The following is a 70,861-nucleotide window of genomic DNA, read 5'->3' as shown; positions in this document are numbered from 1 at the left end:
GCCACCAGATTCTCAGATCATTTCTTGTCTTGAAGGACTAGATCAAATTCTTGCAGCAATAAAATCCACCTGATTAGCATGGGCTTAGAATCGGCCTTGGTCAACAAATATTTGATAGTTGCATGGTCGTTGTACACAATAACCTTGGATCCCACCAGGTATGATCTAAATTTTTTGAGAGCATAGACAATTGCAAGCATCTCCTTTTCTGTGGTGGCATAATTTAATTGAGCATCATTTAAGACCTTACTCGCATAGTAGATGGCATGAAAAACTCTGCCCTTCCTCTGGTCCAACACAGCACCAACGGCATAGTCACTTGCATCACACATGAGCTCAAACTCTTGGCCCCAATCCAATGTTGTAATGACAGAAGCGGACACTAAGCTGGTCTTTAAGGCGTTGAATGCCTTCAAACACTCTTCATCAAATAAGAACACAACGTCCTTATTGAGCAAATTTCTTAGCGGTTTGGCAATCTTCAAAAAATCTTTGATAAATCGCCTATAGAACCCAGCATGCCCCAGAAAGCTCCTTACTGCCCTAACATTCATTGGTGGAGGTAGCTTCTCAATAACATCAATTTTTTCCTTATCTACCTCGATTCCCCTTACAGAAATTTTGTGGCCCAAAACAATCCCTTCTCGAACCATGAAGTGGCATTTTTCCCAATTAAGCACCAGATTGGTCTCTTTACAGCGTTGCAACACAAGCTCCAAATTAGCGAGACAACAATCGAATGATGAGTCGAACACCGAGAAGTCATCCATAAACACCTCAATACACTTCTCTACCATGTCAGCAAATATTGCCATCATGCATCTTTGAAAAGTAGTAGGAGCATTGCAAAGCCCGAAGGGGATTCTTCTGTAAGCAAACACACCGAAGGGGCAAGTGAATGTTGTCTTCTCTTGGTCATTTGGGTCCACAACAATTTGATTATATCCAGAGTAGCCATCCAGAAAACAATAGAATGATTGACTAGCTAATGTCTCAAGCATCTGGTCCATGAAAGGAAGAGGAAAGTGATCCTTCCTTGTGGCATCATTCAACTTCCTGTAGTCGATGCACATCCTCTACCCCGTGGCTGTTCTTGTGGGGATCAAATCATTCTTTTCATTTCTGATCACTGTCATGCCACCCTTTTTTGGGACTACTTGAACAAGGATCACCCAAGCACTATCTGAGATGGGATAAATGAGGTCTGCTTCCAGCAATTTGAGCACTTCCTTGCACACTTCTTCCTTCATAGAAGGATTCAGTCATCTTTGCGGCTATCTCAGAGGTTTGTACTCGGCTTCCATGTTGATTTTGTGCATGCAATAGAAAGGGCTAATTCCCTTAAGGTTTGATATGTGTCATCCAATCACTGCCCTATGCTTTTTCAAAACTTTCACCAGCCAAGATTCCTCCTCATCAGTTTGAGAGTTGCTAATCACTATTGGTTTTGCCTTATTATCTTCTAAGAACACATACTTCAAATGCTCCGGCAAGATCTTCAAGTCCACCTTAGCTTTCTCTATGGGAAGGTCCTTCTTCAATTCTTCAAACACTACTTTTTCTGAAGGCCTTCCTTTCAACCCATCCAACTCTTCTAGACATTTCTTCAATTCTTTTTCTTCTTCCTTTGTAAGGCACTCCACAGCATTGGTTAGAGCTTTTTCTAATAGAGATTATAATACCATAGCTCGAGCTACCATGGCCACCTCATGTTCAACTGCCTTCATCTTAAAACAGGCCTTGTGGTCACTTGGGTGCTTAATTGTGTCGAATAAATTGAAGGTAACCTTTTGATCATCGACACTCATTTCTAGGTTACCATTTCCCATGTCCACCACACACTTAACCGTCAACATGAAGGGACAGCCTAAGATCAATGGAATTTCAGCATCTTCTTCTATATCCATGATCACAAAATCCATAGGGAACATGAATTGACGCACCTTGACCAACACATCCTCCACTACACCGTAGGGTCTTGTAATTGAATGATCAGCTAGATGCAATGTCATTCTAGTTGGTGCAATCTCCAAGTTCCCGATCCTTCTACACATAGATAGGGGCATCAGATTGATGCTAGCCCCTAAATCAATAAGTGCTTTTCCTACCGATACAACACCTATTGAGCATGGGATAGTCACACTCCCTGGATCTTTGTACTTTGGTGGGGGGATTCTCTGAATAACTGCGCTGCAATTGCCTTCCACCATAATGTTTCCATTATGTATGTATTTACCCTTCTTGATCAGCAAATCCTTGAGAAACTTAGTGTAGAGTGGCATCTGTTGTAAGGCTTCTCAGAATCAAAGTATCGCTCTGAAACCCCCTAAGGAATTCTCTGCTATTTTCTTGGCCAGCTGCCCTACTTGGATTTCTAGGTTCTTAATTGCTGACTCAGTACTCTTGTGATTAGACATTGAGACCTACATAAACTGAGTCAAGGTATCCTCCAGCTTGGCGGTTCGATCATTTAGGTTTGGGCCTTGATTAGAAGGTCGATTAGAAGACCCTCCTTAGTCCTTATTGAACTGATTGGCCTGGATGTGATCTCCACCCCTGTCCTTGATTCTAATTGAAGTTTCCTCCCTATTGGTACCTTGAGAAACCACCTGTGTGAAATCCTTGTATGTTTTGGTTTGCCATGTAATTAACCTCTTTAGCTACGTCATCTTGGGCTATACAACAACCCGATTCATGAGCCCCTCCACAGATGCTACAGCCCCCAACTTGCATAACTACTGAGTGAGACGGTTGAGTTGCTTGCAGCTGTGTTGGCAGTTTGCTTAATGTTTCTGTGAGTTACTCAAATTTTTTAGCTAACAGCTTGTTCTAAGCCAACAGTGCATCTTGTGAGGAAAGCTCCAATAGACTTCTTTTTGTGGGAATGTGTGTTCTGTCACTCAAAATAACATGATCACTGGCTTCCATATTCTCAATTAGCTCCATTGCTTCCTCTGGAGTCTTCAACTTGATCTTCCCTCCGGCTGAAGCATCCAATAATTTCTTAGACTGCGGCCTCAAACCATCAATGAATATATTCAGTTGAATGGGATCAGTGAATCCATGAGTTGGTGTTTTCCGAAGCAAGCCACGGAAACGCTCCAAAGCTTGACTCAAGGACTCATCAGGAGATTGATGGAATGAAGAAATTGCTGCTTTTCCTTCAGCTGTTTTGGATTCAGGAAAATATTTCTTTAAAAATTTCTCCACCACTTCTTCCCATGTCATCAGACTATTTCCTTTGAAAGATTGCAGCCATCTTTTAGCTTCACCCGCTAAAGAGAATGAGAATAAGTTCAGTCAAATAACATCTTCAGGAACCCCTGCTATCTTGACAGTGTTACAAATCTCTATATATGTTGCTAGGTGAGCATATGGATCTTCATTGGGTAGGCCATGGAAAATATTTCCTTGAATCAACTGAATCAAAGAGTGTGGATATGAAATATTTGTGACTTGGACATCCGGCCGTGCAATATTGGTGAAAAATTGTGGCACGGTGGAGCTGGAATAATCTTTAAGAGTTACCCTTAGCGGTTGATCGTTTGCCATGGTGTTAGCTTCGGATGTACCAACTTCGGTTCCTCTCAAATATGCTGGAAATGATGATGAGAATTCAGACAACAAAAATCTCTCACCACTTGGGTTAGCTGTCCTCTCTTGTAGTTCTCTTCTCCTTTTTTCTATGTTGTTTCTCCTGCAAGTAGCTTCAATCTCCAAATCCAATGGAGCTAAATCCCCTGGTGGAGTTTTACCTTGCATACAAGAAGCAAGCTACTACAGAGCAGTTAACCAAGTCAAGAGATTAAATTGAATTGAAAATATTCACAATAAACAATCAAAGAATAAAGAATAAATGTTTCAAAACTGTTTTATACAATCTAAGTGGAAAGAAATTCCCCGTCAACGGCGACAAAAACTTGTTAACCTATTGGCAAGTGTACCAATTTGCACAAGTAGTATTTAAACAGTAAGACCGAGTATCGTATCCACAGGGAATTTGTTTCACTTAGATGTTGTATATTTAGTATGTAAACACTTTTAACTTTGGAAATGAAATAAAAGGTTCATCAATGATTTGATTTTCTGTAATTAATTACTCTACTTATCAACTTATGAAATAAACACAAAGCTGTAAAATGCGAGACTTATCAAGGTAAAAGCATCGAGGAGTCTTCTACTGAACTTTCTCTTGCCGTAGTAAAAGGTTTTTCTCTATCTAACGTTATTTTAGCACTCTTGCACCACCTATTTACTCAGACCATGATTCCTCACAAGAATGAGCCTAGCTCTCTTAGTTTTTGTTCTTGATTCCTCAACAAACTCGTTCTAAGGGAGTTGCAGTATGCATTCAGTGTAGAAGCAAGCTTTATGATGATGAATCAAGTATGAGTCAAGTAGTTTTGATGATGACACAAAGCTTAAAAGAACCCAAAAGAATGATTTCAAGAATGAGTCAACAAGTTCAAGAACAAGATTAATTTCAAGATTCATGAGAAGAAATCAAGAAGATTCAAGAATTCAAGAGAAGTTGATTTCAAGATTCAAGAGAAGATGAATTCAAGATTCAAGAGAAGAAATCAAGAAGACTTCACAAGGGAAGTATTGAAAAGGATTTTTCAAAAACCAAACATAGCACAGTTTTGTTTTTCAAAAGAGTTTTCTCAAAATTTTCTAAGTTACCAGAGTATTTACTCTCTGGTAATCGATTACCAGTTTCCTGTATTTAACTGAATTTGCAACGTTCCAAATGATTTTTAAATGGTGTAATCAATTACAATATATTGGTAATCGATTACCAGTGTATCTGAACGTTGAAATTCAAATTCAAGTGTGAAGAGTCACACCTTTTCATTAAAAGCATTGTGTAATTGATTACATGGTTATGGAAATCAAACTTTATCACTGGTAATCGATTACAGGAAACTGCTAATCGATTACTAGCGAGTAAATACTCTGGTAACTTAGAAAATTTTGAGAAAACTCATTTGAAAAACAAAACTATGCTATGTTTGGTTTTTGAATAATCCTTTTCAATACTTCCCTTGTGAAGTCTTCTTGATTTCTTCTCTTGAATCTTGAATTCATCTTCTCTTGAATTCTTGAATCTTCTTGATTTCTTCTCATGAATCTTGAAATTAATCTTGATCTTGAACTTGTTAACTCAATCATGAAATCATTCTTTTGGGCTTTTTGTCATCATCAAAACTACTTGACTCATACTTGATTCATCATCATGAAGCTTGCTTCTACACCCTTACTTCTATGTATCCTCAGGTGAGATGAGGAATTCAGACCTATGTAGTTCTTTAACTCTGAATGTTTGTGTATTAAATTGATTTTATGTTTTTGAAAGATTCATTTTAATTGCGAACAAAAAAGTCATTTCAGGTGTTGGACCTTGAAACGGTGTCTTAAATTTTGAAAAGTGGAGAGAATCGTTAAGGTGTTGGACCTTGAAATGATCTTTTAAATTTGAAAAGCGGAGAGAATCGTTAAGGCGTTGCACCTTGAAACAATCTCAAGTGATATTTGATAAAAAAAAAGAAGTTAGTTATGAGTTGGTTTTATCTTGGTTTTGTTTATTAACTTTCAATCTCTTTAAAGACAATTTTACAACACTAGTGATCGGTTAAGATAGAACTTTCCAAAGAAAACAAGATCACCGATGATAGATGGAGGATATGAATATGCACAAAACAACAAAGGGGACCCCTAAGGGTGCATAGATCATATTCAAATCTTAAAAACAAAACTAACTGACGGTCGCACAAAGAACACCGAATAAGGAACAACGTAGAGATTGATCACAGTCACGATTTTGCAGTGCCTCGATTTCGTTTCCTCTTCTTTCCTCTTTTTCTTTCTTTCTTCTCTCAATTCCTTCCCCTTCTGAACCCTGAAACCCTTTAAAACACCCCTAGGATGCTTGTTTATAGGCAAAGGGTCACTTTAGGGCAGTTGCAACTCGCCCAGGCGAGCTCAAACTTAACCCTGCAGCAGTGAGCTCACCTAAGCGAGCTAAAGCTCGCCCAAGTGAGCTGGTTTCTTCACCATGAAGCTATTTGGTGGCCCAGGTGAGCCAGAGGCTAGCCTGGGCGAGCTAGGGTCCAGGAAAAACAAGGAGAAGACCCTTTTGCCCCCTTTTTTTTGGTATTTTTCACATTCTTTTTCAAAACACTAAACGACCATCTATTTCGCACTATAATTGATGTTCAACATTGTAAGTCAACTAGCAAGGATCAAAAGATCTACGAACGATAGTCCCTAGGTGAAATTAAGGTATGACAATTGCCCCTCTTTACTTATCTTTTATTGGAAATAAAAGGGAGGTAAAGATAAGGACACTAATTTCGTTCGAGCGACCTTGCTATTCGATCGGCCAACTGGCAAAAACCAAGGAAGTGAAACCAAAAAAACAAGAGGACATTGAAGTCTTACAAAATGTAAAATGGAGGACATTGAAGTCCTATAGAGCAGAAGACATTTGAAGTTTCTTTTTTCAAAGCATAGAAATAGAGTACATTGAGTCCTAAGAAGCACAAAGACAGGGACATTGAGTCCTATAAAAGACAGAAGACGTTGAAGTCTTATAAAGTGTAAAAGAAAAAAGACATTGAAGTCTTGTAAAATGTAAAAAATAGAAGATATTGAAGTCTTGTAAATGTAAATGAAGACATTGTAGTCTCTGAAAGCTTAAATGACTGAACACATTGAAGTCTTTGAAATGTAAATGAAGACATTGTAGTCTTTTGAAAGGGTAAATGACTAAAGACATTGAAGTCTTTGAAATGTAAATGAAGACATTGTAGTCTTTTGAAAGCGTAAATGACTGAAGACATTGAAGTCTTTGAAATGTAAATGAAGATATTGTAGTCTTTTGAAAGCGTAAATGACTGAAGACATTGAATTCTTTGAAATGTAAATGATAAAGGACTTTGAGTCTTATGAAAGCATAAAGACAGTGATGTAAGCTCCATTGGAGCTTGTAGGCCTAGGATCTTCTTCATCAATGGATTCCTTTGCTTCTTGGAAGATGAATGGCAGCAGAATGAAGAAAGGAAGAGAGAGAGGAGACGCCACTTCAAGGAGAAGATGAGTCTAGAAGAAGCTCACCACCATAGGAGGCCATGGATAAGAGCTTGGAGGAAGAAGGAGATGAATGAAGGGAGAGGAAGAGAAGAGCACGAAATTTTGTGCTCTGAATGAGCTTTGAAATCTGAAGTTTAATATTCAAATGATCAAAGTTTTTAAAAAATGCACACACAAGGCCTCTATTTATAGCCTAAGTGTCACATAAAATTGGAGGGAAATTTGAATTTCTATTCAAATTTCACTTGAATTTGAAATTGAATTTGTGGAGCCAAACTTTGAAGACAAAATTTCACTAATTATGATTAGTGAATTTTAGCTATGGTTCAGCCCACTAAATTCAAGATCAAGTCCAAGATTCTCCACTAAGTATGCTTAGGTGGCATGAGGCATGTAAAGCATGGAGCACATGCACAAAGTGTGACTATATGATGTGGCAATAGGGTGTAGCAAGCAAATGCTCACCTCCCCCTCTAAAATTTAATTGGATTGGGCTTCTCCCAATTTAATTAAATTTATTTTCCAACACACACATCAAATATTCACTTAATCAATGTGAAATTACAAAACTACCCCTAATACAAAAACTAGTCTAGGTGCCCTAAAATACAAGGGTTGAAAAATCTTACATTTCTAGGGTACCTTACCTACATTATGGAGCCCTAAATACTAGGCCCAAAAACAATTAAACCTTAAGCTAATATGTACTAAGATAAGTGGGCTCATACTTAGCCCATGAGCCCGAAATCTACCCTAAGGCTCATGAGAACCCTAGGGCCTTCTCTTGCATCTCTGGCTCAATCTTCTTGGAGTCTTCTATCCAATGCCCTTGCGGGGTAGGATTGTATCAGACAGAGGACTTTATGTCCTATGAAAGATAGAGGCGAGGACTTTGAGTCCTATGAAAGATAAAAGCGAGGACTTTGAGTCCTATGAAAGATAAAGGCGAGGACTTTGAGTCCTGTGAAAGATAAAGGCGAGGTCTTTGAGTCCTGTGAAAGATAAAAGCGAGGACTTTGAGTCCCATGAAATCATAAAGCAAAGGACGTTGATTCCTGTGAAACAAGCCAATAGGTACTAGTACCAAAGGGCTCAATCTTATGAAAAAACAAGAGGTTGACTATTTGAGAGGGCCTCTCATCCTAAACTCGAAAGATAGGGCATTAGATTTGGGAAATTGATATATATAGAGAAATCTATGCACTTATAGCCTAATATGAACATGATTTTTGGGATGCAGATTCATGCAACCTTCATCTTGAAATATAGTAAATGTAGAGTTTGTATCTAGTAATACTAAAGGTTTTGAATCATGAAAATTTTGTAATGCACATGACATTCTTTCCTATTTTCGTGATTTTGATTTTTTTTCTTGCTTCTTTTTTTCTTTTTTTGTGGAAAACACAAATTGACTCTTTTTCTGAAAGACATGATAACTCATGAGACCTCATCCTATCTTTTTTAAATCTCTTTGGGGACTCCCTTAGAGTGTATTTTTTATTTAACCACTTGACAATTTTTGGGTGACGACAATGGAGCCATTTGACATTTAATCAATCAACCGAAATATTGATCTTAGGGTTTTCCCCTTTCTTTTTAAAAACTTCAATTATTCTGCACAACAAGAAAACATAACGCTTTGGGATCAATCGTGCGCCTCATTGAAGGATGGAATTGGATTGTCACACTTTGGTACATGACCAAGTGAAATTTTCCCGATTTAAGATCCTAGAGTGATGCCAAAGGTCAGTCGATCCCGCTGAAACTTGATGGCATGGGCTGATCCCGAAAGAATTTTTACAACAAAGGCCACCCTTGGATTCAAAAGGAATCCTAAGGAGTCTGCATGAGTGACTAACATCAAATGTACCCTACTATCACAATTGTCTTTGGGCATTTTCCATGAGCTCCTGGTCGAATGAGTTTTCTTCTCAAATGTGCAAGTGCGAAACCTCGAGGATTCTCTTTTATATATATATATTCAACAATCACAAGCGTGTATGGGTCAAAATTAGTCATTCCTTGATCCACATAGGCTTTATTGGGCTTGTAACGTGGTCAAGGGTAAGAGGGCTATGAAAGAAAGGATTAGAGAGACTCAAAGAGTGTTTGAGGGTTATATGGAGTAAGAACCTTGAGAGTCTTGCTTGTACTTTTGTTCCTTTCAACTCTTGAGTCGGGCTCTACTCCTTTTGTCTTATATATTAATCCTTATCGCACTTTTGTGCCTTCCTTGTAAAATCTGGAGATCTTTTGTCTCTCTTTTTCTTCACTCACACCTTTGGCAGATTTTTATTTTTCTTTTTCCTTTCATTGTTGCCCAACTTTATGCATGTGTTATTACTCTTCTTACCGGTTTAGCGGTGGTTCCTACTCAGGGTTCCTATTTTGTTTTTGTTTTTTTTTTGTGTGTTGTTTTTAGAAAACAAATATGTTTTAGCTCGGAGGGGGTAGCAAGGGATAAATTAGTGTTTGGGATGTTGAAACATAGCTATGTGTCATTTCAAATTTTGACTAGATACTTTTGTAGATTGGATTTAAGGACCAAACCCCTGATCAACATACTCTTGATTGTTTTTCCCCCATTTTATTTTTATTAACCCTAATTTTTGCTTAGGCCGCCTTTTCGGGTTTTCAACCTACCGGGTGAAAACTTCTGATCTGCCCCTAGGTTTGCTTGAGGCTCATGCATGGTGTCTCTCATTGCCCCAGTGTAGGGCTTTGAGATATCTATTGATGTCTTTTGTCATGACCTTGTAGCAAGGAAAAATGAAAGAAACTGTGTAGGTTCTCGAAAACGAATTTTCAAGGACGAGAAATATTTAAAGGATTTTCAATTGATAGATTAAGTCGAATGACTCTTGTTCTTGACAACTCACTTTTTCTCAAAAAGACAACTTTTAAGAACGATAAAATGAGGTCACATGAATGTCTGTACTTCTTATTTGTAACACAGTCAATCAAAGTTTTTTTTCTTTTTGTGTTGAACATTACTCATCATTTATGGGACCCCCACCAAACGTGTAGAATAAGCAATTTCTAATTGAACAAACTTGGAGATCAACTCAGGAGCACAAGTAACTTGAGCAAACAAACCAATGGCGTACATTCACATTCTAGTGAATGTTAAATAAATACGCAAAGATGTAATTGTGAGAGAATGAGAGGCAAGGACATCAAGTTTATCCATTTTATTAGCATTGTGACTGTTGTTTACAATAATGGCATAAACTTGAAAATCCTAATGACTCATTGGAGACATATAACAACAACTTTTAAATTGCCCCACGCATACTGTCACTTGACAAATGTCAGAATTCACAAGCATCAAAAAATTTTCATCTTTTGTGTATGCCCCCATTTTCCTACAGTACATCTTCAAGTGATTCTTGGGGCAAGTAGTCCCCTTGTACTTATCGAAGTCCGGTACCTTGCACTTTAGAGGAATGACCATGTCGGGCACTAAGCACAACTTTGCCATGTCGGCAAAGACATAATTTCCCCCTCCTTCAATGACCCTCAACCTTTCTTCTATATGATCAAATTTTTCCCTTTCTACCATGGTAGGAGGCAGTCTTTCTACCGTAAAATGTAAGGGTTATGGTTATGGGCGATACTAAAGGCCCCCAAAGTGTTTGGCAAGGGTATGCCACCAAACGATTGCCCCTCAATGGCATATCCAAGGGAAGGCTCAGAGTCGGCTAGAGGGTGGTCTCGGGGTACTTCATGTGTCTCCCCCATGGGTTGAGGGACCTGTGCCTAACCAAATTAGGGTTGTTGGCTCTCAATGAGTATGGGAGTGGAGTTATCGATGTTCTCATCAGGAGCGTGTGCAACATTGGGTGGTGTATAGTTGAGAGGCTAGCTATATGGTGGGAAAGATTGCTTGCTCTAAACCTACACAAAATGGGGGCCGCCCACACTTCCCAATGCTTCACCTCCCTGACCTACCATGTCTGAGAGTGGGTGATTTACTTGGTTGAGGCCAGATGGAAGAGTCGGGTCCACCTTAGTGGTGGTACTTGCGGTAATGACTGTAGCCATGTTAACCTCCATCATTTTTCTCATACTCATCATGCCTTCCATCATTGTGGTCATTTGCTCTTTCATGGCCTCTATGTCGGCCTTCATCTGCTCTTGCACCTCCTCTATTTCACTCATCACTCTAGCTTTGGCATGCGTTCGGTAAGGGTGTCGTAAAGCGCATTCTTTCCTTATGATTACAATGATTACGGTTTTGATTTAAAGGAAAGAATGCAATGAGCAATGCAACCAAATGTGAAAAGAAAAAAAAGCATGGATGTATGTGAATGATATATTGTTGAAGTATTACAAGTTTTACACAGGACATTCAGTAGAACATAGGGTCGAATCAATTTAGATTTTCATTAAAGCAACATGGTTCATCACATCTTGTCAGAGTCAAAGTGAAACTGGAAATAAAACATGGACATCAACAGTCCTTAATTTTGTAAATTATTTAGCTCAAACATGTGTTGACAGTAGCCGAATAAGCTATGTAAACTCAATCCATCTTCTGCCCCAACTTTGTAAGCTAGTTACTTCCATACTTGACCTTGACTTGATGAAAACCTTTTCTTAAAGGCATGTGCTTGGTTCGACCCTATGTTCACAAGAATAGAAATTGTGATTGCCAATACTTTGACAACCTATCATAGAGATGAATGATTAGGGCATACTCATGCTATGCATGACACATGTAATTATGAGATCGACATAAGATGTTCGAAGAACCACCCTTTCCTAATTAAAAATGCACTAGGTACCATGTTCACATGATTTTCAATCATTTTTCAAGAGAAATGAGTGTACAATCCAAATATGGTTTGTTTATAGCTATCATCATGGTATCCAACACATGTAACTAAGAATGCGGTGTAAACTTTCATGCTTCATTGTGACTTTCTTTCTGTTCCTTTTTTTGTGTTTGTTTTTTTTTTGGAAAATGCAAGACATGAGCAACTGTGTGTCAGGATCATGCATGAGTGAACATAACATGCAGACGATGAAAATAGAATCAATGTAATTGGTAGAACAAAAGCATGCCAAATGAAGATGTATGATAACGCAATGACTTATGCAAATGCAATGCATGAATATGATAAATGATAAATGCAGGAATGATATATCCATTATGATGCCATGAAGATATGCATGATGCAATCAAGGAATAAGCCAGAGTGAGTTTGCTATATGCCTCCTAATTCAGGAATCTAATGAAAAGGATCCAAAAGTCCACTTCTAGTGATAACTCCTAAGGTTACTTTCATGTAGCCTTACCGGTCTCTAGAGATATCATCCTCTTAGATAATACATTGTGGCGATAGGGACTGTCAGCAACAATGCATCACCCAAAAAGGAAAACTCTAGATGAGTATTCACTGTTATCAAGCAAGTCGGAGATCCAGCATGACCACAGATCAACCTCTACTCCCTATGGCTCACACAGACCTGGGTATAGTGCCTAATATCTCAACGTGTGTACAAAGGTGTAGGTGCCATATGTGCATGGGACAAAAAATATTTCTAACTAGGAATGTAATAGATAGACAAACACACACCAAACACAATAACATCGCAAAGGTTATACACAAATATGGACAAAACAAAAGATAAAAGAGAAAAAGGGAACATAAATAAAGAAGAAATTACAATAAAACATTGCATACTGATCGAACGCTTAACTCTCTAACACCTCCCCAATGGAGTCGCCATCTGTCGCAACCTGCCCTACGATGGGACGACGAAGGCCAAAATGATAAGCAAAAAGTGTTCGTCTCCAAGGGAGAAAATGAGTGGAGTCGCCACCAACGTTTATTCGAGGAAAACGTTAGAAAAACCAAAAAAAGGTCTGTGAATTTTGAGAATAAGGATTCGGGAGTTGTTTACACATAGGGAAGGTATTAGCACCTTACGTGCCCACCACAAGGGGCGGCAGCCTTTAATCAAGTATGCATAACGTGACTTCAAAATTATTTATTTTCCCTTTTTATATTTTTTGCTTTTTTAGGGTTGACAAGGGGGCTGCCCTTGCTCCTACATATCCTCAGATGTGATGAGGAATTCAGACCTACTTAGTTCTTTAAGTCTGAATGTTTGTGTATTAAATTGATATTTATGTTTTTGAAAGATTCATTTTAATTCCAAACAAAAAGTCGTTTAAGGCGTTGGACCTTGAAACGGTGTTTTTAATTTTGAAAAATGGAGAGAATCGTTAAGGCGTTGGACCTTGAAACGAAGTTAGTTATGAGTTGGTTTTATCTTGGTTTTGTTTATTAACTTTCAATCTCTTTAAAGACAACTTTACAACACTAGTGATCGGTTAAGATCAAACTTTATAAAGAAAACGAGATCACTGATGATAGATGGAGGAAATGAATATGCACAAAACAACAAGGGGGACCCTAAGGGTGCATAGATCACATTCAAATCTTAAAAACAAAACTAATCGATAGTCACACGAAGAACACCGAACAAGGAACAACGTAGAGATTGATCACAGCCGCGATTCTACAGCACCTGGGCTTTGTTTCCTCTTCTTTCTTCTTTTTCTTTCTCTCTTCTCTCAATTCCCTCCCCTTCTGAACCTTGGAACCCTTTAAAACACCCCTAGGACACCTATTTATAGGCAAAGGGTCACTTTGGGGCAGTTGCAGCTCACCCAGGTGAGCTGGTTTCTTCACCATGAAGTTATTTGGTGGTCCAGGCGAGCCAAAGGCTAGCGTGGGCAAGCTAGGGTCCAGGAAAACCAAGGAAAAGACCCTTTTGCCCCCTTTTTTGGTATTTTTCGCATTCTTTTTCAAAACACTGAATGGTCATCTGTTTCACATTGTAACTGGCATTCAACACCGTAAGTCAACTAGCAAGGATCAAAAGAACAACGAACGATAGTCCCCGGACGAAATTAGGGTATAACAACAATGAATTCAACCCAAGGTCAAGAAAATTATCAAAATTACCATAGGCAACACAGCAGCCAACAAAACCAAAGCCATAAGTGAAATACATTAACTACACTATAGATTAGCGATGGAAAAATAATGAAATTATGCAGCAAGAGACTCAAACTTAGCAACTAAGAAACAACGCTATGAACAAGCAAAAAGCTTGCATTGTGAGTCACTAATTTGATGAATTCAGTTCCTCTAAAAATCCCCGTGTCTCTTTGACATAAGTTGATAAAACACACCTAATTCCACTTTCCAATTCAATTTTGGTCAATGCATCATGACAAACACAGTTACAACACCGCCTCATTAAGTGACTAGCCTTCAAAACAAATGACCCAGCTTTAGTGATTCATTTTCACGATAAATTTGTTCTTCAATTAGGAGAAGCATCAGTGACTCATTTTTAGGATAGATTTTTTCATATTGAAAAGATAGACACATAGCAGTATATCAAAAACACAGTAATCACAAAACTCTTGGTTGCCTTTTGCACACCATGTCAAAGTAAGAAAACTCACCGAAAATAGGACCTAGGTGCAGCGGTAGCGACGAGCTTGTGGAGTGGTGGCCGGATGAGCTTCGTGCAACGACCGATGAGCTTGTTATTCGATCGAAGAGCATGGTGGGCGTTATGAAGAGCAGACTCTTGAGTCTCAAACCTTCTCAATTGAAGATGAGCGTGAAGAGAAAATGATGTCGTTTTGGAGCCTCTTTTTTTTAAGCAAAAAACCCTGTCCGGGTTTCAAAAACTAGATGGGTCACCAGGTTTACACAAAACTAGTTGGGTTTGATCCGGCCATGCCGGGCCAGATGCATGGCCGGTCAAATAACCAAACCAACCCGGTTATGCCACTAGGTCCTGGTTGGAGTGATCTGACCGGTCGAGCCAGATCGAATTTTTCAACTATAGTTTTAGGTCAAATGATGGAGGTGGATCTTTTCTTTTGGTAGGAAGTTTAAGTCTACATTAGCTAGGTTTATAGCATTTTGGCTTGGCTTGAGCTTGCTCCCCTTGAGTCTTCTAAGATAGTGCCCTAGACTCTAGATCAATAGATTGTGACTATACTTGCTCCAACTGCTTTGCCACAGACTATGGTTCCTCCTTCTTGACCTTTCTTCTGATATGCTTTTGAGCATATTTAGGGAAGTTTTCATCTATTCCCATTTTAGCAAATGTCAAACCTTTAAGCTATGTGGTTCCCGTAAACGGTAGTCTGTGGCAGAGCACCAAATCACTACAACAATAGTCTTAGGAGAGATGATCACTTCTTTTATAAATATGATTTTGTGAATACTAACTCCACCCTACCTAGTTGTTCCCAAGAATAGAGCATAGGACCCATAGTTCCAGGAACTGAACATCTCCAAGATCTGCATCCAGCCGACACAATCAAACAAATCCTTCAACGTAAAATCTTCTTCCATTAGACTTTGAAAGTTCACCCATTTTCCAGAAATGAACCAGTCTTCAGGAAAGGCCTGTTTTACGTCTTCAACATTGTTGATAGTTGAAACCCTAACAAGATCACTTCTTTTGGGAGCCATTGTTCACAGAAAGATTCAAACATTAAAAAAGGAAAAAAAAATATTTTTGAAGAACTGAGTTCTCAGACGATATTAAAGACACGAGATTTCTGAGAGTTCAAGTTTTTCGAAAAAGTCTCTCTAATTGCCCGCTTTAGCGTTTTATAGGTTTTTGAAAAGAGAGTGAAACATGCAGTAAAAGTCCAAAAACACATTTATTTTTTGGTTGAATATGTTTTTGATATCTAATAAATACCTAATTTTTGTATTTTCTCCCTAATAAATTTTTGTTTTGCTTTGAATCCCTAATAAAATAAAACTTTTATTTTTTATCCTTGATATTTTGTTTTAGTCCCTGATAAATTAGAAAATTTTGTGTTTGCTTCCTAATAAATTAGCAAATTTTGTTTTAGTGTGTATTAATAAAAAAATGGAAAATATTTATCATGGAGCAACCAAAAAATTTGCTAATTTATTAGGGACTAAAATTAAGTTTCAAGGACCAAAAACAAAATTATTGTTTTATTAGAGATTCATCGCAAAACAAAAATTTATTAGGGAGCAAATGTAAAATCAGATATTTATTAGGAATCAAAAACATATTTAAGCCTTTATATTTTTAAAGGAGTTTCTCTATTATGGAAAAAAAATGGTCGCGCCCGTTTTTTGATGAAAACTAAAAAGTTTTTATCTTTGTGAACATGCCTCCCTATGTTGGATCGAGTGGCCTCAAAATAATTAAGAAGGGGGGTTGAATTAATTATTCCTAAACCTTTACTGATTAAAAAATTACTCTTCTAAGGCTTTTACTATGTTGTTAAGTGAATAAAGAGTAGAAGAGAAACTTAACCAAAAGTAAAAGCGGAAATTAAATGCACAACGGAAATTAAAAGAGTAGGGAAGAAGGAGACAAACACACAAGAGTTTTTATACTGGTTCGGCAACAACCCGTGCCTACATCCAATCCCCAAGCGACCTGCGGTCCTTGAGATTTCTTTTCAACCTTGTAAAAATACTTTTACAAGCAAAGATCCACAGGGGATGTACCCTCCCTTGTTCTCTTTGAACAACCTAGTGGATGTACCCTCCACTAGAACTGATCCACAAGAGATGTACCTTCTCTTGTTCTCTGTCAATAACCCAAGTAGATGTACCCTCTACTTGTACCACAAAGGATGTACCCTCCAATGTGTTAAGACAAATTTCTCAGGCAGTTAAACCTTTGAAACTTTGTGAATAGGGATACAAAAGAATTCTCAGGCGGTTAGTCCTTTGAAATCTTTTGTATATGGGAAAGGGAAGAATCAAAAGAATTCTCAGACTGTGTCGTTTTGAATTCTTTGACAAGGGAGAAGGGAGACACAAAAGAATTCAGGCGGTTAGTCCTTTGTTCTTTTGGAAAAAGGAGAAGAGAGACACAAAAAGAATTCAGGCGGTTAGTCCTTGGCGAATTCTTTTTGGCAAAGGGAGAAGGGAATGAAAAAGATGAATAGCACAAGTTTTCAAGGTTTAGAAAACCAGAAAACTTTTGGAAAGCTTTTGGCATAAGGAAGAAGAAGAAGTTCAAAGAGATTCAAAGATTGTAAAGGAATGTATTGTAAAGGTTGTTCAAGATCATTGAAATACAAAACAAAACTTTGCTTTTATAGACTCTTCATGTCTGGTCAAGAGAACCATTAGAAGATTTATGACTTTTAGAAAAACTTAAAACCAATTTGAAAAAGTCAAAAACTATTTGAAGAGTTACATCTTTTGATTTGTTCAGAAACTATTACTGGTAATCGATTACCAAATCAGTGTAATCGATTACACAAAGCTTTTTTTGAAAGAATGTGACTCTTCATAATTAAATTTGAATTTCAACGTTCAAACACACTGGTAATCGATTACAACATTTTGAAATCAATTGGAACGTTGTAAATTCAATTGAAAGCTTTTTGAAAACCATTTTGCTTACTGATAATCGATTACAACAATCTGGTAATCGATTACCAAAGAGTAAAAACTCTTTGGTAAACATGTTTTGAGAAAAATCCATGTGCTACTCAGTTTTTGAAAAAACTTTTTCATACTTATCTTGATTAAGTCTTCTCTTGATTCTTGAATCTTAAGTCTTGAATCTTGATCTTGATTCTTGGAACTTGAATCTTGAAACTTGATTCTTGTTTCTTGAAATCAAATTTCCTCTTGAACCTTGAAGTGTTCTTGATTCAATCTTGAACATCTTGAACTTATTCTTTGATTCTTGAGATCATCATCTTTGTTATCATGAAGTGTTCTTGATCTTTGAGCTTTTTGTCATCACCTTTGTTATCATCAAAACTTATTTGAATCAATCTTGATTCATCATGAAGCTTGCTTCTACACCCTACAGTCTATAGACTTGAACATGTGTTAGTCCAAATAGATTAATAAAAACATAAGATGATGATAGAGTCTAAAGCAATATAATATTTATCATTAATCTGATAAGTTAACCATCTTTAAATGTTCCCTTATAAAAATGAAACGTTCTTCAAACAAAGGCTTAGTGAAGATACCATCCCATTGATGATCTGTGTCTACAAATTTTACATCAAAACCCCATTTTTGCATATAATCACAAATGAAGTGATATCTTATCTCAATATGTTTGGCCTTTAAGTGTTGTATGGGATTTTTAGATGGATTCACTCCACTATTTTTGTCATAATATACTGGTATATTATTTTCAATACTAGAGTAATCTTCTAGTTGATGCTTTACCCTGACATTGTCAACAACAACATCCAACAGTATTCAGCTTCAACTATAGAAAATGCTATAGAGTTCTACTTCTTACTCCAAGATATCAGACATGATTCAAGATAATGACATCCACTGCTTGTACTTTTTCATTCAACTTTATCTCCTACATAGTTTGCATTGCAATATCCTACTAACCTAAAATTTTGATTTTTCTTATAAAATAGACTTTGGTTAGTGGATCCTACTAGATATATTGTAAGATCTTTTTAACAGCTTTGAGTTGTGATTAGTGAGGATCAAATTGAAATCTAGCACACAAACATATGTTATACATAATATTAGGTCTACTGGTAGTGAGATATAGAAGCGATCCAATCATACCTCTATAGTTTATCATACCATGCACGTGGTGCCTGTTTCAGACCATACAAAGCCTTTTTAAGTTTGAAAACATGGTATAGAAGAGTTTGACATAAACTTCATCCTCAATGAAGCTGTTTAAAAAGGCATTTTTAACTTCCACTTGAAAAAGCTTATGTTTTTGTGAGCAGCAAAGGCAAGCATGATTCTTATAGCTTCAAGTCTAGCAATAGGAGCAAAGCTTTCAATGAAATCTATACCTTCTTGTTGGTTATAGCCTTGAGCTACTAACCTAGCTTTGTTGCGTACTACTTCTCCTTGTTCATCTAGTTTGTTTCTAAAGACCCATCTGGCTTAGGAACAAGTGTCCAAACATCATTATGATAAATTGATGAAGTTTTTCTTCCATTGCAATGATCTAGTCATTGTCTGTCATAGCTTCATCTATAGTTTTAAGTTCGACTTTAGACACAAAAGCATAAGACACAAGGTCTTTGAATGATGATTTGGTTTTAACTCCTTTAGTTTGATCTCCAATGATCTAATCTTATGGATGATAATCGAAAAATTCCTAGTCCTTCGTCTAGGGTGGTTGATTTTATAGTTCTTTAGTCTAAAGGAGATCTTCATCAGATTGTTTGACTTTATCTACTTTAGATGCATCAGATAGACCTATCTGCATATCTGCAAAATCATCTTCAAGATCTGATAGCTTCCTATCATATGTTAGTTCATCATTGAGTTTAACATGAATAGATTCTTCCATGACTAAAGTCCTCGAATTTAAAATTATGTAGGCTTTAGATGTATTAGAATATCCTAAGAAGATTCATTTATCCACTTTTGAATCAAACTTGCCCAGTTGATCCCTAGTGTTTAGGATAAAACACTCACTTCCAAATGTATGAAAGTATGAGATGTTGGGTCTTCTTCCTTTCCATAGTTTATAAGGAGTCTTTTCGATGAAAGGTCTGATCAGTATTCTGTTTTGAACATAACATGCTATGTTTATTGCTTCTACCCAGAAATGCTTAGGAAGTGACTTCTCAAATACCATGGTCCTACCCATTTCTAGCAGAGATCTATTTTTCCTTTCAACTATCCCGTTTTGTTGAGGAGTTCTTGGTAAAGAGAATTTGTGGAAAATACCATTCTTTTCATAGAATCATCTGAACTCAGCATTCTCAAACTCAGTCTCATGGTCACTTCTGATAGAAAAAATAGAAAACCTTTTTCACTTTTAATTCTTTTACAAAATATTTCAAAGACCTTAAAAGACTCATGTTTATGTGCAAGGAAGTATACCAATGTGTTTATGGAATAGTCATCAACTATAACAAAGCCATATTTCTTCCCTCCCAAACTTAATGTTCTTATTGGTCCAAACAAGTCCTTGTGTAACAGTTGTAAAGGTCTAGAAGTGGAAACAATATCTTTAGATTTAAAAGAAGTTTTGATATGTTTCCCTTATTAACATGTTTCACAAAGAATATGAGTTTTCCAACAGATCTTAGGCAGTCCTGTTGTTAAATCCTTTTTGAAAAGTTTTGGAATGTGCTTCATGTTGGCATGCCTAAGTTTTTTATGCCAAAACCACCTTTCATCTTCTCTAAAGAGTAGACACTTTACTTGTTGTTTACTGAGACCTATTGGATCAATCTTATAAAAATTGTTATGTTGTCTGGTAGTAAAGAGAGACTTGCCATCATCTGTCTTGACTATACACTAGTCTTTGTCGAAGGATACAATATAACCACTATCGCAAAATTGACTTATGCTCATTAAATTATATTTTAGACCTTCAACATATAAGACGTTGTTTATGGAAGCGAAGGAAGGAAAACCAATTTTACCTATACCTGCAATCTTTCCTTTTCTGATGCCTCCAAAAGAAATTGTTCCTCCTTTAATGAGTTTTAGGTTGAGGAACATAGACCTTTCCCCTGTAATGTGCCATGAGTATTGTCATACCCTAATTTCATCTGGGGACCATTGTTTGTCGGCATGCGACCTTCGTTTGACCACCTCAAAATGTTTAACACTCATCATTGTGGAATCCGTAAAGTTCCGAAATGTTTTGGGAAGAAACCGGTCAAAAACACGAACATGGGAGTGTATTTAGCAAAGTGGGGGTGTGTGTAAATAAACTGTTACACTCTAATTTCATCCGAGGACCATTTTTGATTGCTTTGGAAGGCTTAACACTGATCACGATGGAATCTGTAAAGTTTCGTGAGATTTCAAAAAGAAAATAGCCAAAAACACAAAAATGGGGGTGAACTTACCAAGATAAGGGTGTAAATAGCAATTCAAATCTAGGCCCTTCCAGAACACTTTGGAAATTGGGTTTCTTAAAGAGTAAGCAACTGGGCGGCAAGCTCCTCCACGTTGTTGAAAAATTGTTTTCGAGGCTTCTGTGGCTTCCGCAATGCTTCCGTAGAATTTCCGAAAACCTTGGGTAAGCATATTTCACTTAACGCTTCCTTGGCTATGCATTTCGGCTGTTTTGGGTGAAAAAATGTGTTTTCGTGAAGAAAATTCAAGCCGAGGCGCTTCCATAACGCTTCCATAAGCGATTCTGTGGAAATTCTTCATCGTTCTTCACTGTTCTTCGTTCGTTCTTCAGTCTTCGATCGGTAAGTTCCCGAAATCAAATCTTTCAATTCATTCTATGCACCCTTAATGGTCCCTACTTGTTTTGTGTACTTTCACTTTAATTTCGCTTACTTTCAGTTTTCTTTTCTTCCGCTTTAACGAGCTTTTAACCGTTTATTTAAGCCGTTTTCTCACCTAATAAATGATAAAATGAATTTCAACCGATCATTTGTGTTCTAATCTTGTTTAACCACTGTTAAAACAAAATCTAACCAATCATTCACGCTGTAACCTCGGTTAAACCAAAGCAAAATAATAATAAAATAATCAAAATATCTTGAAAAAAAATAATAATAAAATAATCAAGAAAAATCAATCGGACGTTTTTCTTTGAAAGTTTTCCTTGAATTAATTGACTAATAATCAAAGTGAAACCAACTCTAAAATCAACTCACAAATCAAGCTTTGTCCGCAAAAATCACTAAAAACCGTTTTAAGGTCCAACGCCTTAAACGGTCCTCTTTGCTTTTATCGGTTAACATGGACCGTTCAAAAGCATAAAATTAACATGTAACATTACCACTTTTGCAAGAACTACGTAGGTCTGATTTCCTCATCGCAATTGAGGATACGTAAGAGCAAAAGCCTCACTTTTGTCGACCACCCCAAGAGATTGTTAATGGTTCAACGCCTTAACGTTTCTCTCCTTTCAAAAACCAAGAGATCGTTAATGGTCCAACGCCTTAACGTTTCTCTCCTTTCAAAAAACAAGAGATCATTACTAATCCAACGCCTTACCGTTTCTCTCCTTTCAAAAACCAAGAGATCGTTAATGGTCCAACGCCTTAACGTTTCTCTCCTTTCAAAACCAAGAGATCGTTAATGGTCCAATGCCTTAACGTTTCTCTCCTTTCCAAAAATCAAAAGATCATTTAATGGTCAAGCGCCTTAAACGACTTTTGTTCGGTTAAAATCGATCTTGCGGAAAAAGATCAAAACAACTTAACCGACGTTTAGTTCTAAAAGAACTACGTAGGTCTGATTTCCTCATCACAATTGAGGATACGTAGGAGCGAGGGAAACACCCTTGTCGACCACAAAAAGATAAAAAAAAATACATAAAAACACAAAAAGACATAAAAAAGGGAAAATAAAACATTTCGAAGTCATATTTGCACACTTAATTAAAGGTTGTCGTCCCTTGTGACGGACGCTTGGGGTGCTAATACCTTCCCCGTGCGTAAAAACAACTCCCAAACCTTTCACGATTAAATTTCGTAGACCACACATTTTGGTTTTTCCGACGTTTTCCTCAAATAAACGTTGGTGGCAACTCCACGCATTTTCCTTTCTTGGAAGACGCACCTGTGAGCCTCGCGTTGCCCTCCCGCCGAAGGGTAGGTTGCGACAATTGGCGACTCCACTAGGGACTGTTGTTAGAGAGTTAGGCCTTCTAATCTTGTGCAATATCATGACTTCCTCTTTTGTCGGTTCCCTTTTATTTCTCTTACGTTCTTGTATATAACTCTTTGATGCTTTTAGTGTGTTTTTTAAATGTATGCATGAGATAGATATTTATTCATTTGATGCACACAAACACCAACACTATTTGTACACACGGTGAGTTGAAAAGGGGCCCTATACCCGGGTCCATGGGAACATAAGGAGTGGAGGTGAATCTGTGGTCATGTTGGGTCTCCAACTTGCTTGATAACAGTGAACCCTCATCTAGAGTTTTTCTCTTTGATAACATATTGTTGCTGGAAGTCCCTACTGCCGCAATATGTTTTTTTCAAAGGGGATGATAGCTCTAGAAACCATCAAAAGAGATATGACCACCTTGGGAATTATCACTAAAAGCCTTTTAGTTCCTCCCGCTTAGGTCCCTAAAATAGGGGCACGAAGCGAACACGTTGCGTGCCTTTTAAACACTGCCATGCATATAACCTGAATGTCATGTACACCTTTGTTGTATGATTATCTGAGGATATTGCCATGCTATGTACATCCCCCTGTTCTACTTTTGCGCATCTGCATCATGTCGTCACGCATGCGTTGTATGTTGGTCTTGTCTTTTGTCACGGGAAGCTGGAAGGTCCATATCACCTTCTTAACTGCACACATGGGGCACTGCGCCCCCGAATGCGCAAGTAAGAAGAAAGGATTTTCCGGGCTCTCGTGTCCGTAAATGCATTCATATCATGCATCGCATAAGCATCTCTCCATGTCATCGTAATGGACGTATTGTTCCTGCATTTGTCACTTATCATTTCATGCATTGCATTTTGCATAAGTCATTTCATCATCATGCATCTGCATCTACCATGCTTTTTGCATACCTTTTATTTTCATGTTTACTCATGCATGATCCTTGCATTTTCCTCTGCAAAACAAAAACAAAAAAAGGAAGCATGAAAATTCACACTGCATTCTTAGTTTCATGTGTTAGGTACCATGAGCCAACCATGTTGGGATCATAAACCTATTTCCAAAAAAAAAGAAAAAACAAACAAAACAAAATGATTGAGCATGGTACCTAATGTGTGGTTAACTAGGAAATGATGTTTCTTTGGGCATCTCAATCTCACAATTACATTTTCCATGCATAACATACGTATTCCTGAGTCTTTCATTTGTATGAAATGTTGTCAAAGTATTGGCGATCAAAATTGCCATTCCTTGGGTTATGGGGTTGAACCAAGCTCATGCTTTTATGAAAAGGTTCATCAAGTCAAGTTGAAGTATGGAAGTAACCACCATGCAAAAATTGGGGCAAAAGATGGATCGAGTTACATCGCTGCTTCGTCTACTGCCAAACACATTTAGGATTGTTGATGTCCTTGTTACTTCCAGTTTCACCTTGACAAAGATGTCATGGACCATGTTGAAAATCTAAATTGATTCAACCTCATGTCCTGCGCAAAAATTCGCAATACTTCAACTGTGCATCATTCGCATACATTCATGCTTTTCATTGGTTGCATTGTTCATTGCATTCTTTCCTTGAAAAAAAACGAACTTAATCATTGTTATCAAAAGGAAAGAACACGCTTTACGGTGCCCTTACCAAACCCGTGCTAGAGCTAGAGTAATGGGTGAAGTAGAGGAGGTGCAAGAGTAGATGAAGGCCGACATGGAGGCCATGAAAGAGCAAATGGCCACAATGATGGAGGCCATGATGAGCATGAAGAAGATCATGGAAGCCAATGCGGTTGCAATTGCCACTACCAGCGTTGTTGCTAAGGTGAACCCGATGCCCCAATGGCCTCAACCAAATGAATCATCCAACCTCAGATATGGTAGGCAAAGATTTGGGAAGTACGGGTGGCCCCCATTATGTGCAAATTCAAAACAAGCATGCCTTCCCGCCATATGGCTTGCCTCCCAACTATACACCACCCAATGTGGCGTACACTCCCAGTGAGAATGTCAATAACTCCACTCCCATACTCATTGAGAGCCGACAACCCCAAACTGATCATGCACATGTCTCTCAAACTGTGGGGGAGACACATGAAATTCCCCACCACAATCTAGCCGACTTCGAGCCTTGCCTCGGATATGCCACTGAAAGGCAAGTAGTTGGTGGTATACTCCTACAAAACACTTTGGAGGGCCCTCAATTTTGCCCCCAGCCACAACCCTTGCATTCCGCAGCAGGTAAAATCCCTCCTATTATGGAAGGAATGGGAAAAGTTGGATCATCTAGAGGAAAGGCTCAGGGTCGTTAAAGGAGGCAGAGATTATGCCTTTACTAACGTAGAAGAGTTGTTCGTAGTACCCAAACATGGTCATTCCCCAGTTCAAGGTGCCGGACTTTGACAAGTACAAGGGGACTACTTGTCCTTGGAACCATCTAAAGATGTATTGTCGGAAGATGGGGGCATACGCAAAAGATGAGAAACTACTGATACATTTCTTCCAAGAAAGTCTTACTAGGGTAGTTGTTACCTGGTACACTAACTTGGAACCTTCCGGAGTCCATTCTTGGAAAGACCTAATGGTTGCCTTCGTTGGGCAGTATCAGTACAATTCTGATATAGCTCCGGATAGGATGCAACTACAGAACATGTGCAAAAAGGGGCACAAATCTTTCAAAGAATACGCCCAAAGGTGGAGAGACCTGGCAGCTCAAGTGGCACCTCCAATGATGGAGAAAGAGATGATCACAATAATAGTAGACACATTACCAGTGTTTTACTATGAAAAATGGTGGGGTACGCACCTTCAAGCTTTGCGGATTTGGTCTTCGCCGAGGAAAGGATCGAAGCGGGTCTGAAAAGAGGCAAATTTAATCATCCTGCTTTGATGAATGAGAAAACTGGGGCAAATGATGAGGATGAGAATGAGGAAGGAGCCCATGTTATGGCTGCCATTCCTACATGGCCAAACTTCCCACTAGCCCAACAATGTCATCGCTCAGCCAATATCGGCCCTTCTCATTACCCATCACCCAATCATCCACAAAAGCCATCCCCAAATCAGCCACAAGGCATGCCTGTTTACCAAACGCCCAATGCCCAGACACCACCTATAGTGCAAACCAAAAAGGAATTTTGCAGCAAAAAGCCTGTAGGATTCACCCCAAATTCCGGTGCCATATGCTAACTTGCTCACATATCTACTTGATAATGCAATGGTAGCCATAACCCTTGCCAGGGTTCCTCAACCTCCATTTTTCTGAGGATATGACTCGAACGCAACATGTGCATATCATGGAGGAGTTCCTGGACATTCCATTGAGCAGTGTATGACCTTGAAGCATAAGGTGCAAAGTCTAATTGATGTGGGCTGGCTGAAATTTGAGGAGAACTGCTTGTTGTTAGATGTCTCTAATAACTCATCAGGATTTTCAAGTTTATGTCTTTATTGTAAACCACAGTTACAATGCTAAATAAAATGGATAAATTTGACATCTTTGTCCCTCATCCTCTCCTAATTACATCTTTGCTTTCACTGGAATGTGGGTGCAAGCCATTGGTTTGTTTGCTCAAGCGACCTGTGCTCCTAAGTTTTTTGACTTCCAAGACCATTCAATCAGAGATTACTCGTCCTGCACGTTGGTGGGGGTGCCGTAAAACGACGAGTATAGTTCAAAACAATAAGTTTCAAAATAAAAGAAAAAAAACATTTGATTGGCTGTGTCTCAAATAAAGTACAGACATTCATGTGACCTCATTTTATCATTCCTGAAAGTGTCTTTTTTGAGAGAGAATGTGAGTTATCAAGAATAGGAATCAATTTACTTAATTTGTCAATTGAAAAAAATTCCTTCAAATGTTTCTTGTCCTTGAAAAATCATTTTTGACAACCTGCACAGTTTCTTTGTTGCTACAAGTCAACCTAGGGCAAATCAAAAGTACCCACCCGTCGATGTTTTTAAAAAAAATGGGGGGGGGGGACAAACCCTGGGATTTCAATGGATTGATTAAATGTCAAACGGCTCCATTGTCGTCACTCCAAAATGGACAAGTGACTAAATCAAACAAAATATACACTCTGAGGGAGTTCCAGGAGAGATTTGCAAAAGATAGGATAAGGTTGCATGAATTATCACCTCTTTCAAAAGGACGGTCAATTTGTGTTTTCCGAAACAATCAAATCAAAATCAAAATCATAAAATAGGGAAAGAATGTCGTGAACATTGTACAACTTTCCATTACATTGCATTGTTGCATATGAAGTCAGCATTTACCGCATTTCAAGACAAAGGTTGCATGCATCTGCATCCCTAAAAATCATGTTAACTGCATAGATTTCCTACCTCTAATGTCCAATCTTGTGAATTTGGGATGATCGGCCCTCTCGATGAGTCGATCTCTTGCTTTCTCATAAGGGTGGACCCTTGGGTACTAGTACCTATCGCCTTAAGAGGGTTGCATGCCCTCACCTTCAGAGGGTTGCACGTCCTCACCTTTAGAGGGCTCGACGTCCTTGCCTTTAGAGGGCTGCACGCCCTCGCCTTCAGAGGGCTACACGCCCTCGCCTTAAGAGGGTTGCATGCCCTCACCTTCAGAGGGCTACACGTCCTTGCCTTTAGAGGGCTCCACGTCCTCGCCTTAAGAGGGTTGCACGCCCTCGCCTTTAGAGGACTACATGTCCTCACCTTCAGAGGGCTACACGCCCTCGCCTTCAGATGGCTACATGCCCTTGCCTTCAGAGGACTACACATCCTCACCTTTAGAGGGTTGCATGCCCTCGCCTTCAGAGAGCTACACGCCCTCGCCTTCAAAGGGCTACACGCCCTCGCCTTCAGAGGACTACATGTCCTCCCCTTCAGAGGACTACACGTCCTTGCCTTCAGAGAGCTACATGTCCTCCCTTTCAAAGGACTACACATCTTCGCCTTCAGAGGGCTACACACCGTCGCGTTCAGAGGGCTACACGCCCTTACCTTCAAAGGGTTGCATGCCCTCGCCTTTAGAGGACTACACGTCCTCACCTTCATAGTGTTACACGCCCTCACCTTCAGAGGACTACACGTGCTCACCTTCATAGGGCTACACGCCCTCATCTTTAGAGGACTACATGTCCTCGCCTTCTGAGGGCTACACGCCCTCACCTTTAGAGGACTACACATCCTCGCCTTCAGAGGGCTACTCGCCCTCGCCTTTAGAGGACTACACGTCCTCACCTTCAAAGGGCTGCACGCCCTAGCCTACATAGGGCTGCACGCCCTCTCCTTCATAGGACTCCACATTTGCGCCTTCAAAGAATTCAAGGTCCTCCACCCTTAATGCTTAATCGAGGCCTGCACTCCCGGGTTAGAGGCTAGTAGTTTGCTTTTATCAGTTCCTAGGCCACCCCCTGATATTGGAGGGCGGCCAACTGTGCAAGCACAACCAGAAAGGGAGGCTATTGTGCAGCTACTATGCATACCGGGGCAAGATTTCACCCAGCGACCACAATGTCGATCTCCCCCTGCGGAAGTATCAGTTGGTCTGTGCCATCATGACATAGGTAAGTATACACGTGGCTCAATTGATTTCTGATGTCATCCACTATTTACAGGGATCATGCCCAAGACACACCCAGTGGACCCGGAGAAGTCCAACAGGCCCTGGGGTTTCCAGCTCTGGTTATGGGCCTCTGTCAGTCCTACCGGGTGCCCGTCCCCCCAGCAAGGTCACGTCATCGTGACATAGGTAAGTATGCACATCGCTCAACTGATTTCTGATGTCATTTATTGTTTGCAAGGATCGCGCCCACAAGACACCCAGCGGACTCGGAGAAGTCCAACAGGGTCATGGGGTTTCCAGCTCTGAGTACGAGCCTTTGTCAATTCTACGGAGTGCCCGTCGCCCCCATCAAGGTCATCAGGCCCCCTATTAACCGAGCTTTCATCAAGAAGTACTGCGGCCCCCAGGCAGGCACAGGGCGAGACACCACAGCAGCCTGGGGATGGTCGGCATCAGGCAATAGACGCACTGCCGCCACCTCCAGAGCCCCTCAGCTCATCTACAAAGGTTGGAGCGTTGCCTACAACCCGTGGGCAACCAAGTCCAAAGCCAAAGGTAAGCAAAAATACCTTACAATATATATATATATATATATATATATATATATATATGTGTGTGTGTGTGTGTGTGTGTGTGTGTGTGTGTGTGTGTGTGTGTGTGTGTGTGTGTGTATGTATGTATGTATGTAAGTTTAGGTAGCAAGATACCTTGGATACACATGTATATAGCAAAAATACCTCACAAAAATATACATATGATTAGGTAGCAAAATACCTCATGAAAAACAAACAAAAAAGTAAAATAAAAATATAATTGGTTAGCTAAAAAGCCAACATGCTTTTGAAAGGAAATGAACTTGCCATTCAGAACACAAGGTTTTTGAAGAAAAAAATGTGTATGCACCTGAAGGGTTAATGCTGTGAAAATTTTCCCAAACGCCCATAATGGGCTCAGATAGATGCATGAATTGATAAAAGAGCATGTTTTGGAAGCACTAGGATGACTTAAATAGGAAAAATGAATCCTGAGCCCTAGTGTCATATGACCATAAAAACTTGATGCTTGAGTGTCCACATGGGTGCATGCATCACCAGTTTTGCATAAAATTTCCAAATCATCATTGTTGTATGTGTGTCATGGAAATAAATGTGGGACATCCCCTTTATCCCTGAACCGCTGGCCAAACCAACACCCTGACATACATCATGTTCGGCCGTTCTGCAAGCCTCTTGAGCCAAAATCCCAACTCACCATAAACCTTGACCAAGGGTGAGAATGTTCATCCTCGCCCTCGGAAGAAGACAAAAAAAAAAAAGAAGAGAAGGAGAAGAAAAAAGTTCCCGATCAAAGATCGAAAGAAAACAAAAGAAAAAGTTCTCGATCAAAGATCGGAAGAAAAAGTTCCCGATCGAAGATCGGAAGAAAACAAAAGAAATATACAGAAAGGTCTTCGGACCAGACAATATTTGAATCGTCACAAGCAAATAAGAAAAGAAAGGAAACCGCGACTTGAAGTGGTCCTCTCCCTTTGATTGCCAACCAAAATCCTGTGCGTCAGGGACTTTTTCGTCCCGTACTAAACAAAAACAGAAAAGGAAAAGGCCAAAACACACAAAGCCAAATTTACCACCAAAAACACCATTCCCGAAAAAGTCCTATTGATCCGTGATCATGCACGTAATCTTTGATTTGATATGAAATGATTTGCAAAATCAAGTCATGACATATCTATGGTTCGAAATTAGGATAAAACACTTACTTGTGTGAGATTGATACACTTTGAGTGATTTTCTTTTATTTTGTTGGACCCAGTGTTTCCTCTAAATGATCGTTTAGAAACGAAATGCTAACATCCAAAATCTCATTTGTGTTTATGAGAAAATTTCATCAGCATACTCTTCTTCCCCAATAGACTTATCTTTTTTTCTCCAAATTACATTTTTCTCTGATCAATTGGAAGTTTTTGTTTCTTTACTAAAGCATGTTCGCATTTTCGTGAAAGAACGCCGAGACTATTTTTTAGTCTCGCACCTTTTGTCATACAGAGACGGCAAGTTCGATGACATGCAGGGGTACCTTATGGTTATCCGCACCTTTTGTCATCCAGAGACGGCGAGTCAAATGATATGCGGGGGTACCTTATGGTTATTCGCACCTTTTGTCAACCAGAGGCAAGCAGGCCCATTGACACGCAGAGACTAACGTCGTCTTCTGCACCTTTTGTCATCCAGAGACGGTGAGTCCGATGACGTGCGGGGGTACCTTATGGTTATCCGCACCTTTTGTCATCTAGAGACGGCGAGTCCGATGACATACGGGGGTACCTTATGGTTATCCACACCTTTTGTCATCTAGAGACGGCAAGTCCGATGACATGCGAGGGTACCTTATGGTTATCCGCACCTTTTGTCATCTAGAGACAGCGAGTCCGATGACATGCGGGGGTACCTTATGGTTATCCGCACCTTTTGTCAAACAGAGGCAAGCAAGCCTGTTGACATGCAGAGACTAGCATCGCCATCTGCACCTTTTGTAAACCAGGGGCAAGCGAGCCCATTGACACGCAGAGACTAACGTCGTTTTCTGCACCTTTTGTCATCCAGAGACGGCGAGTCCGATAACATGCGAGGGTACCTTATGGTTATCCGCACCTTTTGTCATCCAGAGACGGCAAGTCCGATGACATGTGGGGGTACCTTATGGTTATCCACACCTTTTGTCATCCCGAGACGGCGAGTCCGATGACATGCGAGGGTAACTTAGGGTTATCCGCATCTTTCGTCAACCAAGGCGAACGAGCCTGATGATATCGAGATGTTGTTGGTCGTCCGATTCTGATTATTTTGAAAATTTTTGCAGGTTTTACTTTCGTCATCCAGAGACATTTAAGCCCAACAACGCACAAGATTCTTCTCTGCTAAGCAGGGACGATCAAGGCCGATGGCATGCAGTGACTAACGTCGTCATCTGCACCTTCCCCGAAGATGTAAGAATCTTTCGACCGAGACTGCGAAAAAGTCTCATTTGCTATCCGTAAGATTCAAAGCCCGATAGCATGTAGTGACTAACGTCGTCATCTGCACCTTCCTTGGAGATGTTAGTGTCTTCCGGCCGAGACTACAAAAAAGTCTCATTTGCTATCCGTAAGACTCAAAGCCCGATAGCATGAAGTGACTAAATTCGTCATCTATACCTTCCCCAGAGATGTCAGCGTCTTCCGGCCGAGACTGCGAAAAAGTCTCATTTGCTATCCGTAAGACTTAAAGCCCGATAGCATGCAGTGACTAACATCGTCATCTGCACCTTCCCTGGAGAGGTCAGCGTCTTCCGGCCGAGACTTTTTTTAGTCTCACACTTCTGTTAATACTGACTCGTGAAGTCAGGTGGCAGGGGGAGATACCCGAGTGGTTATCCGTACAAAGACAACTTCTGTTAATCCCGACCCGTGAAGTCAGGTGGCAGGCGGAGATACCAGAGTGGTTATCCGTACAAAGACAACTTATGTCAATCCCGACCCGTGAAGTCAGGTGGCAGGCGGAAATACCCCAATTGGTTATCTGTACAAACACACTTCTGTTAATCCTGACCCGTGAAGTCAGGTGGCAGGCGGAAATACCCCAAGTGGTTATCCGTACACACACAGTTTAGCTACCCCGACCTGTGAGAAGTCAGGTAGCATGCGGAGACGCCCTATACGGTAATCCGCACATTTCAAAGACAAAAATGTCTTCAGTCATTGCATACCTTCAAAGGCGACAATGACCCTCATTTACATTTCGAAGAAGACAATGTCTTCAATCATTGCATGCCTTCAAAGGCGACAATGTCCTCATCTACATGTCGAAGACGACAATGTCTTCAGTCATTGCATGCCTTCAAAAGGCGATAATGTCTTCATTTGCATTTCGAAGATGACAATGTCTTCACCTCAAAAACTTCAATATCCTTTTCCCCTGTGCTTTGTAGGACTCGACGTCCTTTGTTTGTACGCTTTAAAAAAAGGGAGAGTGAAAATGAAAATGAAAATGAATTAAACGAGAAAAGAAGGAATTTCAATATCTTCCTGCCTTCACGGGTTTTACTGCTTGGATTTGCGCTAGTGGCCCATCGGTTAAAGATTTAGCTCGAACGAAATTAGTGTCTTATCTTTACTTCCCTTTTATCTCCAATAAAAGATAAGTAAAAAGGGGCAACTGTCATACCCTAATTTCGTCCGAGGACCATTGTTTATCGGCATGCGACCTTTGTTTGACCACCTCAAAATGTTTAACACCCATCGTTGTGCAATCCGTAAAGTTCCGAGATGTTTCGGGAAGAAACTAGTCAAAAACACGAAAACTGGAGTGTATTTAGCAAAGTAGGGTGTGTGTAAATAAACTGTTACACTCTAATTTCATCCGAGGACCATTGTTGATCACTTTGGAAGGCTTAACACTCATCACGGTGGAATCCCTAAAGTTTCGTGAGATTTCGGAAAGAAAACAGCCAAAAACACAAAAATGGGGGGAGAACTTATCAAGGTAGGGGTGTAAATAGCAATTCGAATCTAGGCCCTTCCGGGACATTTTGGAAGTTGGGTTGCTTAAGGAGGAAAAAAACTGGGCAGCAAGCTCCTCCACGTTGTTGAAAAATGGTTTCCGGGGCTTTCGTGGCTTCCGTAATGCTTCCGTAAAATTTCCGAAAACCTTGGGTAAGCATATTTCACTTAACATTTGTGAAAGGGAAGAGAGAAAAAGATGAAAATCAAATCCGAAACACTTCCATAAGGCTTCCATAACTTTTCCGTAAAGTACCAAAAGGGGGGTAAACTTAGTAATTGGGGTGCGCTTAGAAATCTTCCTCAAGAAGCCTCTGGGCAGCTAGCACCTCCCTTTTTCCCTATAAATAGGGGAAGGGGGCTATTTCAAAATATTCCAGACCCCTTGGCTATGCATTTCGGCTATTTTGGGTGAAAAAAATGTGTTTTCATGAAGAAAATCTAAGCCAAGGTGCTTCCGTAACGCTTCCGTAAGCGATTCTGTGGAAATTCTTCATCGTTCTTCACCATTCTTTGTTCGTTCTTTGTCGTTCTTCAATCTTCAACCGGTAAGTTCCCGAAATCAAATCTTTCAATTCATTCTATGCGCCCTTAGTGGTCCCTACTTGTTTTGTGTACTTTTACTTTAATTTCGCTTACTTTCAGTTTTCTTTTCTTCCGCTTTAACGAGCTTTTAATGGTTTATTTAAGCCGTTTTATCACCTAATAAATGATAAAATGAATTTCAACCCATCATTTGTGTTGTAATCTCGTTTAATCACTGTTCAAACAAAATCTAACCAATCGTTCACGTTGTAACCTCGGATAACCAAAAAAAGCAAAATAATAATAAAATAATCAAGAAAAATCAATTGGACGTTTTTCTTTGAAATTTTTCCTTGAATTAATTGGCTAATAATCAAAGTGAAACCAAGGCTAAAATCAACTCACAAATCAAGCTTTGTCCGCAAAAATCACTAAAAACCGTTTTAAGGTCCAACGCCTTGAACGGTCCTCTTTGCTTTTATCGGTTAACATGGACCGTTCAAAAGCATAAAATCAACATGTAACTTTACCAATTTTGCAAGAACTACGTAAGTCTAATTTCCTCATCGCAATTGAGGATACGTAGGAGCAAAAGCCCCGCTTTTGTCGACCACCCCAAGAGATCGTTAATGGTCCAACGCCTTAACATTTCTCTCCTTTCAAAAATCAAGAGATCGTTAATGGTCCAACGCCTTACCATTTCTCTCCTTTCAAAAACCAAGAGATCGTTAATGGTCCAACGCCTTAATGTTTCTCTCCTTTCAAAAACCAAGAGATCGTTAATGGTCTAACGCCTTAACGTTTCTCTCCTTTCAAAACCAAGAGATCGTTAATGGTCCAACGCCTTAACGTTTCTCTCCTTTCCAAAAATCAAAAGATTGTTTAATGGTCCAATGCCTTAAACGAATTTTGTTCGATTAAAATCGATCTTGCGGAAAAAGATCAAAACAACTTAATCAACATTTAGTTCTAAAAGAACTAAGTAGGTTTGATTTCCTCATCGTAATTGAGGATATGTAGGAGCGAGGGAAACACCCTTGTCGACCACAAAAATATAAAAAATACAAAAAACATAAAAAGCATAAAAACACAAAAAGACACAAAAAAAGGGAAAATAAAACATTTTGAAGTCATATTTGCACACTTGATTAAAGGCTGTCGTCCCTTGTGACAGACGCGTGGGGTGCTAATACCTTCCCCGTGCGTAAAAACAACTCCCGAACCTTTCACGATTAAATTTCGTAGACCACACGTTTTGGTTTTTTTTACGTTTTCCTCGAATAAACGTTGGTGGCGACTTCGTGCATTTTCCTTTCTTGGAAGACGCACCTGTGAGCCCCGCGTCGCCCTCCCGCCGAAGGGTAGGTTGCGACAAGTATCCACTATAAGTACCAACTTAAACCTAGCCTTTTCCTACCAAGGATATCTGCAATGCGAACAATTTGAGATTTTGGTACCCAAATATTTTTGGAGTGCCCAGACTTACCACAGAAGCCACACTTGTTTGCTATAGATTGTGACTTAGAAGATGATGCACTCTTTTCTAGTCCTCGGCCAGACTTTTCATGAGAATGTTAATGAAATTTTAGAAGCATGGTTAAAGTGTTGTAACTTTCCAAAAACTTTATAGATTTTTTTGTAAGACAGGTGATCTCCTCTCTTAGTTTTTCAACCGTAGAGGATTCATTAGTCTTACTAGCTAGAGTAAGACTCTTTTCTAGAGTTTATATTTTCTCTTTTATAACTTCATTTGATTTCTTCAGTTCAGTATTTTCATTTGATTTTCTCTTTTCTAAAAGTCTTACTGGCCAAACAAATATTTTGTATTTTTCTTTATACTTTTTTGCATTGAAGAGAAATCATTTGATTGTTTTGAAGAAGAACAGTATAGGGCATATCTTCTTCATCATCTGATGAAGAGCAAGAAGAAGAATCAGATTCAGAGTATGTTTTACCTTTATTACTTCATCTGTGTTGGCCATCAGACAAATGGTAGCTTGCTCATTGTCTGAGTTGCTCCTCTTTTCACTATCTAAGTCATCCCAAGTTACCATCAGACTTTTCTTTTTCTTGTCTATAGAATGTATTTTTCTCTTTAACTGAGGACATTCTTTGTTGGACCTTGTGGCCTCAATAATCTTAAGAGGGATAGGCTTAGAATGCAGAAGAAGCAACAACAATCAATTTAATAATGTTCTATAAACATGTAAGGCAAAATTGATTGCAATAACATAAATGAGATAAGGGAAGAGAGAATGCAAACACAATTTTATACTGGTTCGGCCACTTCCCGTGCCTACATCCAGTACTCAAGCAACCCACTTGAGATTTCCACTATCTTTGTAAAATCCATTACAAAGTCTGAACCACACAGGGACAACCCATCCCTTGTGTTCAGGAATCCTTTACAACAAGAGACTCACAGTCTCTTAACCAATCTCATTGAATAAGAAGAATGAAAGAAGAATTCTCTCTTCAAGAGAACAATATTACAATGAAGATCATGTAAGAATCCTTATAGATTTTGCAAGTGTTTGGCCAAGGATTTCTTTTGAGAGAGCATTTGACAATGAAGTTCTTTTGGAATCTCTCTCATTGTCTTTTGAGAGGATAAGACATTTTGGACCAGCAAAACTCTCTCTCTAAAATTCGTGCCCAAGTCACCTATTTATAGGCCTTTGATGGCCATTCACAAATCTAATGAAAAGATGTGACTGTTGGCAGATTTTCTGAAAACTTTCCACTGGAGGAGTGCTAAAAGAAATCCTTACAAAGATAGTGGAAATCTCAAGTGGGTTGCTGAGAGTCATCATGATTATATTTGATTGTATCTGAGATTCATTATGATTATTTTATTTTACATCATGTTAGTTATTTATTCTCTGAACATTGGTTATGTTTTAAGTATTTGGTACTTAATTAGTTATGACTGAACTTTGTGATTTTATTTACTTATTTACACTTAGTTGTTTGTGTTATGTGTTTAAACTTGGTTATTTTGATGATATATGACTAAGTGGTATGTATTTAAACTTTGTGTTATTCAAATTATGCTTTATGTATGTTTTAAAAAAATTATTTATGTATGATTTTATTTTACGCACTTTGGCTTTTTGATGTTGCCAAAGGGGGAGAGAAAATGGGTATTTTAGAAATCAAGATATTATATTTTCAAAGTTTTAAAATTAAGTATGAATTCAAAAAGAAAGGGGGAGAAAGAGATGAGTGAATGATAGAACAAAACTTGCATGTATTCTCTTGATTTCAGGATTGTCATCATCAAAAAGGGGGAGATTGTGGAAGCAAAGCTTTCCAAGTTTATTTTGATGATGTCAAAGATTCAAATCAAGAATCAAGAGTCAAGCAAGTTTCAAAGAATCAAAGAGTTGTTCAATCCAGAACCAAGATTCAAGAAAATAATCTATAGAAGACTCAAGATATACAAGAACCATTAAGATAAGTATTAAAAGAGTTTTTCAAAATATTGAATAGCACAATTTTGTTTAAGAGAATTTTTCAAAAAGAAAAATCTTTTACCTAAGAGTTTTACTCTCTGGTAATCGATTACCAGAAGGCAGTAATCGATTACCAGTAGCCAACTTTCTTTTCAAACTGATTTACAAAGTTGTAATCGATTACTGTAATCATGTAACCGATTACCAATGTTTTAAAACATTATATTTCAGATTTCAAGAGTCACAACTTGTGATAAAACATTTTCAAATCATTTCAAACGTGTGTAATTGATTACACAATACTTGTAATCGATTACCAGTGTTTCTAAACGTTTTGATTTTTAAATTTACACATGAAGAGTCACATCTGTTGATGTGTAATCGATTACACAATGATGGTAATCGATTACCAATGACTTGTTTTGAAAAATAAATTACCAAAAGTCACAATTCTTAAAGTGACTAACTTTCAAAAGAGTCACAACTTTTAAAAAGTGACTAGTTTTGAAGAAATTTCCAAGAGTCATAAACTTTTAACTTGAGTCATCAAATGACTATAAATATGTAACCATGGCACGAATTTTAAAGAGACAACTTTCAGATTTCTTTCATTCATTCAAAGCATTCTTCTAAGAGTTTTTGTTCAAAACTTTCTTGTCCAAAAAATGTGGTATTCTTCTTCTTCATTCCTTCTCTCTCTTGTCAAAAGATTCAAAGGACTAACCGTCTGAAAAATCTTTTGTTTCTTCCTTCTTCCTCTTGCCAAAAGATTCAAAGGACTAACCGCCTGAGAATTCTTTTGATTCTTCCTCTTCCCTTTAAACAAAAGATTTCAAAGGACTAACCGCCTGAGATATCTTTTGTTTCCCCTTACAAAGATTTAAGGGACTAACCGCCTAAGAATTATTTGTCTTAACACATTGGAGGGTACATCCTTTGTGGTACAAGTAGAGGGTACATCTACTTGGGCTGTAATACTAAGAACAAGAGAGGGTACATCTCTTGTGGATCAGTTCAAGTGGAGGGTACATCCACTTGGTTGTTCAAAGAGAACAAGGGAGGGTACATCCCTTGTGGATCTTTGCTTGTAAAGGATTTTACAAGGTTATTGGAAATCTCAAGAACCAGTGGTTGCTTGGGGACTGGATGTAGGCACGGGTTGTGGTCGAACCAGTATAAATCTTGTGGTTGTCTTCTTCTTCCCTACACTCTTTATTTTTCCGTTGTGTACTTTTTATTTGCACTTTACTTTTGTCTAAGTTATTGTTTATGTTCCTTACTTTCTCATAACTTTGTAGTAAAGCCTAACTAAATCTAGTAACATTAAGAAGGATAAATTTTTAATTAGTCAAGACACGTTCATAATTAATTCAACCCCCCCACTTCTTAATTATTCTGATGTCACTTGATCCAACACACAATTCAGACCAAGGTTAGTTAAAAAAAAGAGAAAGCAAAAGGTAAACAGACACAGAGAGTTATACTAGTTCGTCTCTACCACAGAGACTACGTCCAATTCTTGATAAACCATCAAGTTCCACTAACTTTTCATAGGTTACAAGTATTATGTCACAACTACTTCTGACTCTTACAAATTAAACTCTACCCAAAGTTTGATCAACAAGATATGTGGTTGACGATTGCTTAGAGACTTAAACAGAATCGTCTTACAGATGCATAAACAAAATCAGTACTTAGTCCTTTTCTCTCAGGATGTTCAAGGTGTTTTGAGAGATTTTTCTAATCTTGTAAGAGTATATAGAGAATCATGTTGAAGGAGAAGAGTAATAAATATTTGCATGAGATCAACTTTTTTGGTCTTCAAAGCTTACGGTTTATATAGGTCTCGTCTTCAAGTATTTGTTGTCTCATAATGAGTAAATCTTCCTTTGATCTTCATCTGATAAAAAGGGTGGTTGGGTGCATTTAATGCACGTCCTTTCCTCATGCAGAGAAGATTTTGTTTAAGTCTTGCATGTATGAGAAATTATAGCAGGAAGTCATATCTTTGTGTCAAAGCATGTCATGCATAGCATAACTCTTTTGATAATGAAGATGGCATATCAAATCTTAACTTCATTTATTCTTCATAGGATTTGGCAGATCTTAAGAGAATGTTTCTGCAAACAGAATCTCAGACACAGAAATAAATGAAGTTTTAAAGATTATACCACATGCGACAGTAGATCATGTACCACATGCAGCAACAGATCATGACTTTATCTGCCTATTGTCTGAAAAACATCAGACACAAATGTTATAAAGATATCAACCACATACCACGCAGCAGTTTAGCTTTGTATTTGTTTGCATCTAATCAAAATAATTAAGGATCTTGATTCATCTTTAACACATAAATGTGCTTTTGACTCAACAGTCAATTTATGGTTTGAAACAAGGTTCTAAACAGTACCAAAAATTAATGGTCAAATAACTTCCATGGGGTTTAGAAAGAATAAAGGTATAAGTGTATATACCTTGAGGTCAGTGGGAGAAAATTTATCTTCGTGTCATATGTGATATATTGTTGACTTTGATGATTTTAGCATGTTGCACGAGAAAAAAGAGATGTTGATCGGATTCTTGATATGAAATACCTTGGTAATACTTCTTTTATAATTGAGATTGAGACTCATAAGGATAGATCACATTATGCACTAGGGTTGTCTTATACAGCTTACATCAATAGAGTCTTCGAGTGAATGATCAATATGAAGATTAGTAAACCCAAAGATGTCCAATAGTTAAAGGAGATAAATACAACAAGGATTAATGTCCTAAGAATGAGATTGAGTGAGCATAAATGAATGATAAACCTTTTGGAAGTGTTTTGGGTAGCCTTATATATACTTAGGTATGCACCAGGTCCGATGTCTCCTTCATAGTTGGCATTCTTGGTAGATACCATTCAAACTTTAATTTGGGAAAGATTGTTAGGTAGTTGCTAAGAAAGTGACGAGGTTCTTGTAAAGGACCAAAGAGTATATGTTTGTATATAAGAGAGTTGATAACTTGGAGATTATTAGGTACACAAATTGTGATACCCTGTAAAAGTAAGAAACAAACTCATGTTTCATCTTCTATTATGCAAGCAAAGTTCATTGCTTTCATTGTTTTTATTACTCATGTTGTTTGGTTTAGGAGTCTTGTGATAGGACCTCTCATTGTGGACTGTATTCCTTGGCCATTGAAAATTTTCGATGACATATAGTGTTCTATACAAGGAACAATAATACTTAGTGATTTTAAACTAATGGAGTTGAACAACTTAGTTGTTAGAAATCTTATGAAAATTGTCATAGATGTTTAGCATATAGACACAAACTCCGTGGTAATTGATCCCTTAACCCAGGGACTCAAACCCATGATTTCTTTTAAGAGACATGTAGATGATGTGGGCATTGTGAGTTCTTTTGATATGCTTGGTTAGTGGGCGCTTTAGATTTATGTTATTTCTTCTTTCATTTTTTTGGATCCTTATTTTGAATTTTGGGAATAATGTATTGATGACATTTTACATTTGATTTGATGAATAAATGATGAAATAGATCTCATTATGATACTTTTATATGTGTATATCAAATGTGAAATTATTAAAGCTTTGTGTCTTTGGGACCACTATGTTGGTGGTTGACAACATGTTGGACCTGAGGCATAATAATATTAAAGCTCGGTATCTTTGGGACCACTATGCCAGTGGTCAACACCATGTTGGAATTAAGGCATAATAATATTAAAGCTCATTGTCTTTGGGATCACTATGTTCGTGATCAATGTAACACCCTGATCAAATCACACTAGAATGAAAGGGATCCAGAGGTTGTGCATGTATGGGACTATACAGCTGAGGATGTCTTAAAGGAATTAATTGGTACTATCTATACTAATAAGATGCATCAACTTTTCGGTAGCCCATCACATAAGAACTCCATAGTTAAGTGTGTTTGACTCAAAGTAGTTATGAGATGGGATTTCTTCTGGGAAGTTTCCCAGAAAACATGTGAGTGAGGACAAAGCACACTGAAAAGTCTCACGTTGGTTTAAGGGATCACTCATTTATCCTGGAAGTAGGCAGAGTTGATTTTCGCGGTCTCTAAAATGGTTACCTAGAGAGGGTTCTGACCAACAAGGATGTTGATTGAAGTGCCACTACATGAAGTGTCATGGTGTGAGAGCCGTCGAAAAGTCAAAAATCAAGGATGTTACAATCAACACCATAATAGGAGCTAAAGCCTAATATTATTGAAGCTCGATGTCGTTAGGACTATTTGTGCCCCAATCGATGTTGTTTTGAAGCTAAGGCATGAAGGTTTTCTTAGTAAACCATGTAATTTCTCTAGATTTCAAGCACTTGAGGGAAATTAAACACTAACGAAGAAAATGGTGGTATGACATTGTAATCACATTGGCACGTCATTTTCTTGCTACACTCCACATTGATGACTAGTCAATGGAGTTGGTAATATTTGTACCCATGGAAAGTGTTGCCTCAATAAGGGATGCAATTACCACCATGATTTTGTGATACACGACTTTTGTTGGATGGGGTCTTAATTAGGTGTTGTTATTAGTCTGGGAGCCATCTTCAAAAATATTTTTAAAATCAAAGATACAAAATTAATTTTACCCAAGTGGGAGAATGTTGGAATTTTCCTATGAATTTTTGTGGGCTACAATTATTTGTAATATTTTGTTTTGTCAAAAAAAAGCTAATTTTATGATTTATTTGATGATACTTAAGCCCAGTATAATGTGATTAATTGTTTACGGGCTTTGGACACCTAATTTTGATCAGTGTGGAAAGCAGTGTAGGCCTAACCACTAGTCCATAATGGGAGGTGCTTATGGTTAATAAATATTGAGGCTAGGTCTCCTTTACCTTCATGTTATCAGTTGCTCTCTTGGGTTTGCCCCATTGAAAACTCTAAAATTTGAAGCATATGATAATGCAGAGAAAGACTTGGATTTTAGATTTCATGGTGAATCAAAGGTGATTCAAAGATGTTTTGATGATAACAATGATGATGACAAAGGTGATGACAAAAAGCTCAAAGATCAATCAAAGAACAACTCAAGTGAATCAAGAACAATTCAAGAGTTCAAGATAAGAATCAAGAAGAATTCAAGACTCAAGAAGAAAGTCTATAAACAAGAATCAAGATTCAAGGTTTAAGATCTCAAGAATCAAGATCAAGATTCAAGAATAAAGAGGAGACTCAATCAAGATAAGTATTAAAAGGTTTTTTCAAAACTTTGAATAGCACATGAGTTTTTGACAAAACATTTTACCAAAGAGTTTTTACTCTCTGGTAATCGATTACCATATTGTTGTAATCGATTACCAGTAGCAAAATGAGTTTGAAAAAGTTTTCAAACTGAATTTACAACGTTCTAATTATTTTCAAAAAGTTGTAATCGATTACAATGTTTTGGTAATCGATTACCAGTGATTGTTTCTGAATAAATCAAAAGATGTAACTCTTCAAAAGGTTTTTGACTTTTTCAAATTGGTTTTAAGTTTTTCTAAAAGTTATAACTCTTCTGAATGGTCTTCTTGACCAAACATGGAGAGTCTATAAAAGCAAGGCTTTGTTTTGCATTTCAAGTATCTTGAACACTTATTCATACAATCCTTTACAAGCCTTGAATCTCTTTGAACTTCTTCTTCTTCTTTGTACCAAAAGCTTTCTGAAGTTTTCTGGTTTTCCAAACCTTGAAAACTTGTGCTATTCATCTTTTCATTCTCTTCTCCCTTTGCCAAAAAGAATTCGCCAAGGACTAACCGCCTGAATTCTTTTTGTGTCTCTCTTCTCCCTTTTCCAAAAGAACGAAGGACTAACCGCCTGAATTCTTTTGTGTCTCCCTTCTCCCTTGTCAAAGAATTCAAAACAACACAGTCTGAGAATTCTTTTGATTCTTCCCATTCCCTAATACAAAAGTATTCAAAGGACTAACCGCCTGAGAATTCTTTTGTATCCCCATTCACAAAGTATCAAAGGTTTAACATCCTGAGATCTTTGTCTTAACACATTGGAGGGTACATCCTTTGTGGTACAAGTAGAGGGTACATCTACTTGGGTTTGACTGAGAACAAGAGAGGGTACATTTCTTGTGGATCAGTTCTAGTGGAGGGTACATCCACTAGGTTCAAAGAGAACAAGGGAGGGTACATCCCTTGTGGATCTTTGCTTGTAAAAGGATTTTTACAAGGTTGAAAGAAATCTCAAGGACCGCAGGTCGCTTGGGGACTGGATGTAGGCACGGGTTGTTGCCGAACCAGTATAAAAACTCTTGTATGTTTGTTTCCTTCTTCCCTACTCTTTTACTTTCCGCTGTGCATTTAATTTCCGTTTTTACTTTCTGTTAAGTTTCTCTTCTACTCCATATTCTCTTAACAACATAAGTAAAAGCCTTAGAAGAGTAATTTTTTAATTAGTAAAGGTTTAGGAATAATTAATTCAACCCCCCCCCCCTCCTTCTTAATTATTCTGAGGCCACTCGATCCAACATTGGACACCTAATTTTGATCAGTGTGGAAAACAGTGTAGGCCTAACCACTAGTCCATAATGGGAGGTGCTTATGGTTAATAAATATTGAGGCTAGGTCTCCTTTACCTTCATGTTATCAGTTGCTCTCTTGGGTTTGCCCCATTGAAAACTCTAAAATTTGAAGCATGTGATAATGCAAAGAAAGACTTGGCTTTTAGATTTCAAGAGATTGTGCTACGCACAGACAATTCTCGTCATCTTGATCATGTCTTCAACAAGTAAGTGCTAATTTGTGTTCTAAATTCATACAAGTCTGTTCTTGGTAAATTTATTTATCTTACATGAACATTAAAAACACACTAGGTGCAGATTTTGATTCAATTAGAACAAAAATGAAATCAATTTAGTTGTAGCCACAAGAACAAGATGCAATCGTAAGATGAAAAAAAATGACAGACACATAAATCTGAACAAATAAAATTTGATTTTTAAGGATTAAAAATGTTTTTCACACATGTAATATAGTCCAATTTGATTTTATTACCTAAACTTCACTCTTTTTTTGTTTTACCTAAAACTTTTGTATGCTTGATTTTAGTACTTAATGTTAGTCAAAGTTTGTTAAGTGATGATGTGATACTTCATTAGCTTGTCACATCATCACTTGATCGATGATGTGACACTCTGAGTCATGTCAATAATAGAACCAACACGTCAATGCTCAAATTGCTTGCAAGGTTTTCTTTTTATAGTAAAGGAGGCGGTCATGGCCATGGGACAGGGACCGAGAAGATTAAGGATGGGAGAGGCATGTCTCATGGGGAAAACATCATTTTGTGGATAATGTTATTGATAAACTCATAAATGCACAACAGAGTTTTGAGGAAGGATTAGTGTGGCTATTTCAAATGAGAGGTCCAAATCCCACAATGACGAACAATGTGGAGGACATCAATGGTGGCCTCGAAGAAATTATTTGGGGTTTTTTTTTTTAATATGGAATTGTGATTTGGATCCAAGATGGATTAGTGATTTAGGGTTCTAATTTGTGATTTGGATATGTTGTGTTTGTTTTCTTATTTCTTTTTGCTTGAAAGTTTGGTCTTCCATGGTAGTGGAAGTTCCGATTGATGTTGAAGCTCTAAATCGCAAGAAAAAAAATTGATATATTTTAAACGCTTTTAACCAAGCATTTTTTGTTGTTTTTTACCACCAAAAATTTAAAGCCACAAATATTTTAAAATAATTAAAAATAATTATCATCTAATCACGTATCGAAGATTTTAAATGACAAAGACAAAAAAAAATAGAGACAAACATTAAGAGTTAAGACTAGTCAACTTTTTTTAGAGAACTAAAATTAAAAACTTGAAAAATTCAAGAACTAAAACTATATCATTTTGGGGGGAAAAAAGGTAAATCAAAATAAAGTTCAATCCTTGTTTTCAATGGTCAAAGCCCGATGTAACCGCGTAGATGCACTATCTTTCTGACTCAAACACTTTGAGCAAAAATGTCAAGTTGTGCATCTGTTTTCAACTTCTTTTCAAGTTTCAACCAACATTCAAACGACCACATCATCTCTGCCATACTCGCTGTTTTGGTCCAAACTACCCCATTGAAAACTTCACGCGTAGATGCACACATCATTGGCTTTACTATTTTGACTTTCTTCTTTATTTGGTCCAAACTTATCTCATCTGTCACATGGAAACTGACATGTGAGATCTCGTGTAGAGCTTCATTGATCGAGTTCAGTTGGTACCTCCAATACACAAAACGCAGGTAAGAACTTCACTTCTTTAAATTCTTCACAAACTTCTACAACTTCGCAGAGTTTTGTCCACTTTGGTTTTTATTCGATAAGGAGGCTTGAACTTATATCAAGAACATGCTAAACACGTGAATAAACGTTATTGTTATTGATTCACCATACTTGGGTCATTCGCTGTCTTTAACGACATTTTTTATATAGTTATGATATGATGTTGTCTACTTGTGTTCAATGTTCATGCGTTCCCTCCCCTTCTTTTTCTCATTTTATTATTTTTTTCCCTAGAAAAAAAAACTGCCTTGTGAATGGGAAAGGATTCTAATGCAACACCGGCGTATTCTCTATAAGCTTTTTTAGTGTCCAAACGCGTTTTTCTTTAAATTTGATACCTCAAATGACCATGAGTCCCTGAAGAGCGCAAGGAGTCAAAGAAATGCTTTCCTCTACCTTTAGATATTGATTGTATTGTTTGCCAAAAGCAGAGTCTGGATTGGCATCCACATACACCTAATAGTTTACGTTTCTTTTACGAAATTATTCACTGTGCAAGTGTGAAACTAAACTGCCTCCAAGATTGGCTTTCTGAATAGTGGTGGCCAAAGGGCCGTTTCACAATAAATTATTTCATAGTCTAGAACACCACGTGTTTATGTTCTCAATCAATTTTCAAATGACACATTGTCCATATTTTTTCAATTTACACCAATTTTCACTTTACATATAATTAAGATTTTTAATTTACCGGACAAGATTTATAAAACTCATTCAAGTAGGACCATGGTGAACCAGAAGTGGTTAACACAATTGATTCGACACTCAAGTAAGTCTCTCAACTAAAGTATGAGGTTAGATCCCTAATTTGGATAGAGTTGCGACCACATACCTGGTTGCACCAAAAGGTGGAACCATGGTGGTTCTAACAATGTAATAATTTTTCTACTTCACTTCGTTTGGAACTTCAAGGAAGGAACACAAGAAAGTTGTGAGCCGACTTAGGTTCCTGCCTTTTCACACAACTTAAAATGTGTTCCTATCTTCAAGTGGCTTTTCCTCTTAAGGAATATAAAACTTTTGGCATCTCATAATTCATTGGGATTGGACGGAAAGGAATTGCTTAACTAATGTTGTTTCCAACATTAAGCATCAGCTTGGTCAAATATATTAAGTGCACTATTGATTTTGGTACAATGTTCTTCCAAAGTAAACGATATAATCATAAGCAACGTAGCCTACATGGTCTAAACACTCCTTTTCTGCAGATCCTAGTTGAGAAGCCCAACTATCATCAGTACCAGAGAAATTGATTCATATCCAATCATATCAAAATGGAGAAAACAATCCATCTTGTATATTTCAAATGCCTTGTTTTCCTTCTCATGAAGCAAGTAATAGTGATGGCAGAACCTAGAGCCAGGACTGTCAATATAACATGTAACAATAAGCTAGAGCACAACACCACCATCTTTGTTCCAAATTTTGTTGCAACCATGGAGAAGATCAGTGAACAGATGCGCAATACCGGTTATGGAACAGCAGTTGTAGGTACAGGAGGACCTGACACCAACTACGGGTTGGCTCAGTGCTATGGTGATCTCTCATTACTTGACTGTGTTTTATGTTATGCCGAGGCACGCACGGTTCTTCCCCAATGCTTCCCTTACAATGGCGGTCGCATATACCTTGATGGTTGCTTCATGAGGGCCGAAAACTATAGCTTCTATGATGAGTACATAGGGCCAGGAGACAAGGCTGTTTGTGGAAACACGACAAGGAAGAGCACAAGTTTTCAAGCAGCAGCAAAGAAGGCTGTTTTGAGCGCTGTTCAAGCTGCAGCAAACAATAAAGGGTATGCTAGGAAGGAGGTTTTTGTGGCAGGAACAACAAATGATGCAGCTTATGTTCTGGCTAATTGTTGGAGGAGCTTGGACACAAGGTCTTGTAGAGCTTGTCTTGAGAATGCATCTTCTTCGATATTGGGGTGCTTGCCCTGGTCAGAAGGGAGAGCATTGAACACTGGATGCTTCATGAGGTACTCAGACACAGATTTTCTTAACAAGGAACAGGAAAATGGAAGTTCAGGAGGTAAATGAATTGCATTTTTATTCTTCACTGTCATTGAGTGTTATGGTTATTTTGTAAGGATCCAGCTTTTAGCATTGTGAAAAATTTAGACCTAATAGTATGAGTTCATTTTGCTGACTTGTGCAGGTAATGTACTGGTGATAGTGGTTGCAGTAGTCAGTTCAGTGATTGTTTTGGTGGTTGGAATAGCTATTGTGGTTTATATCCGCAAACACAGATATATTCAAATGAAACGAAGAGGTAAATGACCATCTTATATATTTTAATGTAAAATGTCAGACACAGAAGTCATATGAGTCCTAGTTACAAAGCAGAATAACTTGGTAATTGTTTATACAATGTATTTATATCATAGTCTACATCTCATATTCCTCTCAGTCATATTTAATAAAATGTGGAACCATCATTGTATTATAGCACGAATTTTTTCGACAAGTTCCTTATCTCAATTGTCATTCTGCTTTCTAGGTTCAAATGATGCAGAAAAGTTAGCCAAGAGCCTTCACCACAATAGCTTGAACTTCAAGTATTCTACACTGGAGAAGGCTACTAATTCCTTTGATGAAGCTAATAAGCTTGGACAAGGAGGATTTGGAACCGTTTATAAAGTAATTTTTGCCTCTACAAACCTACATCCCCACCATATTTTGAATCTCAAAACGACTCTTAACAATTTTATTATTGCAGGGAGTTCTGGCTGATGGAAGAGAGATTGCTATTAAGAGATTATATTTCAACAACCGACATAGAGCAGCAGATTTCTTCAACGAAGTCAACATAATTAGCAGTGTGGAACACAAAAATCTAGTCAGACTCTTAGGATGCAGTTGTTCAGGACCTGAAAGCCTTCTTATATATGAATATCTACCTAACAGAAGTCTAGATCGCTTCATATTTGGTAATAACTCAACTCATGGAATAGACTGTCTCCTTTCAGATTTAAAAATCCCTTCATTTCATGGTTAGTCAAGACATTCCAACTTATTCATATTTTTTCTCAATCTTTGTATGCACATGTTAGATAAAAACAAGGGTAGAGAACTAAACTGGGACAAGAGATATGACATTATCATCGGAACAGCTGAAGGATTGGTTTACCTGCATGAAAACTCCAACATTAGGATAATCCACAGAGATATAAAAGCCAGCAACATCTTATTGGATGCAAAGCTTCGTGCTAAAATTGCTGATTTTGGTTTGGCCAGGTCCTTTCAAGAAGATAAGAGCCACATTAGTACAGCTATCGCTGGAACTTTGTAAGTATTTATTACCAATAATGCATTTTTTTGGCAACTAATAACATACCAGCATTGAACAAATTTTAGTACAAACCAAACTCTATTGCAGAAATGTAGTAATTACTATGTATTATATCTTGAAACAGTGGTATACTGATCTTTTGTTTTTGGACCTGCAGGGGTTATATGGCTCCAGAGTACCTAGCACACGGTCAGTTAACAGAAAAAGCTGACGTATATAGTTTTGGAGTGTTACTGCTAGAAATAATTACTGGAAGACTGAACAATAGAAGCAAAGCATCAGAATATTCGGACAGTCTAGTTACAATGGTAAGTTGCACAATATAAGTTAATTTGTTCTAATTGTTTTTCAACTAGTTAAGACAAATTTCATGGTGAATTGACTTGTCCTTTTCTTTCATCAATCAGACATGGAAGCATTTTCAGTCAGGGACTGCGGAACAATTAATCGATCCATGTCTAGTGGTGAATGACAACCATAGAAGCAATGTTAAGAATGAGATTTTGAGAGTGTTGCACATAGGACTTCTATGCACCCAAGAAATCCCTTCCTTAAGACCATCTATGTCAAAGGCACTAAAGATGCTAACAAAGAAGGAGGAGCACTTGGATTTGGAAGCTCCTTCCAATCCACCCTTCATAGATGAAAGTACCATGGAACTCCATGACCAAAATGATGACCCATTTTACCCTCTCAATGCAGAAGATTCATTGGCTACTATGTCTCATAGCTCATTTTATGCCAGGTAACCAAGAGAATACAGAGAAAAACACACACTATAGACTAGGGCTACAAACTGGTTTCACTTGTGCACGTCAAATAACTTGGCCAGGCTTATGCTTATGCCATGGAGGTCACTACCAGTGTATTTGAAATTTTGGATAATTATCATTTTAACTTCATGCCTACACACAAGGACAGCAGTTAAGCCAGATTTCCCATAAGGATAATGGGAAGCAAATGGTGCATAAATTACATCTCCGGATATGATTTGTCACTGAAGAAAAATTGAATGTATTACTAGTTTACTGTAACAAGCTACTATTTATCTGTGCTTTGATCTGTAAAACATGTTTTAATAGTAATGTGGTCAAGGTCAGATTTTTGTATGTATAAAAAAATATCTATTGCAAGAGACGAATCCCTTAATTGAAGATGAGTATATCAAGTAATTAGTCCTCGCTCTAAGAATACGTTGAACTAACTATGTTTTCCAATCTAACCACAAACCAAGGGTGAAAAACAAAAACAAACGCAGGGAATTAACTTCCGTTAATTTCATCTAACTTATCGTATAATTCAGACCTTGAATACCTACCCTCCTCGGAAGACCATGAATGAGTGAACACAACAATAACATGTTAAGGTAATCCAATTTTCTTTTTTGTTTTATATATACTTGTTACGGTGAGAAATGATAATTGTAAATATATAAAATTAAATTTCATTTAAATGATTAAGATTAATATAAAAATAAATGACTTTTTTAAGTAGTCATATATCATTACTAAAAGATTTTATTCTTTTTTATTCATACTAGAAGATTTAAAATCTTAAACATCAATGTTTTGGTTATATACAAGAGTGAGAAGATTTTTTTCTTTTTTTCATAAAATGACGTATAATATAATGGCCAAAATTTAAAGTGTGTTAGATAGGAAAAATTTAATTGATTAATTCAATTTTTTTTCTTTTTCCTTCTTATTAAGGATTTATTATATTTTTAGTCTTTAGAATTTAAAAAAAAAATTAGTCCTTAAACTTTTTTTGGTCACCATGGTTGTTGGTATAGAATATCCACTAATTTTGTTAATGACCAATGATAAATTTCCACTAAAAAAATCTTATTGATCACTTTTAGTGGAGTGTTTCCTTCCAACCACATTTTTTATATTTACAAATCTCAAATCTCAATATTTAGTCCCTAAACATTTTTGACTAATTTTAATTCGATAACTTTTTTTTCATTAGGCCCTTACTAAACACTAAAAGTAAGAGCGTTAAATAAAATAAAATAAAATAAAAGTAATAATGGAATAAAGATAAAGAATGGAACTTTATGATTAAAGTCAAGAAACTATAAAAAAATACTAAAAAATTTAGACAAGAAAAGATAATCAATCATTTTATTTTAATATAAAGGTTAAATTAATTTGTAGGTTCCTAAATTACTTGCCAATTTTTTATTAGGTCATTGAACTATTTTTTTATAATTGGGTTAGTAAAATTTCATTTATTTTTTAATTAAGTCTTTGTCGTTAATTGTTCTTAACCCCATTATTATAGAGACCTAATTAAAAAATAAATAGAAGTTCAAGAACTCAATTTATAAAATTGTTTAGGAACCTAATTAAAAAAGGGTAAATAATTATTTTTGTTCCTAAATATGTAGAGCAATGACAAATTCGTCTCCGAAAGATGAAAATTCAAATTTTAGTCCCCGAAAGTAAAAAAAGTACGACAAATCTATTTATCCATTAACTTTTGTTCATTACTATTAATGAAAGAGTTTACATGGCACATTCAGGAACAATTTGTCAACGCTCAACACATTCAATGACAAAAATGACTATTTACCCAAAATATAATTTAATCTTCATCTTCTTCCTTTTTTTAATCGTTGCAAGCATTATCTTACCCAAAATATGAGACTCAAACAAAAATGTACAGTCATTAAGTTAATCCTTAAAAAAAATGAGACTCAACTTGATTTTGTCACTACCTAATGTTGTCACAATAGAATTTGCATAGCAATAGACAGATTATGTTTATTAATCAATATTATACTTATTATTATATTTGTTATAACTTATGCTTACTTTCCTATTTTTTAAAGTGTTTATTGTGATGTCATGCTTGTAACGATTAAAAAAGGGAGAAGATCTTGATTAAATTATATTTTTGATAAATAGTCATTTATATCCCTAAACGTGTAGAGCGCTGAGAAATTCATACCTGAATATGTCACGTAAGTTCTTTCATTAACGGTAACTTATAAAAATTAACAAATGGATGAATTTGTCGCATTTTTTTCACTTTCGGGGACTAAAATTTGAATTTTTATCTTTCAGAAATGAATTTGTCAGCATTCTACACATTTAGGGATGAAAATGACATTTACCCTAAAAAAAATTAAATGCTTCAAGAACCTGCTGAATAATTTAAAAGTAAATTGAAAATTATTAATTATACACAAAATATCACTTAATTGAAAAATTTGTGTCTAAAGGAGTACTGCAATAAGTTTGTCCAAACATCACTAGTAAAGGAAAACTAAAAGCACAATAAGGATATTGATGCTTCCAGAGTTTGAGAATGTTGGTTAAAGAATCTACATAGGTTGAGAATACTAAGTTTAGAATCCACAAACATGAGAATACTAAACTGGAGAGTAGAGAATACTCAATGAACATTTGTAGAGTTGATAATACTAAATTTAGAAGTAGTCTACGTATGCTTGAGAAGAATAATGTAATAGATTGAATAGAATTCGAGAACTACTCAATAGATCCTTGAACTATTTATAATTTTTTAATTAAGTCCCTAAAAATAAATAAAAATTCAGAAACTCAAATAAAAAATAATTTAAAAATCTAAATAAAAATTGTCAAATAATTTAGGAACCTACCTATTATTTTAACCTAACATAAACCCACCTTGCCACTAACCTTGGCTGGTAAAGTGAAACGCAATATCCCCAATTGTTGGGCAGATCCAAGTGCCAATCATCCGTTGCATTCTTTGTTGTACATGGAAGATATGGAATCAAAGAGAAGTATAAAAAAATGCTTATGGATATGAAATGAAAACTACTTCTAATTGCGCGGTATATATATATTGTGTGTGGTTTGTTAACATACGTATTTTTATTTATTATTTTAGTATAAATGCATTACCAAATTATATAATTAAAAAAATATTTTAAAATATATTAATGATATAATTTTTTCTAACACATTCATACTAAAAATAATAAATAAATATAGGGATATTTCAAATGAGAAGAAATTTAAAATAAAAAATGAGAAGAATTGATTATAATCGTTAGATTATAATAAAAAAAAAATTGATGACAGTGATCAAAATCTCAATTTTTAATACATTACTTTTATTCATTACATTGGTTTAAAAAAGATATTTCATATCAATTGTAAAAACTTTTTAAATGAGTTGTTAACCAATTTTAAATGTTAACTTTTGGATTGGTTATTTAAGTAATTCATCCGAAAAGTTAAATTTTTAAATTTACTCTTTAAGTATCACGTCAATCTAAATAATAAATATTTAAATCAATAGAGAAAAGAAACATGATGTATATTAAAAATTGAGTTTTTAGTTTTCGCCATCAATTTTTTTAATTATAATCTAGAGATTAAAATTAATTCTTATCATTTTTTTCATTTTAAATTTCTTCTTATATGAAACATTTCGTCAGAGAAACACTTGAGTGGTACTTGTTGAGGTAAAAATAATAAAAAAAAAAGAAAAATTAAAATGATTTGATTGCCTGGAAAAGCATCAATTAATTAAAGCTCTATGGAATATAAAAATTCGAAAAGCATCCTACTCTAAAATTTACTGAGATTTGTTTGGGTGAAACCCTTGCAATGCAATGACAATTGACAAAGAGATTCAATAACAAGAAATTAGTAGTTGGCATTAAGCTATCTAATTAGTTAGATCTTGAATGCTTGATCCTTTTTTCTTTTAGTTAATTTTAAATGTAGAGGATACAAAAATGCGACTAATTCAGATACGTGGATTTATTAATATTAACATATACAAAACAATGACAGATGTGTTTAATAGTAACTAATAAGTCAAGTCACCTTTGGAGGTTTTTATAAGCTTGTTTAACCAACTAAACTTGTTTGATACAAAATAAAAATATTTTAGTAAATTCTAATTTATTTTCATAAACTTCTTCAACTAATTAACTTATTAAAATAAAATACTTTATAAATTATTAGATTTTTTTCATTTTTATGTTCAATAATTTTTTTGAATATCTTTTATAAACAAAAACGTCTCTTTATGTTATTTTACATTTACAAATTAGTTTCATAATTATTTGAGAAAAAAATAATGTATGGTTAATGTAAAATAATTGTTCAGCTTCCTAGTATAAGCTTTGAACTAAACCAAGACAACCTAAAGAATTTTGCAGCTAAAAAGTAAAAAACGATAGATACTTAGGAACCAAAACAACAAAAGCATTCCATTCCCGATGTCATCAGAAGTTATTTATCAAGATTCAAGAATACAAGTGAAGCGAATAAATTACACTATCATTCCCCAATTTTTTTTGCAGGGAAGTAATCAAGTATTTCAATGTCAACCCCTTCTGCTTTCAGAATTTACAGAAGAAAGCACAGGAAATAATAATTAATTAGGATATACATTTGAGAGTGTACGAGCCATGCACATGGACACACCTCATTCATCAGTAAGGAACCGACCGGTCAGACCATCCACCATAGAGAACGGCATGTTCTCAGATGGTTTCCAGTAGCGCTTTCTCTGATTAATAAACCAGTTGTTAATTTGCTTCTGGTCTAATCCAGTTGATTTAGCCAGTGCAATCTTATCACCTTCCTGAAAGATCAACAAGGAACAAGCTTTTGATAATGTAGGCTAAGACTTCAGTTCACTAACTGATGTCAAGAAATATTTTCAAGTAATCCATGAGAAAATAGACCATACATACCACCCACGATATAAAACAATTTTACACTCATCCACTTACAAATCATATATATGATAAGTTTGTTTCTCTTTTACAATAAATTATCTTAAAAATCATAACAATATTATTAGACATTGTAAAATTTTAAACTGATGACACATTGTGATAAAATCAATCCATGTTAGTTGTTAGGTATTACTCCCTCCCGACCAAAATTCTTAATGTTTTAACTTCTTTTTTCTTTGTTTCAAAATTAATGATGTTTTACGAATTCCAAGTCTCATTAATTATTTTCTTCCATATATACCACTATTTAACATGGTCTATATTACACAACTACTATCATTAATTATTTTATTCCATATATACCCCTATTTTACATGGCCTATATTACACAACTACTCTCATATAGACATTAAATAGAGGTATTTTAGACTAAATATGTAATTTATTAGTATTAAAGATTTTTTAAATTGTGGGAATAACCTTAAACATAAGAGTTTTGATCTGAAGGTGGTATATACAATAGGATGTAAAATTGTGGAAGGTTAATGACACCTTCTCTAACATTCTGTAACATTTTTCTAACACTCTAACATTCTCTCCATAGTTGGATGGAATTTATTAGAAATTATCAATTTTAATAAATTTTACTTTTCATTTAATAACTTTATCTCTTAATTTAGAAGTAAAATTCATTAAAATTGATGATTTTTAATTAATTTCTGTCGATCATAGAAAAAGTGACAGAAAAAGAATAATAAAGAAACTGTAATTAGTATTTCTCTAAAAAAAATTACAAACTTCTAGCCAAATCTAGCATATTATACTCCAAATATAGATACCATGAAAATGAAGCTTGAATGACATATTTACCGTAGGGTAAGGCCATTTGTAGTGAATATTCCACCACTGAAGTAGTGTTTGCCTAGCGTCTTTCGGCAGCTTACCCCTCTTTTTCTTCTTTGAAAATTCCAATTTCAAAGATCCAACGTGACTTCCAAACCTACGTAAAAGCCTATCCTTCAGCTCTCGATCTTCACTCCGTAATTGGCCATCTTGGGGATCACCATCTCCAGCACTAAAACCTTCTTCTGAAGACACACCCCCATCATCTAGCCAAAATAGAACCAAAACCAAAGTTATTAGTGGAGGTATTATCTCATCTTTGAAAAATAAATAGTTTTAGACTTTTAGCATTTTAAAAGTTATATCTTAAGAATCATGTTGTTTAATCAAATGATATGCAAAAATTACAACATAAAAATGAGAAACATTATTAGTCATATGCCGAGTGGAATGTTGTCACAAACACAACTGATAGCAGGCATTTTAAAAATGAGTTTAATGATCATACATGATAATGTAAAGTGATTTTTTATTGTCATTTAATTATAAATTATTATTTATATGATTTTTAAAAAATTATTATTAAATTCAATAAACTTATCATATATGATAAATTATATTTAAATGATAGTATAAAATTATTTTACACTATGAGGACATAAGCTATTTTCTCTTTAGAAATTTAATAGTTACTATATCAATACCATGGTCGTGCAAGGCAAAATGCAAGGATTTCAATTCATCGTTTTATGTATGGAATATCCAACCACAAGAGTGCTTAAGCCTAATTGTTATGGGGTGGGGCAAAATGACGTCATTGGGTTTCTTTTACAAACTTATTATCAAAAAGGGTCCCTTTTTAAACATATTCTTCAAGGGGTCTGTTTTGTAAGAAAAATCATGTGATATCACCATTTCCATCATCGTAACTTCGCTGTTCATGTCAGCAAAAAAAATCAAGTGTGTTTTGTTATCATCACAGGCGAAACACACTGCTTGCAACAACACTATTCATGCAGAAAAAGCATTCACGTGCCATGTGGGTTTTGCCAATGATAGTGGCGAAACACAATGTGCATGTCACATAGGTTCCGCCAGCAGTATTAACAAAAATCTATGGGTTTATCACTGTGCTTTTCAAAGGTTGCAAGCTCCGATGATTGAAGTGTCTTTTATTCTTACTTATATTTTGTGAAAAAAATTAAAGATAACTACTATTTAAAGTGTCTTTTATTTTGTGTAAGACAAAATTTTAATTGTTCATTTCATAAAATAATTGTGCGAAGGCTGAATAATATACCGTGACAAAATATAAGCAAGAATATATTATTATATTATTTAAGAACTTATAATTAAACATTTGATTATTTATTTAAACACACTCATAATTAAGGTGAAAAACAATTAATAAAGCTAGTAGATTTTTTAATAAAGATAATTTGGAAAAATTTAACCTTTTTTTTATAAATTTAAGAATATATTGATTGATTTCCACCTTAATATAATCTTAAATTTATAAAAAAAAGATTAAATTCTTCAAAATTATCTTTATTAAAAAATCTACTAGTTCTATTAATTGTTTTCCACCTTAATTATGAGTGTGTTTAAATAAATAATCAAATGTTTAATCATAAGTTCTTAAATAATATAATAATATATTCTTGCTTATATTTTATCACGGTATATTATTTTGCATTTACGCAATTATTTTATAAAATGAACAATTAAAATTTTGTCTTACACAAAATAAAAAGCACTTTAAATAGTAAAGTTATCTTTAGTTTCTTTCACAAAATATAAGCAAGAATAAAAAACACTTCAACCACTGGAACCTACAACCTCTCAAAAGCACAATGACGAACTCATAGGTTTTTGCCAATACTGCTGACAGAACCTATGTGACATGCACAGTGTGTTTCGCCACTACCATTGACAAAACCCACATGGCACATCAATGTTTTTTCTGTCTGAACAGTATTGTTGCAAGCAATGTGTTTCGCCAGTGATGATTATGAAACACACTTGATTTTTTTTGCTGATATAAATAGTGGAGTTACATTGATAGAAATGACGATATTGCGTGATTTTTTTTTACAAAACAGACCCTTTAAAGAATATGTTTAAAAAGGGACCCTTTTAAGAATAAGTTTGTAAAAGGAACTTATGACAGTAATTTTGCCACGGGGTGGAAATGTTTTCAGTTCCGCGGATGGATTATTGGGTTGGGTAATTGTAATTGGTTCGTATTATGCAGGGAACTTAACTATCTTATCATGTATAGGGTGTACACATAGGAGTCCAACTTGATAGTGCTTCTGTTGGGACAATACTGTTCGTGTAATGCTGGTGGCATTTGGAACTACGTTACTTGTAACAAATGCTCACTTTATTAATCCAAGTTTTTTTATGTGAAAAAAAAAATATTAATAACATTTTAAGTCATTTTAAAATGGAAGCACTACCCATACCCTCAACAATTACTCTTTTTAAATAAGCATTTTACCACTACTAAATATCGATCGCTATCCATTTTTTCCGCTTATTTTTTTATTAATTAAATTAATTTTCTCTATACCTATTTCTTTTTACACTAACATTAGCACATTATTTTTTAGATTTTTATCCTTTTTTTAACCATATCTTTAATAATGAGGGAAATGAAATTTATCTGAATATAAAAATTCCTCTTTAACAAGAGAAATGAAAGGAAGAAAAAATGATTTTAAATAGTTTTTAAACTTACCCTTCATTTTCTTTCTAATGTACATTTTAAATCAACTTCTTTTCTTTGATTTTTTTTTCCTATACAAACAAGGATTGCGTGTGAAAATAATAATAATAATAATCGCTTTTATAGAAATCATACATCTTTCATTTGGTGACTGGTGACACATCTTTTATGGTCGGATAATATAAGGTGAAAGAAAATAAGAAAAAAAAACACTTATGATATATTTTTTATTAAACTAAAGAGAAAAAAAGATAAACTTTCAAATAAAAATTCAAAACATTATTTTTTAAACATTTTCTTTTTCTTTTTCTTTTTCCTCGATTTCTTTCCTCTCAGAAATCCAGGGATGGCGAAGATTGCTTACAGGGCCAGCAGGCCACGGGCAGGAAGAAGTTTACTGATAGCCAGTCAATCCGACAAGGATTTGACCACCACATAGGAGAACAGTGTACACACTTGACCTTACCTTACCTGACCTGACCTGACCTAGGTTGGAAAGAAAGAAAAAGAAATAAACTAAAATGAAAAAGAAAATCAGTGGTCAGAGGCAAGTTCCATCATTGTCGGTCATCAGTGCAAACGAGGGTGACTAAAAAATTTACTTACAAGGAAGCAAGCAAACAAAACAATCTTTCGTAAACAGGCAAGAAAAGAAGAGAAATCAAAGTTAGGTCAATTCTAGTTTGGATCAGCACGAGAGATGGTTCAATTTGCACCATAATTTGTAGCCATGAGATTAATCTCTTCCTCGGGCTCATATGGTACATTCTCTACACCAGATTTGAGTCATTCCAACCATTCTCACCGTCGACCACCATGTGCCGCTGCCGAAGGCGAATCCTGGCGGCGGCATTTCATTTTTCCTTTTTATTCTTTTTCACATTCACATTGTCGCACACCCACTAAATCACAACGAGTTCGTAGCGCATCTATCGAACTCCGACGAATCCGAAACGCCCCCACCTAACTCGGACAATCTCGTCAAGCACCCACCAAACCACGATGAGTTCAGAGCGCATCCACACGAGTCCGTCGCGCACCCACCCGTCTCCGGCGACCCCGTCGCGCACCCACCCACCTTCGACGACCGCGTCGCACACCCACCAAACGGTTTCAAAAACATGAAAACGACGTTTTCAATTTCTTCTTCCTTTTTCTTCTTATTTCCACTTGGGTTTTTGCTGTTGGGATATGCTCACATGTGGGAAAACCAGATCTAGTTTTCTTGCAGGAAAGTCGAAGGGCCGACAACTGTTTTTCTACATGCGACTCCCGGCAACAGATTTGGATTTTGTCGGATTCGGGGTATTGGGATTCTTGCAGTGGGGATCGATCGGTGGGTTTGGGCTTGAAAAAGGAAGCACTGGAAGCACAATTGCCAACGACGACAACGACAGATCGAGGTGGAAGGTTCTTAGGTTCCTTAGTGACAAGGGGTGGTGACTTCACCTCCAAACTTGGTGCATTAGAATTTGTGGTCTAATTTTTTTGCTTGGAACAGGAATTGCATCTTTGATCTTGGGATGGAAATGATGGTGCATGGTGGGCGACGGTGGCTGGAATGGTATGTTTGGAACAAGAGAAATAACAAAATAGAGAAAAGAAAAACCCAAACACCGTCACTGGAAAATGCCTCCGACAGTGAGGCATGGTGACTGGAATCCTCAAATCTGATGCAGAGAGTGTATCATAACAACATGAGTAAGAGATTAATCTCATGCCTCAAATTGGATCACCTATCATGTTTGTCTACCCTAGTAATGGCCTAAAAGTTAAAATGAGATAAGACTCATTTTTATATTTTATTTTTTTTCAATTTACTTTTTCTTCGTTTCTTCACTGAGGAGTTGTTTTGATTTTTATTTTTATTTTCACTAAAATAGAAAATAATGATAAAAATATGTATGATTAAATTTTTGTTTTCATTCTTAATAAAAATATTTTTTCAAACTGACTAAAAATTAGAAACAATAAAATTTTGTTTTCAATGTTTTTAGTTGAAATTAAAAATCTTATTTTGAATAAAAAAATATATTTTCAGTGTTTTTATTTCTTAAAAACAAAAAACAAGACATCAAACCAAATATTTTTTAGAATTCTAATTTTATAAAAATAAAAATAATTTTTAGAAAATAAAAACTAAAAATAAAAATACAAATCAAATATATCACAACAATCCATCATTTGTACTGAAAGAGAGTGAAAAAAATAGTAAGAAGAAACTCATACTTTTACATTTTATTTTAATTAAAAACTTTTTATCTCAATTTCCTTTAATTTCATTTCCCTCCACCGAAATTAAAATCATATAATTGATCCTTAACTCTAGTGCAGACAAACTAAGGGTTTAACTACGGTATAACTACACAAACAAAACAGCACGAGTACGTGCCTAGAGTAATAGGTATCAGCTACTACATGAGGGCCCAAACATCCCTCTTTTTTTTTTCTCTTTTGACTTCTTAAATCACCAGACATAATTAGACAAGTTTTTTCATTATTTCATCCGCAATTATATTTATATATTTTATGTTCCTTTTATAGTAAACTGTTGTGTACGAAAATTAGGAGTGAATTAAGTACTGTGCAAAAAATCTATATCGCTCTGTTTACAGAATTTAATAGGGCTAATATATACCACACAAATAAGAACATAATACAAGTTCTGAACTCAAGATTTAAGAAACTGATATCAATATGCCTTAGGAATTCTTATATCAATGCCTTAAGAATTCTCGCCCAAATCGTGATAACTCTAATTTTTTTAATGCACTAATTACAGATGGACCACCAATAGAGTCTTCACAAGTGAGAAAAATTGAATATTTGTAAAATAGATAAATATATTTAGACATCTAAAATATGATTCTATATCTAATAGGTGATGTGAGAGATAAAAAAAAGTGAGATATTGACAACGAGTTTAAAATTTAAAATATCTAAACATCATTGTTATTCTAAAATATGAATCCAATTTTTGCCAAAAGGATCAACCTATACTGCCTTAGGATTGTTTTCCTTAAAATTTAATAAGACTTTCCTTTTCTTTTTAGGACATAAACTTCATGAAAAGGAGTGAAGGCAATAGGATTGTTTTCCTTACAAGGAGGGACCCGTTTCCCAAAAAGAAGTGGCATTTGGAGATGGACAAGTGTGTGATGTGTCGTGCAGGAAGGTAAATGAGAAAGTGAAAGAGACCCACAAGGAGGCAGAAGAGAACAAAATATCCAATCCAAGGGCAATTGGCAGACGTTATGCTACGCAGAATCGCGCAGTGCTTAGCAGGGAGGGCATAGCATAGTGCGTGGGGAAGATCTAAAATGGCATGGCATTGAACGTTCTATCAACACAAAAAGCTGCTTTTCCCCTCAGCGACAATTGCGGGAGTGCATGTGAAAGTTTTTCGCTCTTAAATCACCCGCTCCACACGGGACTTTCCATTTTCTCTATACCTAATTCACCACATATATTATTATTATTATTATTATTATTATTATTATTATTATTATTATTATTACTTAAACTTGAAACACCTCCTCCCATAGCCCATAGGTCGTCGCTTTTGCAGTTTTTCCAAAACCCAAGAAGCTTTGGAAAAGAACCATGACCATCAAATATTTGGAGCATGGATATGAATATACTTGCATAGTTGCATGTCATTTCTTCACACTAACATATTACTTTTATTAAACTACTGGTGAACTATTAGTTTTATTTTGATATAAATTAGAGACGGTGTATAAAAATCATCTTTTTTCTTTATAGTCTTCAATCTTCAACAAAAAAATTTACTCTTAGGAGGAAAAAAAAAACATTAAAACATCACCCGGAGGCCAGAAGAACATGTAGAACACGAACGATAATTAACAGGATGTTTTTCCGTCCTGTGTCAATCCCGGGGTTTTATATATTCTCGAACATCAGTCACCCAAAAACATGCATGCAAATATAAGAGAATAATAACTGCACAACATTGGATCACACTAATCCGTATGATGTAATTATTCCTACGCAATTAACCAGCATACTAAAACAAGTAAATATCGACAATTTGCCATTTGGTAGCAAGATAAATAAAATGACAAAACACGGGTATATAACTAATACATTTGAAAGTGGTTATATATTTCTTATAATTAGGACAAAAAATATTACCATTTGTTTCTTATAATTAAAACAAGAAGTAGGATTTAGGAAAGACGATAATAACTAGGCAATGATTCTCTAATTATACCTCACATCCCATGCATCCTCCATTTCATACCCCAAATAAACCATGGATTAGAATCTTATCCCAAAAGGAGACCAACATTGAAACACATCAAAAATCAAAGTTAACAAGTGGGCAAGTTCCTCAGATGCCTAATGAAGATTAAAACCACAGTTTTAAGTATTAATAAAGATCTACATGACATATTTAGTAGATGCGAGGATTCTAATTGTAACAATATTCAAAATAAGAAGCAATTCAATCATTTAGGGGGATCACATCAAAATCAAAAGCTGGTCTCACATTAGATGTTCAAGTAGTTTGTGAAGACTAACAAATGATACAAGTTGAAATTCATAACATAAAATGCCAACAATGACAATATAAGAAAACTATAATTAAAAAGAAAAAAAAAACGAGAGTTTCAAGACAAATAAATTTAGTTTAACCCGAACGAATTAAATGCCCTATCAACTATCAAGTATCAAGTATCAAACGCTATGAATAAAACATAAATTTGCCACACTAAAGCTAACTTAAACTCAAGCTAGCACCGGAAATTTGCTTCTATAAATACAAGATCTAATTTGATGCCAGCAAAGATTGCAGTACAAGGGAAAATAAAAAATCGAAAAGAACAAAGGAGAAAGAAACCAATGAATTTCAGGTCCCGTCAATTTCGCTTTTCAGACACGTTCAAGAAAGATAGGTTTGCAGAAAGAATGATTAAGGAGAATATCCATCAAAGCATGCAATACAAATTCATTTAAAAGCTAAAAATCACCACTTAAAAGGTAATCTGTACTTCCAAACATAAACCTATAAATTATGTTAGTTGCCAACCATAACCCACCTGACCATGCTTTACATTTGCAACGTTTTTGTTTCAAATAAAATATTATTAATCACCACCACAACCCACAGTATGCCAGCCTCAACGCAGTGAGCAATTTGGTTCTAGCATAAATGAAATATGGGAAGGGAAAAAATCCTAAGCAAAGTGGTTAATTCCCACAGAAATCAGTGTACACAACATCTACTTCTGTCTGATAATATTTATATAAGAGAAAGAAACGATGGAAAAGCCATCAATTTCCAACAAGATAGAGTAGTTTTCTTAGGCAATGCATTCAATCGTTATTTAACATAATTTGAAACTTTACGAATTTAATGACTTGAAAATAAGAAGGCCAAACAGAATAAACCTAACCACAATTATGCTGGTTTCATTTACAAAATTATCATACCACAGATGCTATCTATTTTATGAAATTGCAAAAATCCAACATAACTTTAGCTCCAGACAGACAATATCAATAGATAATTCCAAGAGGGCTTCTTTATATCTCAAACAACCTGCATCACCCACGCTCAGCTGGAACTCGATACTCTTTAAAGCATGAAAGCAAACATGCTAATATGATCCTCAAATCCATAACGGACAGATTTAAAGGTTAAAATATTGTTTAAAAAAAGACACTTAAAAGCCACAGATTTCGTGTCTGCAGCAAAGATATAAAGAAGAAAATTTTCCATCGATATTTCACTCACATAAAAAGAGATAATGAAGAGATACTAAGATACCACCACAGATGGAGTGTGTTACCGAAGCATTAACTCTGTTGAATCACGTGAGCTGTTTGTACTAGTGTACTACTATCATCTAAAGAATGAGAGACACGTGAATTTCAGACATAACAAGTAGGATTTAAAAGACCCAAAAGTCATCTCTAAAGCTAGTTGCACAGTGTCGTCATCACGTTTAAAATACCAACCAACAAACAACTAACAAGAAGTTGCACAGATTGTCTTGATGAAATGCACTAGTTTGTTTGAGAAAAGTCAACTTCCAACAGTTGATATAACGGTAGGAGTTAGTAATAAGGGAAGCAAAAGATAACAACGTCATTATCACAACGAGAAAAATGTTCCCAAAAATGGAAAGGGTCAAATATAAATCACGCGTCATTATCATCACTCATACCTAAAAACCCAAGTATTTTGAGAGGCAAGAATCATTGCTAAACTTGTTCGCCGAAGACTTTTAAACAGACTCATCGACGGAAGACTAAAAATGCAAAGTTGTGAGAACGATAAAAGGCCCCTTTAAGACGACTGGGTGTTTGCAAAACATCACCTATCTATTCTTTGGTCAGTGTCAAGTATCTAAAAAACTAGAAATTCAAAGCCAGACGCAAAGACCCATGTTCTTCAAACTAGAAATTCAATGCCAGGACAAATGCATAAAGAGTGTGAAGAGAACAAGAACAAGTCCAAGCAAGACAAGTCCAAAGATCATAGCAATTAATTCAAAGACCCATATAAAGATGAAACTGAGAAGTGAGGGGAACAGAAGGTGAAGGGTAAAAGAAAAACACAAGACCTATAGATCTAAACACATGGCAGTCCATGAATGAGCAAAACAATTCAAACTTTCTAAAGCGCGGTCACAGTCTCACATTAAAAGCACCCACAAACAAGGGGTTTTTAAAGTTACACCATATTAACTGCAGAAAACAGTGTAGCAGTTATGCATAAACCAATGGAAAAAGAGTGAGAAGCCCATCCAATAGGCTTATTAGGGTTTTCTACTCTCTTTTTTCTTATCTAACTTCAAAAGCTGCAAATCATGTATTATTTGCAAGCATATATTACTGATTATTTTGGAGTAGTACTATTCATGTTCTCAACAAATCAACGATTACTGGGTCTAGCAAACCTCTTTTAGTTATGTTTCTACTCAGATTAATAATGCTAAAGCACAAAAATCGTGAGGTGAGAGAGACTAGTAACACAGCGAGAGCAGATATCAACAAACACCGAGTAAAGAACCAGAAAGAGAAAATAAAGAAAACAAATGAGTGGAATTAAAGTAAAACAGAAAATGACTAGTGACTACTACTAACCGTAAAGAGTTGGAAGAGAAGAACGGCTGCAGAGATCGGTAAGCTGAGTTTCGATCTTGTTGAGGAAGGTGGTGGCTTCGTCAAAAGGCCGCGTCAGATCAGATTTGTATTTCACCAGCATGTCACAGTAGGTTTCCTGAAACATAATACAAAACAAAAATCACACACACAAAGTAAATAAATCAGTGAGAAAAGTCTCGCATTATTACTTGGCTTGGGTTAATGTATGTGAATGTGAAAATATGTATATATAAAACGTGCGTGCGTGCGTGTGTGTGTGCGTGCAGGTATGAAAGAGAAGAAGGAGAAAGGGAAGGAAGAGGAGGGGACCATGAACTCGTCGAGTTCGGGATCGGCTCCAACGCACGTGGAAACAACAACGTCCCTCTGGCGAACGTCGTTTTCTCGTCGGATTTCCTCTAACAAACACGTGAGTTCTGGAGGCGCTCCAACCTGAAGAGAAAACAGTTTGATTTGTTATAACCGCATTTTGTTAAAGACAGTTATCAACAATTGCATCCTAGTAAAAAAAAAGATAGTAGTTGTTCTCGGCGTGGAAAAACAGTTAAAAGTGATATGAGGAGTGAATAATTACCTTCTGACATTCGATGTAGGCTTGGAGGAGACGAGGGTAGTGAGGGTGAGAGGCGATTTTGGCTTTGATGAGAGAAGAGGCGTCGTGGTGGCGCTGAATTTCTGGTGCGACGGAGACGTTAGGGTAGGGTTCGGTTTCGTTGCCGGCGGTGACGGCGATGGCGGCGGAGAGAAACTCGTCGGATCCGAACATTGGAGTCCGGGCGGCGGAGGACATTAGGAAGCTGTGGTACTCCGCCGGAAATATGTTCTCCGGCGTCATCAGCGCCCTGTCCGTGTACTCCGCCGTGGATGACACGCCGTATATTTCGTCTTCCATAACGTTGCGTCGTTTAGCTTCTTCGCCTTTTCTGCGTCTTTGTGGTGTGGCTGAGGCGGTGTTCTAGAAGAATAATTTGCAAAGCGAACAACAACAACAGCAATAACACATCACAATATTATTATACTAGTGTTAACACGATTCACAAATGATGAGTGCCTTTTACTTTTATGATTTTTACGATTATGATTCACGCTAACTAGTTTTTTATTATGCGAAGCTGGGAAGATAGGGAATTATTTTTGACAAATAAAAAAAAAAAGTGAAATCGCCACACTTACGTTCACTACTGCTGGTACTAATATCGATGAAGATGAAGATTTTTATCTGATGTTTATAATAAATTAATCTTTCTGGAATAAAATAATAATAAAATAAAAATAAATATGGGTGGAACTAGAGTTTAGGATTTGGGGCGAGTAACGGAAAAGAGAGAAAGTGTAATGGGGAGAGTGATTTTTTCGTGAGGATGCAAGCAACTGCAGCGACAACCAGGAGAAGCAGCGACACACCGCCAGTGATGTAAACAAAACGGGAAATTATATCAAGAGAAGAAAAAAAAAATAGTAATAAAAGAGACTGAAGTTCAGCTGATTTTCTTTGCCTTTATTATTTTTTAATTAAACTAATGCAACTTGAAACGGCACGTAACACCTCAAATTCCTTTTTTTTTTTTATAAAAATATTTAGAAGAACGACACGTGCTCCCATCCAAAGAAGGTAAATCTTTCCTATTCAAGAAGAACACTTATAAAAATATTTACCTTAACTTATTTCAAAGAGACGAGTGGAATTCGAACTTGCCACTTATAAATGTAAAATTATGTCTTGTTCCACTTAAATTTCTCTCTGCACCTGATGATTGTCCTTCTGCTTAATTATAAGTTATTCTTTAAACTATTTTATTAGCGTACGGTGTTTATTTGTTTTGTTAATTATGAATTAGGCTAATTATTTTTAATAGAATCTCACGTTTCAATTACAATTTTAACATTCACACATTTTTATTTGAGTTCAGTTTCACTTAAATGATTCATGTTTAAATTTTATTTAAAATAGTTATAACAAGTTCACTATTAGGAACTGTTTTGTGTAGAGGGAAAAAATATGGGTACGTAATAGCTTGGGATTTAATTAAAGGGATAAATTGAAACATCATTTGGGTTGTCTGGGCCAATCGGCGGGGCCATGTGGTGGTAATTTATGACCTTCCCTATTGTTATTGCTCCTATGTCTTGAAAGGGAAATTCAACTGGTCCACTAGCCTTTTAGTAAGTGCACTTGAATTATAATATGAGAGATATTGGTTGCGAAGATAAAAGAAAAGGAAAAAGAGATTGAAAAATAGAATTCATACGCTCAGAAAAATTAATAATATTAACAAGAATAAATAATTAATTTTATTTATGAAAGTATGATGCCATGGTAAATTGATTCTTTAAAAATAAAAAATATAAATTTAATTTTTGAATATGCAAAAAATACAACAAATTAGTATTTTTGTTAAACTTGTAAAATCATTATGTCATTAAGTTATGATGTTCAAGGACCAATTTGACAATAAATTATATTTTTTTAGGATCAATTTAACATTAAGTTAAAAATTTCAAGATTTAATTTATCATTAAACTATCCGCATAACTAATTTGTTATATTTTTGTACATTTACAAACTAAATTTAAATTTTTTATCTTTCAAAGATTAATTTGTCAATGTCTCTTCAAAGATAAATTTGACTATTTACCCTACTAACAATTAACATTTGTCAATAAAAAATAATTATATTATATTTTTTTAATTAGAATTGAAATTTTATTTTAGTAATCTACATAATAAATTTTATACTAAAAGATTTTGTAAATTTCTAAGGTAAAATTTCAATTAATTTTGATTAAAAAAACAAAAATAATACCACATTTGTCCTTAAATATAAGACTCTTTTAAATAATTAATATCTTTTAAGAAAGTTAGTAAATTTAGTTACTAGGACTAAATTTGTAATATTTTACCAAAATTACCCTTAAATTTTTTGGGACGGGCTATCTCACTTGCACTTAATTGCATTCTCCCTAATTAATAAATGTGTTTTAGTTATCTTGTTTAATCCTCACAAGAGATAATAAGTTTATCTTATTAATTTATAATGTTTATTGTAAAGTAATTGAGGGTATTTCAGTCAAAAAAATAATTAATATAATAGACAACTTGAAAAGAACTTATAAAAAGGAGACAAAATTTTGAAAAAAAAAGAGCCTTATATTAAGGAGTACTTCTTCTGTCCCATGATCATTATAGTATAAGAAGAAAAAATGTATTTCAATATAATTATCATTTTAATTTTTAATGTAATATTGTTTACTTTTTTTCACTTATATCCTTTATCTACCATATCTATTATCTACTATATCTATTATATAAAAAGAAAGTTTTATTGCACGGAATTATGTCACGTGCCACATCATATTTATTTCTTCTAAATAATTCAATTAATATAGATTTTATTTTTATTCCTTTTTCAATAAAATCTTAAATCAATTAAATCTACAACATCTATTACATAAAAAGAAAGTTTTATTGTATAGGGTGATGTTATGTGGTATCTCATGTTCATTCCCTCTAAATAATTCAATTAATATAAATTTTATATTTATTCTATTTTCAGTAAAATCTTAAATTAATTATAATACATAAAAATCATGTAAATTAATATGACATATTTTTTGTTGATGAAAGACCAATGTAAAAATATTCATATATTTTAAAATATAATAATTGTCATTAAAAATAAATTTTATGTGAACACAACTCAAATATTCATTTCTAGTATTTTTTTTTTTATTTGAATAGCTAAAAGTTAAATCGATTCATACATGTATATTTTACTATTATGAAATATACACCTAAAACAATTTTAATTCACTGTTCAATAAACCAATTTAAAGTAACATTAATTTATTCTATATTTACTTTATGTTATATATTATAATTTAAAAAGTTTTTAGTTCACCACATGTGTGGATATAAAATGTATTTAAATATTTATTGACATATTTATTAATACATATTTATTTAAATTAAAAATAAAATATATTAAAATTTTAAATAATAGAAAAAATACTCTTATAATTATAAAATATGAAATTAGTATTTATGTAAAACACAAGAAACTAAGCTAGTAATATTAATGATATGGTTTATAAAATTAAAAATAAAGTAGTGATTATAAGATTAATTTTATAAAATTATTATTTTTATTTATTTATTAATTTTTTTCTAAATGTGTAAAATAACTTTATTATAATTATAATGGGACCAAGGTACCTAAAATAATGTGTCTTAAGTTTTTTTAATATTAAATATTCTCACTATTATGTTCCTTGACTAAGTTCACTGATTAGATAGTCACTCACTATGGTTTACGACACGTCAACTATGTGTTTCGCAGTGTATTTTGTTTCTTTTTCATTCATTGAGAGTATCTTTTCTCTCTTATATGACACAACACGCGAGTCTCTTTAGGACAAAAAAAACAAAACAATTTCAGAGTTGACGATGGTTGTATCGTAAAAATCAATTCCTTTCCATAATTAATGGATGTCCGAGTTTGTCTAGGCCAAAAACTAATTTTACATTTGAAGAAAAATAAATACTTCTCGTATGTATTTATATATATATATATATATATATAATAGAGTACTGTGACTGTTAATATAAGTATTTGCAGAGTTTTTTTATAAAAAAACTTTAAAGTCTATAATTTTTTATTAATTGATAAAAAAATATACGAACAATCTATAGATTTCAAACTCATGGCAATATGACTTTGTTACTGAAGTACATTATAAAAGTTTTAAACAATTCAAGTAAATATCCAGATAATATAGACTTTGGTTCCTATACTTTGTATTGGGTAACTATTTGATTTTATATTTTAAAAATGATCAATTTAATTCACAAAAATATTAATATTATAAAAAATTAATTCAACCATTAAGTATGATTTGTTTCTATGAGTGCACATGTGACATGTTGTTATAGGCATGATAAATTCATGTATGCATGAGATGTTCCAGGTTAGTGTACATTGTTTTGAATTAAAATGTTAATGTTTTTATTTTATTTTTTTACCTCTTCTTTTTAATATATCCTTGATGGTCTCTCCTCTTTTTCTTTGATTTTTCATCGACGGCGGTTTCCTCTGTCATGCTTGAAAGTGTTGCCACACTTCATCCCCTAAATCTTCTTCATCACCCTCCCCTTCCATGTGTGAAACCCTCAAAATTCAAAACCCTCCAAAATTACCATCACAATTTTAGATCCAATGGATAATTAAAACCTCAAATTTATAGTAACAAAATATCTTAAAATTATACAAAGAAAAAAGAAATCTCAAATAATGGATGGACAAAATAGATTCTCACGCATATCATTATTATGAATTGTGAAACCACAATGGATTGAAAACAAAAAAAAGTCATGTACAACATAAAATCAACAATACCAATCTAGATCTATATATCTAGAATCAATATCTCGAACATTGCATTGTGACAGGGACAAAGATGGCAAGCGGATAGGGCTTGAGCACAACGAGGATGTGTTGCCATTAAGTCCCAAGATTGATAGTGGCAAAGGCACTGACCTCAATAAAGATGTTGTGGTTGCCATAAGAGAGCAAGACACGAAGATCTTGGTTTTGGTGGTGGCTACAATTTAGGAGCCATGAGGTGGTGGTTTGTGATGAGAGGAGAAAGAGAGGGAAGGATAAGGCAAGAAATATGTCGTTTGGTTCTCCATGCCAACGTTTATTATGGCAACGTCGGTGATGATTTTAGTGGCAACGCTTTCGCAGTAACATGATTTGTCATGGACCATTTTGTCATTTAGTCATATTTGTTGGGGATCATTTTGTCATTGCATAAGAACTTATTAGGATGAAATCAAGAAGAATAAGCTTCTTCTTAAAATAGGCATTGACTACCTAAATTTAAAAATCAACCGTAAAAAACAAATCATTGACATTTTAGTATAAAACATTGTGTACTGACATGAAATATTGCTTACACATATAGATTTGCCACGTTAGCAATGATATACTACTTATGCACTCTTATAAAAGAACAAAGAACTTTAAGTGTAACTAAGCCTTAGAGCGAGAATTAGTTTCATAGGATGGAATCTTATAAAAAATACCTCTAAATTTTATCGAAAAATCA

The 70,861-nt window shown here is 35.7% G+C and overlaps 4 protein-coding genes across 5 annotated transcripts; 2 read left to right on the top strand and 2 right to left on the bottom strand.

Annotated features, from left to right (window-relative positions):
* Window positions 1-1,076: 1,076 nt before the first annotated feature.
* Window positions 1,077-2,282, bottom strand: LOC114397093. The gene is made up of 3 exons (XM_028359215.1): window positions 1,698-2,282; window positions 1,398-1,625; window positions 1,077-1,244 (listed from the first exon to the last, which is right to left on the bottom strand). The coding sequence occupies exons 1-3, from the start codon at window positions 2,280-2,282 to the stop codon at window positions 1,077-1,079; spliced, it is 981 nt and encodes a 326-aa protein (XP_028215016.1).
* A 42,502-nt stretch (window positions 2,283-44,784) lies between these two features.
* On the top strand, window positions 44,785-49,504 carry LOC114395203 (cysteine-rich receptor-like protein kinase 2). 2 transcript variants are annotated; one of them, XM_028356918.1, is made up of 8 exons: window positions 44,785-45,019; window positions 46,268-47,090; window positions 47,217-47,330; window positions 47,559-47,698; window positions 47,778-47,988; window positions 48,112-48,346; window positions 48,508-48,658; window positions 48,758-49,504. In XM_028356918.1, the coding sequence occupies exons 2-8, from the start codon at window positions 46,334-46,336 to the stop codon at window positions 49,097-49,099; spliced, it is 1,950 nt and encodes a 649-aa protein (XP_028212719.1). In that variant the 5' UTR covers window positions 44,785-45,019; window positions 46,268-46,333; the 3' UTR covers window positions 49,100-49,504. The 2 variants fall into 2 exon arrangements, with proteins under 2 accessions (XP_028212719.1, XP_028212720.1); XM_028356919.1 differs by lacking the exon at window positions 44,785-45,019 and having other exon boundaries at window positions 45,044-47,090.
* A 4,047-nt stretch (window positions 49,505-53,551) lies between these two features.
* Window positions 53,552-66,157, bottom strand: LOC114395660 (homeobox protein knotted-1-like 6). The gene is made up of 5 exons (XM_028357492.1): window positions 65,328-66,157; window positions 65,063-65,185; window positions 64,733-64,868; window positions 54,913-55,151; window positions 53,552-53,945 (listed from the first exon to the last, which is right to left on the bottom strand). The coding sequence occupies exons 1-5, from the start codon at window positions 65,643-65,645 to the stop codon at window positions 53,787-53,789; spliced, it is 975 nt and encodes a 324-aa protein (XP_028213293.1). The 5' UTR covers window positions 65,646-66,157; the 3' UTR covers window positions 53,552-53,786.
* Window positions 58,154-59,402, top strand: LOC114395661. Its single transcript, XM_028357493.1, has 2 exons — window positions 58,154-59,019; window positions 59,118-59,402. Exons 1-2 carry the CDS (start codon window positions 58,808-58,810, stop codon window positions 59,269-59,271), a joined length of 366 nt encoding a protein of 121 aa, XP_028213294.1. The 5' UTR covers window positions 58,154-58,807; the 3' UTR covers window positions 59,272-59,402.
* Window positions 66,158-70,861: the final 4,704 nt, after the last annotated feature.

The sequence above is a fragment of the Glycine soja genome, chromosome 18 (assembly GCF_004193775.1).
Source record: "Glycine soja cultivar W05 chromosome 18, ASM419377v2, whole genome shotgun sequence".
Taxonomy (NCBI): Eukaryota; Viridiplantae; Streptophyta; class Magnoliopsida; order Fabales; family Fabaceae; genus Glycine; species Glycine soja.
The sequence above is the reverse complement of the archived record's forward strand: the minus strand, read 5'-3'. Positions and strand labels throughout refer to the sequence as shown.

Bases quoted from the DNA above. Each gene is read 5' to 3' on its own strand.
- LOC114397093 (XM_028359215.1), bottom strand. From the start codon at position 2,282: ATGCCACTCTACACTAAGTTTCTCAAGGATTTGCTGATCAAGAAGGGT. The intron at 1,626-1,697 runs GTAGCTCGAGCT...TGCCTTACAAAG, and splicing joins TTGAACATGAGGTGGCCATG to GAAGAAGAAAAAGAATTGAA. The intron at 1,245-1,397 runs GTGAAAGTTTTG...CCTTCTATGAAG, and splicing joins ATGAGGAGGAATCTTGGCTG to GAAGAAGTGTGCAAGGAAGT.
- LOC114395203 (XM_028356918.1), top strand. From the start codon at position 46,334: ATGGAGAAAACAATCCATCTTGTATATTTCAAATGCCTTGTTTTCCTT. The intron at 47,699-47,777 runs GTAATTTTTGCC...TTATTATTGCAG, and splicing joins GATTTGGAACCGTTTATAAA to GGAGTTCTGGCTGATGGAAG. The intron at 48,659-48,757 runs GTAAGTTGCACA...TTCATCAATCAG, and splicing joins CGGACAGTCTAGTTACAATG to ACATGGAAGCATTTTCAGTC.
- LOC114395660 (XM_028357492.1), bottom strand. From the start codon at position 65,645: ATGGAAGACGAAATATACGGCGTGTCATCCACGGCGGAGTACACGGAC. The intron at 65,186-65,327 runs GTAATTATTCAC...TTTTCTCTTCAG, and splicing joins CCTACATCGAATGTCAGAAG to GTTGGAGCGCCTCCAGAACT. The intron at 64,869-65,062 runs GTCCCCTCCTCT...ATTATGTTTCAG, and splicing joins CCGAACTCGACGAGTTCATG to GAAACCTACTGTGACATGCT.
- LOC114395661 (XM_028357493.1), top strand. From the start codon at position 58,808: ATGCTCACATGTGGGAAAACCAGATCTAGTTTTCTTGCAGGAAAGTCG. The intron at 59,020-59,117 runs GTGGAAGGTTCT...TGCTTGGAACAG, and splicing joins GACGACAACGACAGATCGAG to GAATTGCATCTTTGATCTTG.